General features: G+C 45.4%; 2 protein-coding genes across 10 annotated transcripts; both read left to right on the forward strand.

Moving 5' to 3' along the window:
• Nucleotides 1-6,943: 6,943 nt before the first annotated feature.
• On the forward strand, nucleotides 6,944-16,487 carry LOC130272790 (lymphocyte antigen 6E-like). 4 transcript variants are annotated; one of them, XM_056518665.1, is made up of 4 exons: nucleotides 6,944-7,072; nucleotides 8,678-8,817; nucleotides 9,389-9,508; nucleotides 15,326-16,485. In XM_056518665.1, the coding sequence occupies exons 2-4, from the start codon at nucleotides 8,766-8,768 to the stop codon at nucleotides 15,532-15,534; spliced, it is 381 nt and encodes a 126-aa protein (XP_056374640.1). In that variant the 5' UTR covers nucleotides 6,944-7,072; nucleotides 8,678-8,765; the 3' UTR covers nucleotides 15,535-16,485. The 4 variants fall into 4 exon arrangements, with proteins under 4 accessions (XP_056374640.1, XP_056374643.1, XP_056374642.1 ...); XM_056518668.1 differs by having other exon boundaries at nucleotides 7,000-7,072; nucleotides 8,653-8,817; nucleotides 15,326-16,487; XM_056518667.1 differs by having other exon boundaries at nucleotides 7,021-7,072; nucleotides 8,543-8,817; nucleotides 15,326-16,487.
• Nucleotides 16,488-39,380: 22,893 nt separating this feature from the next.
• Nucleotides 39,381-54,808, forward strand: LOC130272791 (lymphocyte antigen 6E-like). Of its 6 annotated transcripts, XM_056518675.1 has the most exons (5): nucleotides 39,461-39,525; nucleotides 40,482-40,548; nucleotides 46,645-46,784; nucleotides 49,404-49,523; nucleotides 54,553-54,808. In XM_056518675.1, the coding sequence occupies exons 3-5, from the start codon at nucleotides 46,733-46,735 to the stop codon at nucleotides 54,759-54,761; spliced, it is 381 nt and encodes a 126-aa protein (XP_056374650.1). In that variant the 5' UTR covers nucleotides 39,461-39,525; nucleotides 40,482-40,548; nucleotides 46,645-46,732; the 3' UTR covers nucleotides 54,762-54,808. The 6 variants fall into 6 exon arrangements, with proteins under 6 accessions (XP_056374645.1, XP_056374646.1, XP_056374644.1 ...); XM_056518670.1 differs by lacking the exon at nucleotides 46,645-46,784 and having other exon boundaries at nucleotides 39,381-39,525; XM_056518671.1 differs by lacking the exon at nucleotides 46,645-46,784 and having other exon boundaries at nucleotides 39,388-39,519.
• The last annotated feature ends 2,388 nt before the right edge of the window (nucleotides 54,809-57,196 follow it).

Raw genomic sequence — 57,196 nt, forward strand, 5'->3', positions numbered from 1 at the left:
ATTGGGTAGGTAATGGGCAGTGCCTGGTTTCCCCCAGACATGATGCTGCCCCCACCATGATCACTGTAGGGATGGTATTGGGCAGGTGATGGGCAGTCCCTCGTTTCCTCCAGACATGATGCTTCCCCCACCATGATCATTGTAAGGATGGTATTGAGCAGGTGATGGCCAGTGCCTGGTTTCCCCCAAATATGATGCTGCCCCCACCATGATCACTGTAGGGATGGTATCGGGCAGGTGATGGGCAGTGCCTGGTTTCCTCCAGACATGATGCTGCCCCCACCATGATCACAGTAGGGATGGTATTGAGCAGGTGATGGTCAGTGCCTGGTTTCCTCCAGATATGATGCTGCCCCCCCCCCCCCCCCATGATCACTGTAGGGATGGTATTGGGCAGGTGATGGGCAGTACCTGGTTTCCCCCAGATATGATGCTGCCCCCACCATGATCACTGTAGGGATGGTATCGGGCATTTGATGGGCAGAGCCTGGTTTCCTCCAGACATGATGCTGCCCCCACCATGATCACTGTAGGGATGGTATTGGGCAGGTGATGGGCAGTGCCTGGTTTCCTCCAGACATGATGCTGCCCCCACTGTGATCACTGTAGGGATGGTATTGGGCAGGTTATGGGCAGTGCCTGGTTTCCTCTATACATGATGCTGCCCCCACCATGATCACTGTAGGGATGGTATTTGGCAGGTGATGGGCAGTGCCTGGTTTCCTCTATACATGATGCTGCCCCCTCCATGATCACTGTAGGGATGGTATTGGGCAGGCGATGGGCAGTGCCTGGTTTCCTCCAGACATTATGCTGCCCCCACCATGATCACTGTAGGGATGGTATTGGGCAGGTGATGGTCAGTACCTGGTTTTCTCCAGACATGATGCTGCCCCCACCATGATCACTGTAGGGATGATATTCGGGCAGGTGATGGGCAGTGCCTGGTTTCCCCCAGACATGATGCTGCCCCACCATGATCACTGTAGGGGTGGTATTGAGCAGGTGATGGGCAGTGCCTGGTTTCCTCCAGACATGATGCTGCCCCCACCATGATCACTGTAGGGATGGTATTGGGCAGGTGATGGGCAGTGCCTGGTTTCCTCTATACATGATACTGCCCCCACCATGATCACTGTAGGGATGGTATCGGGCAGGTGATGGGCAGTGCCTGGTTTCCTCTATACATGATACTGCCCCCACCATGATCACAGTAGGGATGGTATTGAGCAGGTGATGGTCAGTGCCTGGTTTCCTCCAGATATGATGCTGCCCCCCATGATCACTGTAGGGATGGTATTGGGCAGGTGATGGGCAGTACCTGGTTTCCCCCAGACATGATGCTGCCCCCACCATGATCACTGTAGGGATGGTATCGGGCAGGTGATGGGCAGAGCCTGGTTTCCTCCAGACATGATGCTGCCCCCACCATGATCACTGTAGGGATGGTATTGGGCAGGTGATGGGCAGTGCCTGGTTTCCTCCAGACATGATGCTGCCCCCACCATGATCACTGTAGGGATGGTATTGGGCAGGTTATGGGCAGTGCCTGGTTTCCTCTATACATGATGCTGCCCCCACCATGATCACTGTAGGGATGGTATTGGGCAGGTGATGGTACGTACCTGGTTTTCTCTATACTTGAAGCTGCCCCCACCATGATCACTGTAGGCATGGTATTGGGCAGGTGACGGGCAGTACCTGGTTTCCTCCAGACATGATGCTGCCCCCACCATGATCGCCGTAGGGATGGTATTGGGCAGGTGATGGGCAGTACCTGGTTTCCCCCAGACATGATGTTGCCCCCCCATGATCACTGTAGGGATGGTATTGGGCAGATGATGGGCAATGCCTGGTTTCCCCCAGACATGATGCTGCCCCCACCATGATCACTGTAGGGATGGTATTGGGCAGGTGATGTGCAGAGCCTGGTTTCCACCAGACATGATGCTGCCCCCACCATGATCACTGTAGGGATGGTATAGGGCAGGTGATGGTCAGTGCCTGGTTTCCTCTATACATGATGCTGTCCCCTCCATGATCACTGTAGGGATGGTATTGGGCAGGTGATGGGCAGTGCCTGATTTCCCCCGGACATGATGCTGCCCCCACCATGATTACTGTAGGGATGGTATTGGGCAGGTGATGAGCAGTTCCTGTTTTTCTCTATACTTGATGCTGCCCCCACCATGATCACTGTAGGGATGGTATTGGGCAGATGATGGGCAGTGCCTGGTTTCCCCCAGACATGATGCTGCCCCCACCATGATCACTGTAGGGATGGTATTGGGCAGGTGATGGGCAGTTCCTGGTTTCCTCCAGACATGATGCTGCCCCCACCATGATCACTGTACGGATGGTATTGGGCCGGTAATGGGCAGTGCCTGTTTTCCCCCAGACATGATGCTGCCCCACCATGATCACTGTAGGGATGGTATTGGGCAGGTAATGGGCAGTGCCTGGTTTCCTCTATAGACGATGCTGCCCCCACCATGATCACTATAGGGATGGTATCGTGCAGGTGATGGGCAGTGCCTGGTTTCCTCCAGACATGATGCTGCCCCCACCATGATCACTGTAGGGATGGTATTAGGCAGGTGATGGGCAGTGCCTGGTTTCCCCCAGACATGATGCTGCCCCCACCATGATCACTGTAGGGATGGTATTGGACAGGTGATGGGCAGTGCCTGGTTTCCCCCAGACATGATGCTGCCCCCACCATGATCACTGTAGGGATGGTATTGGGCAGGTGATGGGCAGTTCCTTGTTTCCTCCAGACATGATGCTGCCCACACTATGATCACTGTAGGGATGGTATTGGGCAGGTGATGTGCAGTACCTGGTTTCCTCCAGGCATGATGCTTCCCCCACCATGATCACTGTAAGGATGGTATTGGGCAGGTGATGGGCAGTGCCTGGTTTCCTCCAGACATGATGCTGCCCCCACCATGATCACTGTAGGGATGGTATTGGGCAGGTGATGGGCAGTGCCTGGTTTCCTCCAGACATGATGCTGCCCCCACCATGATCACTGTAGGGATGGTATTGGGCAGGTGATGGGCAGTACCTGGTTTCCCCCAGACATGATGCTGCCCCCACCATGATCACTGTAGGGAGAGTATTGGGCAGGTTATGGGCAGTGTCTTGATTCCTCCAGACATGATGCTTAGAATTGAGGCCAGGAAGGTGAATCTTGGTTCTATCAGACCAGAGAATGTTGTTCCTCACAGTCTGATCCTTTATATTCTTCGCTGTAATCTACAGTGTCTTTCATGTGTTATTACTGAGGAGGCTTCTTTCTGCCATAAAGCCCAGATTGTGGAGGCCTCAGTGATTGTTACATAGTTACATAGTTACATAGTTAGTACGGTTGAAAAAAGACATACGTCCATCAAGTTCAACCAGGGAATTGAAGGGTAGGGGTGTGGTGCGATATTGGGAAGGGATGAGATTTTATAATTCTGCATAAGCATTAATGTTATTTTGTTCCATGAATGTATCTAATCCTGTTTTAAAGCTGTTAATTGTTCCTGCTGTGACCAGTTCCTGAGGTAGACTGTTCCATAAGTTCACAGTCCTCATGGTAAAGAAGGCGTGTCGCCCCTTTAGACTAAACCTTTTCTTCTCCAGACAGAGGGAGTGCCCCCCTCGTACTTTGGGGGGGGGGGGGGGGGGGGGGTTAACCTGGAACAGTTTTTCTCCATATTTTTTGTATGGGCCATTAATATACTTATATACATTTATCATATCCCCCCCTAATCGTCTCTTCTCAAGACAATTGTAACTCGCTCCTCATAGCTAAGATGTTCCAGGCCCCATATTAGTGTAGTCGCGCATCTCTGCACCCTTTCCAGCTCCACAGTGTCCCTTTTATGGACTGGTGACCAAAACTGAACAGCATATTCCAGGTGAGGCCGTACCAATGCTTTATAGTTCTGGACCTTCTGGAAGTTTCTCCCATCCGGACCTTCTGGAAGTTTCTCCCATCCGCACACAGGATCTATGGAGTTCTTGGCCCCTTTTCTTATCTTCTCCCCTGATTACTTAATTTGTTGGGCGGCAACTCTACTTCTTCCATATAAGAATTATGGAGGCCACTGAGCTCTTGGGAACTTTTAATGCAGCAGAAATGGTGTTTGCTCTGATATACATTGTCAGCTGTGAGACCATATATAGACAGGACTGTGTCTGAGCTCTACAGGCAGTTCTTTCTTCCTCATGGCTTGTTGTTTACTCTAATATACATTGTCAGCTGTGAGACCCTATATAGACAGGACTAGACTGGACTACAGGGATACTGTGAAAACTCCCGGTAGGCCCCCAGCTCTGTTGGCTGAAGGTGGCCAGTCTGCCGCCTGTACCCAGATGATCTTATCGTTTAAGGGCTGCAGATTCTGGAGTAAGGATTTAGGTAAGGGTCTAGGGTATAAATTTATCTGGGGGTCTAGGATAGGTTTTTGTAATTTATTTCAGCACAAGGAGCAACATAACGTGAAAAAGTGAAAGGGTCTGAAAACTATGAGATAGATAGATATGAGATAGATAGATATGAGATAGATAGATATGAGATAGATAGATATGAGATAGATAGATAGATATGAGATAGATAGATAGATAGATAGATAGATAGATATGAGATAGATAGATATATATGAGATAGATAGATAGATATGAGATAGATAGATAGATAGATAGATATATATATGAGATAGATAGATAGATATGAGATAGATAGATAGATATGAGATAGATAGATAGATAGATAGATAGATATGAGATAGATAGATATATATGAGATAGATAGATAGATATGAGATAGATAGATAGATAGATAGATATATATATGAGATAGATAGATAGATATGAGATAGATAGATAGATATGAGATAGATAGATAGATAGATATGAGATAGATAGATAGATAGATATGAGATAGATAGATATATATGAGATAGATAGATAGATATGAGATAGATAGATATGAGATAGATAGATATGAGATAGATAGATAGATAGATATGAGATAGATAGATATATATGAGATAGATAGATATGAGATAGATAGATATGAGATAGATAGATATATATGAGATAGATAGATAGATATGAGATAGATAGATAGATATGAGATAGATAGATAGATAGATAGATATGAGATAGATAGATAGATATGAGATAGATATGAGATAGATAGATATGAGATAGATAGATAGATATGAGATAGATATGAGATAGATAGATATGAGATAGATAGATAGATATGAGATAGATAGATATGAGATAGATAGATAGATATGAGATAGATAGATAGATATGAGATAGATAGATATGAGATAGATATGAGATAGATAGATATAGATAGATAGATATGAGATAGATAGATATGTGATAGATATGAGATAGATAGATATGAGATAGATAGATAGATAGATATGAGATAGATAGATATGAGATAGATAGATATGAGATAGATATGAGATAGATAGATATGAGATAGATAGATAGATATGAGATAGATATGAGATAGATAGATAGATAGATATGAGATAGATAGATATGAGATAGATAGATATGAGATAGATATGAGATAGATAGATATGAGATAGATAGATATGAGATAGATAGATATGAGATAGATATGAGATAGATAGATATGAGATAGATAGATAGATAGATATGAGATAGATATGAGATAGATAGATATGAGATAGATAGATAGATAGATATGAGATAGATAGATATGAGATAGATAGATATGAGATAGATAGATATGAGATAGATAGATATGAGATAGATAGATAGATAGATATGAGATAGATAGATAGATAAATATCCAAAATTGAGAAACAGCACTACCAGAGATGCACAAGATTAGGTGCCAGCAAACAAAACAGTCTTGGTCCAGGACACTTAAAATACAAAAGAAAATATTTGCAGCACTCCAAATAAGATTATGGTGAAAAAAAGTGAAGCTTTATTCCATCCAAAGAAAGCGACGTTTCAGCGGACTCACTCACTCACTGACAGTGGCTTGAGAATGGCTGAGTGAGTCCGCTGAAATGTCGCTTTCTTTGGATGGAATAAAGCTTCACTTTTTTTCACCATAATCTTATTTGGAGTGCTGCAAATATTTTCTTTTGTAGATAGATATGAGATAGATATAGATAGATATGAGATAGATATGAGATAGATAGATATGAGATAGATATGAGATAGATAGATAGATATGAGATAGATAGATATAGATAGATAGATATGAGATAGATAGATATGAGATAGATAGATATGAGATAGATAGGTAGATATGAGATAGATATTAGATAGATAGATATGAGATAGATAGATATGAGATAGATATGAGATAGATAGGTAGATATGAGATAGATATTAGATAGATATGAGATAGATAGATAGATAGATAGATATGAGATAGATAGATATATATGAGATAGATAGATATGAGATAGATAGATAGATATGAGATAGATAGATATGAGATAGATAGATATGAGATAGATAGATATATATGAGATAGATAGATAGATATGAGATAGATAGATATGAGATAGATATGAGATAGATAGATAGATATGAGATAGATAGATATGAGATAGATAGATATGAGATAGATAGATATGTGGTGTCCCGGTACTGGACATGGTCCTGTACCTTGTGTCGTAAGTCCCCATAGTCAGAGTTCCTCCGTGTTGTTAGGATTCTCTTAGTGGGATAACCCTCAGTCGCCTCATAAATCTGTAATTTGTTGTATATATTTAATAATATAAAGGTTACTTACAGGACCTTAAGTCATGTGATCTATAGTAAATGTGTTATTCTAAAGTTAAGGACAATTCAGGTCATGTGATTGAGTCATGTGATGTACCACAATCCTTTGTACTAGGACTGACAGGTTTGGGGAACCAATAAGCTTTGATCCTGCCCCTTGAGATATAAGGGCGCTGTATCCCTTGATCTCTCTCTTGGGTTCCGGACTATCAGAGAGAACACAGCTCCGTGCAAACCTACAAGACTAATTAGGCCTGAAGCCGATCTCTTCAACTACGTGATAACCGTGAGTCTAACGCCAATTCAGCTAATTCTACGTGACTACTGAACCTAAATCAAACCCCTAAATTCAGTGGAACAGCGTAAAGCAAATCCTCAAAGCTTATTCCCTACAAGGTCCCAACCAACCTGTGAGGAGCCTAAGTACCGATCCTCTGTATAGACTGTTTGTATCCTGCATAAAATCTGCAGTAAAGTTATTTCCCGTTTATTACAATTCCGGATGTGGACGGGTGGCGGTAGGATATATATATGCAGAGGAACCCGCACCCTGGCGTCACGACAGTTAAGGGTTAATGCTACACCCTTTCATCACTGCACAGCTACACCACCTACCCTACACCCCCAAGCTACCACAGATAGATAGATATGAGATAGATAGATAGAGATAGATATGAGATAGATAGATATGAGATAGATAGATAGAGATAGATAGATAGATAGATATGAGATAGATATGAGATAGATAGATAGATAGATATGAGATAGATAGATAGATAGATAGATAGAGATAGATATGAGATATATAGATAGATATGAGACAGATAGATATGAGATAGATATGAGATAGATAGATATGAGATAGATAGATATGAGATAGATATGAGATAGATAGATATGAGATAGATAGATATGAGATAGATAGATAGATAGATATGAGATAGATAGATATGAGATAGATAGATAGATATGAGATAGATAGATATGAGATAAATTGATATGAGATAGATAGATATGAGATAGATATGAGATAGATAGATAGATAGATATGAGATATATAGATATGAGATAGATAGATGAGATAGATAGATAGATATGAGAAAGATACATAGATATGAGATATATATGAGATAGATATGAGATAGATAGATAGATATGAGATAGATATGAGATTGAGATAGATATTAGATAGATAGATAGATAGATAGATATGAGATAGATAGATATGAGATAGATAGATAGATAGATATGAGATAGATATGAGATAGATAGATATGACATAGATAGGTATGAGATAGATAGATAGATATGAGATAGATAGATATGAGATAGATAGATAGATAGATATGAGATAGATAGATAGATATGAGATATATAGATAGATATGAGATAGATATGAGATAGATAGATAGATATGAGATAGATAGATAGATATGAGATAGATAGATAGATAGATATGAGATAGATAGATAGATATGAGATAGATATGAGATAGATAGATAGATAGATATGAGATAGATAGATATGAGATAGATAGATATGAGATAGATATGATATAGATAGATATGAGATAGATAGATAGATATGAGATAGATAGATATGAGATAGATAGATAGATATGAGATAGATAGATAGATAGATATGAGATAGATAGATATGAGATAGATATAAAATAGAATTGGTAATAGAACTATCTGCAATGTTTTTCTTTTGTGTTATTATGGAGGGGGTCACATACTTTCCACATTATTATTAGGTCGCTGGACTTTCGGGTGTTTGTGTCGTCCCCATGGTTCTCTGCTCACAATTGTTAGTGATGCTCACGACTCCTTGTACTAACAAAACCCTCACGTTACCACAACACAGCGCAGCCCCTTTATCTTATTTACAGGTGATGGACACAAAGAGCGGACAGGTATATATAAGGAGCAGCTGAGGCGTATCCACAGTGTATCTCAGCTCTCCACTGACTCCCAGCCATGGCTGCCTACACAAGCCTGCTCCTCATTGCTGCACTCTGTGTGGGTACAGGTAAGTGCGCCGGCCCTTTAAGATTCTCTATTACACCGTGCGGCGCAGTCCTGGGTTGGGGTCTCCACGGCGCCCATATATTCTCCCCATATTCTGACCATGGTCACTATATTACATCATAAGGAGCGATGTGAACGGTGACATCACTGAGGGGAATCTATATAGAGCGCCACCTAGTGACCACATTCTGATATTACAGCTGAGGTCTCACTATAATAGTGAACATAATGTAGTCTATTTATCTATTTACGTTTTTATTACGTGACGCACAGTTAGGGCGATGGCACATTGTATTACTCAGCTTTCCTACAGTCCTGAGAGGTATCATTACTCTGTAATAATGCAATAAATATGGTGTTCAGGGCCCAGGGAAAGCGGAGGGACTACACCTAGGAGAGCTTTCCTACAGTCCTGAGAGGTAACGCTACTCTGTATTAATACAATAAATATATCAGCCCAGAAGGACACTTCAGACAGTAGCTAGTCCAGAGGGCATGCTGGGGATAGTAGTCCAGCACACTCCTGGTCTCTGTATATGTTCCAGGATAATGTCTTGTGTTGTTTCTTCCAGTTTACTCTTTATCCTGCTACACGTGCACATCCCAGAGCAGCAACGCCAACTGCATGACCGCGACCAACTGCACCAGCGGGGCCACGTCCTGCATGACCTCCGTGACCACCGCTGGACTTGGTAAGTGAGTCACATGTTACTCAGTGTAGGATAAGGCATACAAGGCGGCTCTAGTTCCAGAAACTGCACCACACTCTGCCCACAGGTGGTGTCTGGTATTGCAGCTCAGCTCCTTTAGGGTAGTGTTTCATATATCGCCTATATACATATAAAAATGAAAGGTTTGAAAGTGTGACTGTTCTTACAGTATAGACTCCATAGTGTGACCTCTCTTACAGTATAGACTCCATAGTGTGACCTCTCTTACAGTATAGACTCCATAGTGTGACCGCTCTTACAGTAGAGACTCCATAGTGTGACCGCTCTTACAGTATAGACTCCATAGTGTGACCTCTCTTACAGTATAGACTCCATAGTGTGACCGCTCTTACAGTAGAGACTCCATAGTGTGATCTCTCTTACAGTATAGACACCATAGTGTGATCTCTCTTACAGTATAGACTCCATAGTGTGACCTCTCTTACAGTATAGACTCCATAGTGTGACCTCTCTTACAGTATAGACTCCATAGTGTGACCGCTCTTACAGTAGAGACTCCATAGTGTGACCGCTCTTACAGTATAGACTCCATAGTGTGACCTCTCTTACAGTATAGACTCCATAGTGTGACCGCTCTTACAGTAGAGACTCCATAGTGTGACCGCTCTTACAGTATAGACTCCATAGTGTGACCTCTCTTACAGTATAGACTCCATAGTGTGACCTCTCTTACAGTATAGACTCCATAGTGTGACCGCTCTTACAGTAGAGACTCCATAGTGTGACCGCTCTTACAGTATAGACTCCATAGTGTGATCTCTCTTACAGTATAGACACCATAGTGTGATCTCTCTTACAGTATAGACTCCATAGTGTGACCTCTCTTACAGTATAGACTCCATAGTGTGACCGCTCTTACAGTAGAGACTCCATAGTGTGACCGCTCTTACAGTATAGACTCCATAGTGTGACCTCTCTTACAGTATAGACTCCATAGTGTGACCTCTCTTACAGTATAGACTCCATAGTGTGACCGCTCTTACAGTATAGACTCCATAGTGTGACCTCTCTTACAGTATAGACTCCATAGTGTGACCTCTCTTACAGTATAGACTCCATACTGTGACCTCTCTTACAGTATAGACTCCATAGTGTGACCTCTCTTACAGTATAGACTCCATAGTGTGACCTCTCTTACAGTATAGACTCCATAGTGTGACCGCTCTTACAGTATATACTCCATAGTGTGATCTCTCTTACAGTATAGACCCCATAGTGTGACCTCTCTTACAGTATAGACTCCATAGTGTGACCTCTCTTACAGTATAGACTCCATAGTGTGACCGCTCTTACAGTATATACTCCATAGTGTGATCTCTCTTACAGTATAGACTCCATAGTGTGATCTCTCTTACAGTAAAGACTCCATAGTGTGACCGCTCTTACAGTATAGACTCCATAGTGTGACCGCTCTTACAGTATAGATTCCATAGTGTGACCTCTCTTACAGTATAGACTCCATAGTGTGACCTCTCTTACAGTATAGACTCCATAGTGTGACCGCTCTTACAGTATAGACTCCATAGTGTGACCGCTCTTACAGTATAGACTCCATAGTGTGACCTCTCTTACAGTATATAGACTCCATAGTGTGACCGCTCTTACAGTATAGACTCCATAGTGTGACAGCTCTTACAGTATAGACTCCATAGTGTGACCTCTCTTACAGTATATAGACTCCATAGTGTGACCGCTCTTACAGTATAGACTCCATAGTGTGATCCCTCTTACAGTATAGACTCCATAGTGTGACTGCTCTTACAGTATAGACTCCATAGTGTGACCTCTCTTACAGTATAGACTCCATAGTGTGACCTCTCTTACAGTATAGACTCCATAGTGTGACCTCTCTTACAGTATAGACTCCATAGTGTGACCGCTCTTACAGTATAGACTACATAGTGTGACCTCTCTTACAGTATAGACTCCATAGTGTGACCGCTCTTACAGTATAGACTCCATAGTGTGACCTCTCTTACAGTATAGACTTCATAGTGTGACCTCTCTTACAGTATAGACTTCATAGTGTGACCTCTCTTACAGTATAGACTCCATAGTGTGACCTCTCTTACAGTATAGACTCCATAGAGTGACCTCTCTTACAGTATAGACTCCATAGTGTGACCACTCTTACAGTATAGACTCCATAGTGTGACCTCTCTTACAGTATAGACTCCATAGTGTGACCTCTCTTACAGTATAGACTCCATAGTGTGACCTCTCTTACAGTATAGACTCCATAGTGTGACCTCTCTTACAGTATAGACTCCATAGTGTGACCTCTCTTACAGTATAGACTTCATAGTGTGACTGTTCTTACAGTATAGACTCCATAGTGTGACCGCTCTTACAGTATAGACTCCATAGTGTGACCGCTGTTACAGTATAGACTCCATAGTGTGACCGCTCTTACAGTATAGACTCCATAGTGTGACCTCTCTTACAGTATAGACTCCATAGTGTGACCTCTCTTACAGTATAGACTCCACAGTGTGACCTCTCTTACAGTATAGACTCCATAGTGTGACCTCTCTTACAGTATAGACTCCACAGTGTGACTGCTCTTACAGTATAGACTCCATAGTGTGACCTCTCTTACAGTATAGACTCCATAGTGTGACCTCTCTTACAGTATAGACTCCACAGTGTGACCGCTCTTACAGTATAGACTCCATAGTGTGACCTCTCTTACAGTATAGACTCCATAGTGTGACCTCTCTTACAGTATAGACTCCATAGTGTGACCGCTCTTACAGTATAGACTCCATAGTGTGACCTCTCTTGCAGTAGACTCCATAGTGTGACCTCTCTTACGGTAGAGACTCCATAGTGTGACCTCTCTTACAGTATAGACTCCATAGTGTGACCTCTTACAGTATAGACTCCATAGTGTGACCTCTCTTACAGTATAGACTCCATAGTGTGACCTCTCTTACAGTATAGACTCCATAGTGTGACCGCTCTTACAGTATGGACTCCATAGTGTGACCTCTTTTACAGTATAGACTCCATAGTGTGACCTCTCTTACAGTATAGACTCCATAGTGTGACTGCTCTTACAGTATAGACTCCATAGTGTGACCTCTCTTACAGTATAGACTCCATAGTGTGACCTCTCTTACAGTATAGACTCCATAGTGTGACCTCTCTTACAGTATAGACTCCATAGTGTGACCTCTCTTACAGTATAGACTCCATAGTGTGACCGCTCTTACAGTATAGACTCCATAGTGTGACCTCTCTTACAGTATAGACTCCATAGTGTGACTGCTCTTACAGTATACACTCCATAGTGTGACCTCTCTTACAGTATAGACTCCATAGTGTGATCTCTCTTACAGTATAGACTCCATAGTGTGACTGCTCTTACAGTATAGACTCCATAGTGTGACCTCTCTTACAGTATAGACTCCATAGTGTGACTGCTCTTACAGTATAGACTCCATAGTGTGATCTCTCTTACAGTATAGACTCCATAGTGTGACTGCTCTTACAGTATAGACTCCATAGTGTGACCTCTCTTACAGTATAGACTCCATAGTGTGACCGCTCTTACAGTATAGACTCCATAGTGTGACCGCTCTTACAGTATAGACTCCCTAGTGTGACCGCTCTTACAGTATAGACTCCACAGTGTGACCGCTCTTACAGTATATACTCCATAGTGTGACCGCTCTTACAGAATAGACTCAATAGTGTGACCTCTCTTATAGTATAGACTCCATAGTGTGACTGTTCTTACAGTATAGACTCCATAGTGTGACCTCTCTTACAGTATAGACTCCATAGTGTGAGTGCTCTTACAGTATAGACTCCATAGTGTGATCTCTCTTACAGTATAGACTCCATAGTGTGACCTCTCTTACAGTATAGACTCCATAGTGTGATCTCTCTTACAGTATAGACTCCATAGTGTGACCTCTCTTACAGTATAGACTCCATAGTGTGACCTCTCTTACAGTATAGACTCCATAGTGTGACCGCTCTTACAGTATAGACTCCATAGTGTGACCGCTCTTACAGTATAGACTCCATAGTGTGACCGCTCTTACAGTATAGACTCCATAGTGTGACCTCTCTTACAGTATAGACTCCATAGTGTGACCGCTCTTACAGTATAGACTCCATAGTGTGACTGCTCTTACAGTATAGACTCCATAGTGTGACCTCTCTTACAGTATAGACTCCATAGTGTGACCTCTTACAGTATAGACTCCATAGTGTGACCTCTCTTACAGTATAGACTCCATAGTGTGACCGCTCTTACAGTATAGACTCCATAGTGTGACTGCTCTTACAGTATAGACTCCATAGTGTGACCTCTCTTACAGTATAGACTCCATAGTGTGACCGCTCTTACAGTATAGACTCCATAGTGTGACCGCTCTTACAGTATAGACTCCATAGTGTGACCGCTCTTACAGTATAGACTCCATAGTGTGACCGCTCTTACAGTATAGACTCCATAGTGTGACCTCTCTTACAGTATAGACTCCATAGTGTGACCGCTCTTACAGTATAGACTCCATAGTGTGACCGCTCTTACAGTATAGACTCCATAGTGTGACTGATCTTACAGTATAGACTCCATAGTGTGACCTCTCTTACAGTATAGACTCCATAGTGTGACTGCTCTTACAGTATAGACTCCATAGTGTGACCGCTCTTTCAGTATAGACTCTATAGTGTGACCTCTCTTACAGTATAGACTCCATAGTGTGACCTCTCTTACAGTATAGACTCCATAGTGTGACCTCTCTTACAGTATAGACTCCATAGTGTGACCTCTCTTACAGTATAGACTCCATAGTGTGACCGCTCTTACAGTATAGACTCCATAGTGTGACCGCTCTTTCAGTATAGACTCCATAGTGTGACCACTCTTTCAGTATAGACTCCATAGTGTGACCGCTCTTACAGTATAGACTCCATAGTGTGACCTCTCTTACAGTATAGACTCCATAGTGTGACCCCTCTTACAGTGTAGACTCCATAGTGTGACCTCTCTTACAGTATAGACTCCATAGTGTGACCGCTCTTTAAGTATAGACTCCATAGTGTGACCGCTCTTACAGTATAGACTCCATAGTGTGACCTCTCTTACAGTATAGACTCCATAGTGTGACCTCTCTTACAGTATAGACTCCATAGTGTGACCTCTCTTACAGTATAGACTCCATAGTGTGACCTCTCTTACAGTATAGACTCCATAGTGTGACCGCTCTTACAGTACAGACTCCATAGTGTGACCGCTCTTTCAGTATAGACTCCATAGTGTGACCTCTCTTACAGTATAGACTCCATAGTGTGACCTCTCTTACAGTATAGACTCCATAGTGTGACCGCTCTTTAAGTATAGACTCCATAGTGTGACCGCTCTTACAGTATAGACTCCATAGTGTGACCTCTCTTACAGTATAGACTCCATAGTGTGACCTCTCTTACAGTATAGACTCCATAGTGTGACCTCTCTTACAGTATAGACTCCATAGTGTGACCTCTCTTACAGTATAGACTCCATAGTGTGACCGCTCTTACAGTACAGACTCCATAGTGTGACCGCTCTTTCAGTATAGACTCCATAGTGTGACCGCTCTTACAGTATAGACTCCATAGTGTGACCGCTCTTACAGTATAGACTCCATAGTGTGACCGCTCTTACAGTATAGACTCCATAGTGTGACCTCTCTTACAGTATAGACCCCATAGTGTGACCTCTCTTACAGTATAGACTCCATAGTGTGACCGCTCTTACAGTTTTCTCTTCTTTCTTCGTAGGTAGTTTATCTTATGCCTCCATCACTAAGACCTGCTCCTCAGCCTGTGTGGCCACTGGAATTAATGCCGTTGTAGCTGCATCGAGTGTCACCTGCTGCAGCACCGACCTGTGTAACACCAGCGGAGCCTCCAGCATCAAGTCCACCTCCACCATCCTGGCCGTAGCCCTGGGAGCCATCATGGTTCTCCTCAGAAGCTCCTCCCTGTAATCTCCTGATTGTTATAACTCATTTAACAACCTTGCTCACCCCAATAATATAAGGACCATATGAAGTCATTGGTATGAAGATCAATCAATTGATACGGATCTAGTGATAGATATATATCTCAGGCGCCTCCTTCAGTGTCCCCAAGGCCCCTGCACTTGTTTCCCATTGTAAATATGTTTTACCATGTAAAGTGTTATAAAATGTACTGTTGCTTTAAGAGTTATACCATGTGATATGTCATGTGATTGTTACCCAGGAGGTACCAGTGATCAGCTGACCGCCAGAGTGACCTATTGGCTCCCTGCTAGTCTCCCCCATATAAGCCCTGGGTGGAGCTTCTCTCTCTTCTGCTGAGGTCCAGTGTAGTCTTGTCTAGTGTGTGTGTCCAGAGTGTTGGAGACCTCAAAGTCCAGTCCTGCAGCCGCCATCAAGTCAAGTAAGATAAAGTCACAGCTTTATGAGTCAAGTCAGTCCCGGTAATCTGTCAAGTCAGCGTGGTCTGCATTTAATTGTCCAGTCCTAATACTAGTCGCAGCAAGCCCTTAAGGTCTCTGCATCACTGGTCACCTCCTTGGGCCTTGGCTGAACTGTATAGACTTTACCATCTGTCTATCCTCAGTAAAGCTACCTTTGTCCGTAATTTGGCGTTGTTGTCTTTATTGCCACCGTGCCTAGCCCAGGATCCAGCAATATTCCATCGGGTGGTTATAGGGTAAACCACGCCCTGGCGTCACAAACAAAAGGGGTTAATGCCATCTGCCCCTAGGGCAACAACATCTGCCCTGCACCACACACCCCACCACCACATATAGTACAAGGCAAAATGGCTGAGCTGACCTTCCGAAAGCGTTTAGGACATTACTCCAAATATACTCTATAGATAGAAGAGCCAATCTATAACAAACTGTTCCGAACGCTGGAGCCGGCAGCGCGTGACTTCATAGCCCCACCTCCTCATGACGTCACACCCCGCCCCTCAAGGACAAGCCAATATGAACTTATTCTCTTAAATCACATTCGAACTACGTAAGAACTCTATTTTGTAAACCACTGCTATCACCCCTTCTTTGTGTGCATTAAATATATTCTATTTCTACGTAATACCGAAGTTCTATCTGTATACTATTGCATTGGCTGTGATGTCTGGGTTCAGCACGAAGCATAGTTATAACGTGTGATAAATACAATAAGATATCCCATAGATGTGGTGTTGTTGTGTGGTGTTTGTCATATGGTAGGGTGGGTCTTTAAAGGGGTACTCTGCCACTAGACATCTTATCCCCTATTCAAAGCATAAGGGATAAGATGTCTGATCTCTCCTGCAGCAGCCCCTGATGACTGGCGATGCAGGGGCGGAGGATCGTGACGTCACATCCCCGCCCCCTCGTGACGTTCCACCCCCTTCATGCAAGTCTATGGGAGGAGGCACGGTGGCCATCACGTCCCCTCCCATAGACTTGCATTAAGGGGGCGGGGAATGACATCTTCCTGCCCCTGCATCACCAGTCATCAGGCACGGAGCGAAGCCGGCTCCGTGCACAAGATGACGACAGGGGCAGCTGCAGGAGAGATCATGGGGGTTCCCAGTTTCTGGAGTCCAGCGATCAGACATCTTATCCCCTATTCTTTGGATAGGGGATAAGAAGTCTAGGGGCGGAGTACCCCTTTAAGGAAAACTGCACATGTATATTTACAAGTAGGGTAATGGGGGAGATGGCGCTTTCAGTGCTGTAGACTAGAGGGATGGAATTAGCCCCAGAGCTGACAACATCCAGGAGACGTGGCTTGTACACAGCTCCCAGGCAATTAGGAGGCATCTAGGGGTGGGGCAGAGGCCATTTTAGGGAGAGGATCTGATAAGCAGAAGATCTCTGTGAGGGACAGTGTGTGTGATCACAGAGGACACTCCATAATACACTAGCAGAGCACTAAAACATCTGCATTGTGCTGGTGTGGGGCTTTTGCTTTGTCAGGTCAGGGTGTGAAGACGATCTCTAAGGGACAATCAGAAATAGTGTTTGGAGCCCACAGAACCACTGATGCAGCTGTGTAAAGTGTGCCAGTTTTTTGCTAAAATTGCTAAAAACAAAAAACAAAACCCACAAATATTTTTAAGTGATCTGAGAAAACATTAGATAACAATCAGGTGTTAAAACACATGTGTATATAAAGTAGTGAAAAATTATCCAAAAAAAAAAACATTTTGTGACTTCAGAAACACATTATCTATTTGTCACCAGTTGAAATGTTACCACCAGTCCATGCAACAGCAGCGACAGGTGAAAATCTTTTTAACCCCTTAAGGACCAAGTGTTTTTCTCCGTTTTTGCACTTTCACTTTTTCCTCCTTACCTTTTAAAAATCATAACTCTTTAAATTTTGCAGCTAAAAATCCATATGATGTCTTATTTTTTGTGCCACCAATTTTACTTTGCAGATACGTCAGTCATTTTACCCAAAAATCTACGGCGAAACGGAAAAAAAATCATTGTGTGACAAAATGGAAGAAAAAACGCCATTTTGTAAATTTTGGGGGCTTCTGTTTCTACACGGTGCATTTTTCATTAAAAATGACACCTTATCTTTATTCTGTAGGTCCATACGTTTAAAATGATCCCCTACTTATATAGGTTTGATTTTTTATTACTTCGAAAAAAAATCATAACTACATGCAGGAAAATGTATACGTTTAAAATTGTCATCTTCTGACCCCTATAACTTTTTTATTTTTCCGTGTACAGGGCGGTATGAGGACTCATTTTTTGCGCCGTGATCTGAAGTTTTTATCAGTTTTGATCATACTTTTTAATCGCTCTTTATTCATTTTTTTATGTTATAAAAAGTGACCAAAATATGCTATTTTGGACTTTCGAATTTTTTTGTGCGTACGTCATTGACCATGCAGTTTAATTAATGATATATTTTTATAGTTTGGACATTTACACATGCGGCAATACCACATATGTTTATTTTTATTTACACAATTTTTTTAATGGGAAAACGGGGGGGGGGGGGGGCTGTTTCAAACTTATAGCTCCCTCTAGTGGCTATAACACCGGAACGGCGATGTCCGGCATTATGCACGGGTCCTGGCTGCTGAGCTCGCTTCATAACTCTCCCGTACCGCAGCGCCGGATATACCCGATGTTCTGTGGCAAGGGGTTAAAAAGTAAAAAAATAATAATTTGGAGAGCTAAGAAAGAGAGATTTATTAAAACCTGTCCAGAGGAAAAGTTGACCATTTGCAATAGCAACCAATCAGGTCACTTCTTAAAAAGTAGCACCCGCCATCCTATTTATATATTTTTTCTGTCCCTGCCTATTACCCATCTATCCCTTACCCCCTCCCTGCTTTTAATTTTTTTTTTTACTATATTAAAAAGGTCTTTTTGGCTGCCTGGTTGTGTGCTCACTACCAGGCAGACTTCCCTAGCAGGCACCACGTCACTGATGCCTGCTGGGGCCGACACTTCCGCCCTTAGTTCATCTATACAGGGTACCTCCAGCTGTTTCACCACTACAATTTCCAGCTTGCCCTGACATCTATTGGCTGTCAGGGCATGCTGGGAGTTATAGTGGTGAAACAGCTGGAGGCACACTGTGTTTAAAACAATAAGTTAGGGCCATGAGCACGGTGCAGCGCTACCCTGATTTTCACCTGTCGCTGCTGTCGCATGGACTGGTGGTAACGTTTGTATATATGTTGCTGCCTGAGGCGTTACCGCTTGTTCATGTGACAGCAGCAAGACGTAAAAGTTTTTGACAAAGATAAGAAAAACTTTGAGAACGCAGAATTATTTCTGTCACCAGTTCATGTATATTTCACCCACAAAATCATCCACAGTCTGAACAGAATCTCATTTCATGTTGGTGGAAGTACCAGCACTGTAGGCACCAGCCTTTTCCAGGGCCCAGTACAACCAGTACAAGTAGCCAATGGTGTCACTAGGGTGGGCAGAGGGGGCCAAGGGTCACTTCATGTCTTCCATGGCCCACTAGGCCAACATCTTGGAGTACGATACTATGCCAATATGAGGTAAGGCATCACTGACACCTCCACGATTGCTCCGTTCTGGTTTGCTACCTATCTCCAGGTCCTTCTCCACGGACATCTTATCCTCCTCCTTTCTCCTTTCATCGGTGCAATGTGAAGCCCTGCCACGCTGTTTTACATCTACTAAGCCTGGTCGAGAAAGGCCACACAGCGAAGAAGTTTCTGCCCTGTCTGTACACGGGCTGTCATCTTATAATCTAAAATTGGGCAATGTGGTTGTGGATAACACCAAGAACTTTGTGGCTGCGGTGTGCATATGGCATGCCACATTCTACATGTATGGAACATGTACCAAATCTGGTTGTAAGATATTTCTTAAAAACGTATGTCGGTCTCAAGGGTGACTTTGTCATGTCCAGGAAAGTTTGTATTCACTTTAGCTGTTCTTTTGTCACTAAACATGCCCTCCTAGACTTGTGCCAGTGCCATAATGTCCTCCCCATTACTGTTAAATCTGCCATCTCAACATTACACAAGTTTGACCACCTGCACCAGCAGCGAATGCAGGGACAGGAAGGGGAAGTGATGTTTTATAGGGGAAACAGTGATTAGACTAGATTGGGCCAGGCACCAATTAGTGGTGCACTGGCCCTTTAAATTTCAGAGAGCCGGCGCGCGCGCCCTAGAGAGCGGGGCCGCGCGCGCCGGGCAGGGACAGAGGAAGGACGGAGCGGATGAGAAGGGACATGGGATGCGATCCGTGAACGGGCACGTCCCGTCCCACGGATCGCATCCCCTCCGGTGACAGGGTAGCAGCGGAGCGCTGCAAGCAGAGTAACACCGCAAGCGCTCTGGGGAAGCGCTCGGCTTTACAGATATAAGATAGATAGATATGAGATCGATATAAGATAGATATGAGATAGATATAAGATAGATATAAGATAGATAGATAGATAGATACCACAGAAAAACGGCAGCACCAGAAAAGAGGATGTAGCGGAGGCTCACTGGATACATACAATAAAAAGGCAGCAGAACCTCCTTTGGCAAAAAGTTTAGCTTTTATTCAGCACAAAAATGCCAGGGCTCTGGCATTTTTATGCTGAATAAAAGCTACACTTTTTGCCAAAGGAGGTTCTGCTGCCTCTTTATTGTAGATAGATAGATAAGAGATAGATAGATAGATGTTATGATTCGGCAGGCTGGAGGTGGATCCTCTGTGCCAGAGAGGGATTGGCGTGGACCGTGCTGGTGGACCGGTTCTAAGTTGCTACTGGTATTCAGCAGAGCCCGCCGCAAAGCGGGATGGTCTTGCAGCGGCGGTAGCAACCAGGTCGTATCCACCGGCAACGGCTCAACCTCTCTGACTGCTGAGATAGGCGCGGTACAAGGGATTAGGCAAGAGCAAGGTCGAACGTAGCAGAAGGTCGGGGCAGGCAGCAAGGATCGTAGTCAGGGGCAACGGCAGGAGGTCTGGAACACAGGCTAGGAACACACAAGGAAACGCTTTCACTGGCACAATGGCAACAAGATCCGGCAAGGAAGGGAAGGGGAAGTGAGGTAATATAGGGAAGTGCACAGGTGAACACACTAATTAAAACCATGCGCCAATCAGTGGCGCACTGGCCCTTTAAATGGCAAAGAGCCGGCACGCGTGCCCTAGGGAGCGGGGCCGCGCGCGCCGGGACAGCACAGACGGGGAACGAGTCTGGTAAGCGGGTCGGGATGCGCACCGCGAGCGGGCGCATCCCGCATCGCGAATCGCATCCCGGCTGGGGACATTATCGCAGCACATCCGGTCAGCGGGTCTGACCGGGGTGCTGCGAACAGGAGAACGCTGCGAGCGCTCCGGGGAGAAGCGGCTCGGCGTAACAGTACCCCCCCCTTGGGTCTCCCCTTCTTTTTTGATCCTGAAAATTTGTAAATAAGGTCCTTGTCAAGGATGTTGTCCTCGGGTTCCCATGACCTCTCCTCAGGGCCGCAATTCTCCCAATCTACAAGAATTTTTTTTTTACCTCTGACCGTCTTGGATGCAAGAATTTCTTTAACCGAGAAGACATCTGAGGACCCTGAGACAGGAGTAGGAGCAACAACTGTTACGCCGAGCGCTCCGGGTCCCTACTCCTCCCCGGAGCGCTCACGGCGTTTCTCTCTCTGCAGCGCCCCGGTCAGACCCGCTGACCGGGAGCGCTGCACTGACATTGCCGGCGGGGATGCGATTCGCATAGCGGGACGCGCCTGCTCGCGAATCGCATCCCAAGTCACTCACCTGTCCCAGTCCCCGGCTCTCACGTCCTCTCGCGCCAGCTCTCTAAGATTTAAAGGGCCAGTGCACCAATGATTGGTGCCTGGCCCAATCAGTCCAATTAGCTTCCACCTGCTCCCTGTCCATATAACCTCACTTCCCCTTCCCTTCCTTGCCGGATCTTGTTGCCTTGTGCCTGGAGAAAGCGTCTATTGTGTTTGCCTTACTGTGTTCCTGCCCTCTTGCTATCACCATTGACTACGAACCTTGCCGCCTGCCCCGACCTTCTGCTACGTCTGACCTTGCCTCTGCCTAGTCCTTCTGTCCCACGCCTTCTCAGCAGTCAGCGAGGTTGAGCCGTTGCCGGTGGATACGACCTGGTTGCTACCGCCGCAGCAAGACCATCCCGCTTTGCGGCGGGCTCTGGTGAAAACCAGTAGCAACCTAGAACCGATCCACCGACACGGTCCACGCCAATCCCTCGCTGACACAGAGGATCCACATCCAGCTAGCCGAATCATAACAGTAGATCAGGCCATGGATCCCGCTGAGGTCCCACTGCCAGTTGTCGCTGACCTTACCACGGTGGTCGCCCAGCAGTCGCAACAGATTGAGCAACTTGGACAACAGTTCGCCCAACAAGGACAGCAGCTGTCGCAGTTGACCGCCATGCTACAGCAACTTCTGCCACAGCTACAGCAGCAACCATCTCCTCCGCCAGCTCCTGCACCTCCTCCTCAGCGAGTGCCCGCTCCTGGCCTCCGCTTGTCCCTGCCGGACAAATTTGATGGGGACTCTAGACTTTGCCGTGGTTTCCTGTCACAATGTTCCCTACATTTGGAGATGTTGTCGGACCATTTTCCTACAGAACGGTCGAAGGTGGCTTTCGTGGTCAGTCTCCTGTCTGGGAAAGCCCTGTCATGGGCCACACCGCTCTGGGACCGCAATGATCCTGTCACTGCCTCCGTACAGTCCTTTTTCGCTGAGATTCGAAGTGTCTTCGAGGAACCAGCCCGAGCTTCCTCTGCCGAGACTGCCCTGCTGAACCTGGTCCAGGGTAATTTTTCAGTAGGTGAGTACGCCATCCAATTTCGTACTCTTGCCTCCGAATTATCTTGGAATAACGAGGCCCTCTGCGCGACCTTTAAAAAAGGCCTATCCAGTAACATCAAGGATGTGCTGGCCGCACGAGAGATTCCTGCCAACCTGCATGAACTCATCCATTTGGCCACCCGCATTGACATGTGTTTTTCTGAAAGACACCAGGAGCTCCGCCATGAAAAAGACCTTGATCTCTGGGCACCTCTTTCCCAGTATCCTTTGCAATCTACCCCTGTGCCTCCCGCCGAGGAGGCTATGCAAGTGGATCGGTCTCGCCTGACCCATGAAGAGAGGACTCGCCGCAGAGATAAAAATCTATGTTTGTACTGCGCTAGTACCGAACATTTCTTGGTGGATTGCCCTATTCGTCCTCCACGTCTGGGAAACGCACGCACCCAGCTCACATGGGAGTGGCGTCTCTTGGTCTGAAGTCTGCTTCTCCACGTCTCACTGTGCCCGTACGGATTTCTCCTTCTGCCAACTCCTCCTTCTCAGCTGTGGCCTTCTTGGACTCTGGTTCTGCGGGAAATTTAATTTTGGCCTCTTTTGTTAATAAGTTCAACATCCCTGTGACCCGTCTCGCCAAGCCGCTCTACATTTCCTCGGTCAACGGAGTGAAGTTGGACTGCACTGTGCGTTATCGCACAGAACCCCTGCTCATGAGCATTGGACGGCCTCACGAAAAAATTTAACTTTTTGTTTTTCCCAACTGCACCTCTGAAGTCCTCCTTGGTCTGCCATGGCTCCAACAACACTCTCCTACCTTTGATTGGACCACCGGGGAGATCAAGAGCTGGGGTGCTTCTTGCCCAAAAAAATGCCTCACATCCGGTCTCAGTCCTGCCAGTCAAACCCCTATGTCTCCTCCTATACCTGGTCTCCCCAAGGTCTCTCAGGACTATGCCGTGCCTCCTCATAGCCCCCGTCCTGGTAACACTCTGCCCCGTGCCAAGCCTCACCCTCTGCCCCCCCTCCCCATTCCCACTCCTTCTGAACTGTCTGCCATTCATGATCATACCCAGGACTTCTCTGTCCCCCAGAAGGAGACTCTACAATCGCTCCCAATGTCCTCGTCCCATGTGGAGCGACATCCGGACAAAAAGAGGGGGAGACCTAAGGGGGGGGGGTACTGTTACGCCGAGCGCTCCGGGTCCCTGCTCCTCCCCGGAGCGCTCGCGGCGTTTCTCTCTCTGCAGCGCCCCGGTCAGACCCGCTGACTGGGAGCGCTGCACTGACATTGCCGGCGGGGATGCGATTCGCATAGTGGGACGCGCCCGCTCGCGAATCGCATCCCAAGTCACTCACCTGTCCCGGTCACCGGCTGTCACGTCCTGGCGTGCGCGGCTCCGCTACTTAGGGCGTGCGCGTGCCAGCTCTCTAAGATTTAAAGGGCCAGTGCACCAATGATTGGTGCCTGGCCCAATCAGTCCAATTAGCTTCCACCTGCTCCCTGTCCATATAACCTCACTTCCCCTTCCCTTCCTTGCCGGATCTTGTTGCCTTGTGCCTGGAGAAAGCGTCTATTGTGTTTGCCTTACTGTGTTCCTGACCTCTTGCTATCACCATTGACTACGAACCTTGCCGCCTGCCCCGACCTTCTGCTACGTCTGACCTTGCCTCTGCCTAGTCCTTCTGTCCCACGCCTTCTCAGCAGTCAGCGAGGTTGAGCCGTTGCCGGTGGATACGACCTGGTTGCTACCATCGCAGCAAGACCATCCCGCTTTGCGGCGGGCTCTGGTGAAAACCAGTAGCAACCTAGAACCGGTCCACCGACACGGTCCACGCCAATCCCTCTCTGACACAGAGGATCCAAATCCAGCTAGCCGAATTATAACAACAACCTTGGGAGAGAAGCGGTTAAGGATAAGCGGTTTAAGGAGAGAGACATGAAAAGCATTGGGAATACGGAGAGAAGGGGGAAGAAGGAGTTTGTAGGAGACAGGGTTGATTTGGCACTTGATTTTAAAGGGTCCAAGATAACGTGGTCCCAGTTTATAACTGGGGACACGGAAGCGGATCTACTTGGTGGAGAGCCTCACTTTGTCTCCAGGAGCAAAGACAGGAGGAGTTCTTCTTTTTTTGTCGGCATGTTTCTTCATCCGGGATGAGGCCTGTAGGAGGGATTTTTGAGTCTCTTTCCAGATGGTGGAGAAGTCCCGGGTAACCTCATCAACAGCGGGCAAACCAGAAGGCGTGGGAGTGGGGAGGGGGGGAAGAGGGTGACGGCCGTACACCACAAAGAACGGGGATTTAGCGGAGGACTCAGAGACTTTGAAATTGTACGAGAATTCGGCCCATGGTAGAAGATCGGCCCAATCATCCTGGCGGGAGGAAACAAAATGTTGCAAATAGTCACCAAGAACCTGGTTAACTCTCTCCACTTGCCCATTGGATTGGGGATGATACGAAGACGAGAAGTTTAATTGGATTTTAAGCTGATTACAGAGGGCCCTCCAGAATTTCGACACAAATTGAACGCCTCTATCCGAGACGATATGCGTAGGAAGCACGTGTAGGCGAAAAATGTGCACAAAAAATTGTTTCGCCAACTGTGGCGCAGAAGGAAGACCTGGAAGTGGAATAAAATGTGCCATCTTGGAGAAACGATCAATGACCACCCAAATGACTGTGTTGCCATGGGATAAAGGCAGGTCTGTAATAAAGTCCATAGCAATCTGAGACCATGGTAGCTCAGGAACAGGCAGAGGATGAAGGAGGCCGGCCGGCTTCTGACGAGGAGTTTTGTCCCGGGCACAGACTGTACAAGCCCGAACAAAATCAGCAACATCTGCTTCCAGGGTAGGCCACCAATAAAAACGAGAGATGAGCTGGATGGACTTTTTGACGCCAGCATGGCCGGCGTGGTGTGAGAAGTGTCCCCACCTGAGGATCCTGAGGCGCTGACGTGGAGGGACGAAGGTCTTTCCAGGAGGAGTTTGTCTGATGGAAGCTGGGGAAGCAGAGATCAGACACTCAGGAGGAATAATGTGTTGCAGGGGGGCTTCCGTTTCAGAGGCATCCGAGGAACGAGAGAGGGCATCAGCCCTGATGTTCTTGTCAGCAGGGCGAAAATGAATCTCAAAGTTAAAACGGGCAAAAAACAACGACCACCTAGCCTGGCGAGGGTTCAGCCGTTGGGCAGACTGAAGATAAGAGAGATTCTTGTGATCAGTGTACATAATAATTGGGTATCTGGACCCCTCCAGCAGGTGCCTCCATTCCTCGAGGGCCAGTTTTATGGCCAGAAGTTCTCGATCACCAATGGAGTAATTTTTCTCCGCCGGACAGAAGGTCCTGGAAAAGAAACCACAAGTAACGCCATGTCCAGAAGAGTTTTTCTGTAGGAGTACAGCTCCGGCTTCCACCGAGGAGGCGTCTACCTCCAGTGAGAAGGGTTTAGATGGATCAGGTCTGGAGAGTACGGGAGCAGAAGAAAAGGCAGTTTTGAGGCGGTTGAACGCCTCGTCCGCTTGAGGAGGCCAGGACTTAGGGTTGGCGTTTTTCTTGGTTGGGGCCACAATTGGGGCCACAATGGTGGAAAAATGTGGAATAAATTGTCTGTAGTAATTGGCAAACCCCAAGAAACGTTGGATAGCTCGGAGTCCGGAGGGGTGTGGCCAATCCAACACGGCCGACAGTTTGTCCCGGTCCATTTGAAGTCCCTGGCCAGAGACTAAATATCCTAGGAAGGGAAGAGATTGGCATTCAAAGAGACATTTCCCCATCTTGGCATATAATTGATTGTCCCGGAGTCTCTGAAGAACCAGGCAGACATGCCGGCGGTGTTCTTCTAGGTTAGAAGAGAAAATCAAAATGTCGTCCAAGTAGACCACAACACAGGTATATAATGAATCACGAAAAATTTCATTTACAAAGTCCTGGAAGACGGCAGGGGCGTGGCAAAGCCCAAAGGGCATAACCAGATATTCAAAGTGTCCGTCTCTGGTGTTAAATGCAGCCTTCCACTCGTCCCCTTCCCTGATGCGGATGAGATTATCCCCTTTTTAAATTTTCTTGGATGTACTCCGTCATGGCTTGTGTTTCCGGAGCAGACAGAGGATAGATTCTGCCCCGGGGTGGAGTAGTACCAGGGAGGAGATCAATAGGACAGTCATAAGGCCTGTCTCTGCTTGTTTTTTGCAAAAAAACATCAGCATAGTCCAGATAGGCCTTGGGGAGACCTGGTATCGGAGGAGCCATAGGGTTTTGACTGGTAGGACTGGGAGCAGACATAAGGCATTTTTTGTAGCAAGAAGTACCCCAGTTCTTGATTTCCCCGGTGGTCCAGTCAAGGGTAGGGGAATGGCGTTGAAGCCAAGGTAGTCCGAGAAGAATTTCAGAAGTGCAGTTAGAAAGTACCAAAAATTCAATCTTTTCTTGATGGGGTCCAATGCACATTAAGAGGGGTTCTGTGCGGTAACGCACAGTACAGTCCAATCTTTCACCATTAACTGAGGCGATGTGGAGAGGTCTGGCGAGACTGGTCACTGGGATGTTGAACCTGTTAACGAAAGAGGCCAAAATAAAATTTACTGCAGATCCGGAATCCAAGAAGGCCACAGCTGAGAAGGAGGAGTTAGCAGAAGAAATCCGCACAGGCACAGTAAGACGTGGAGAAGCAGAGTTCACACCTAGAGCTGTCTCACCTTTGTGCGGAGTCGTAGTGCGTCTTCCCTGATGTGGAGGTCGGATAGGACAATCCTTCAAGAAGTGTTCGGTGCTGGCACAGTACAGGCATAGGTTCTCATTGCGGCGGCGTGTCCTCTCTTGAGGTGTCAGGCGAGACCGGTCTACTTGGATAGCCTCCACGGAAGGCACAGGAACAGATTGCAGCGGACCAGAGAAGAGAGGAGGCGGGGAGAGAAACCGCCTGGTGCGAACAAAGTCCATATCCTGGCGGAGCTCCTGGCGTCTTTCGGAAAAACGCATGTCAATGCAGGTGGCCAAATGAATAAGTTCATGCAGGTTGGCAGGGATTTCTCGTGCGGCCAGCACATCTTTGATGTTACTGGATAGGCCTTTTTTGAAAGTCGCGCAGAGGGCCTCGTTATTCCAAGATAATTCGGAGGCGAGAGTACGGAATTGGATGGCGTACTCGCCTACTGAAGAATTACCCTGGACCAGGTTCAGCAGGGCAGTCTCAGCAGAAGAAGCTCGGGCTGGTTCCTCGAAGACACTTCGAATCTCCGCGAAGAAAGAGTGTACAGAGGCAGTGACAGGATCATTGCGGGCCCAGAGAGGTGTGGCTTATGACAGGGCTTTTCCAGACAGGAGACTAACCACGAAAGCCACTTTTGACCGTTCAGTTGGAAATTGGTCCGACATCATCTCCAAATGCAGGGAACATTGCGAGAGAAAACCACGGCAAAGTTTAGAGTCCCCATCAAACTTGTCCGGCAATGATAAACGGAGGCTGGATGTGGCCACTCGCTGCGGAGGAGGTGCAGGAGCTGGCGGAGGAGATGATTGCTGAAGCTGTGGTAGAAGCTGCTTTAGCATCACAGTCTGTTGAGACAGCTGATGGCCTTGTTGCGCTATCTGTTGCGACTGCTGGGAGACCACCGTGGTAAGGTCAGCGACAACTGGCAGCGGGACCTCAGCGGGATCCATGGCCGGATCTACTGTCAGGATTCGGCAGGCTGAAGGTGGATCCTCTGTGTCAGAGAGAGATTGGCGTGGACCGTGCCGGCGGACCGGTTCTAAGTTGCTACTGGCTTTCCCCAGAGCCCGCCGCAAAGCGGGATGGTCTTGCAGTGGCGGTAGCAACCAGGTCGTATCCACAGGCAACGGCTCAACCTCTCTGACTGCTGAGATAGGCGCGGTACAAGGGATTAGGCAAGAGCAAGGTCGGACGTAGCAGAAGGTCAGGGCAGGCAGCAAGGATCGTAGTCAGGGGCAACGGCAAGAGGTCTGGAACACTGGCTTGGGACATACAAAGAACGCTTTCACTGGCACAATGGCAACAAAATCCGGCAAGGAAGTGAAGGGAAGGGCACAGGTGAACACACTAATTAAAACCATGCGCCAATCAGTGGCGCACTGGCCCTTTAAATCGCAAAGAGCCGGCGCGCGCTCGCCCTATGGAGCGGGGCCGCGCGCGCCGGGACAGCACAGACGGGGAACGAGTCTGGTAAGCGGGTTGGGATGCGCACCGCGAGCGGGCGCGTCCCGCATCGCGAATCGCATCCGGCTGGGGACATTATCACAGCGCACCCGGTCAGCAGGTCTTACCGGGGCGCTGCGAACAGGAGAACGCTGCGAGCGCTCCGGGGAGGAGCGGGGACCCAGAGCGCTCGGCGTAACAATAGATAGATATGAGATAGATATGAGATAGATAAATATGAGATAGATAGATATGAGATAGATATATATGAGATAGATAGATATGAGATAGATAGATATGAGATATATAGATATGAGATAGATAGATAGATATGATATGAGATAGATATGAGATAGATAGATAGATAGATATGAGATAGATAGATAGATAGATAGATATGAGATATATAGATATGAGATAGATAGATAGATAGATATGAGATATATAGATATGAGATAGATAGATAGATATGATATGAGATAGATATGAGATAGATAGATAGATAGATATGATATGAGATAGATATGAGATAGATAGATAGATATGAGATATATAGATATGAGATAGATAGATAGATATGATATGAGATAGATATGAGATAGATAGATAGATAGATATGAGATAGATAGATAGATAGATAGATATGAGATATATAGATATGAGATAGATAGATAGATATGAGATATATAGATATGAGATAGATAGATAGATATGATATGAGATAGATATGAGATAGATAGATAGATAGATATGATATGAGATAGATATGAGATAGATAGATAGATATGAGATATATAGATATGAGATAGATAGATAGATATGATATGAGATAGATATGAGATAGATAGATAGATAGATATGAGATAGATAGATAGATAGATAGATAGATATGAGATAGATAAATAGATAAGAGATAGATAGATATGAGATAGATAGAGATAGATAGATAGATAGATAGATATGAGATAGATAGATATGAGATAGATAGAGATAGATAGATAGATAGATATGAGATAGATATGAGATAGATATGAGATAGATAAAGAAGATTGAAGTATCAAGCGGCCGGTGAGTGCCCTGTTATTTATTTCTTGTGGAGGATTTGGCTTATGCTCTCACTTATATACAGAGAGCACTAGGGATAAGCGAATCGAATGTGACAAATCCAAATTTATTACAAATTTCAGGAAAGATTTGATTCGCAACGAATGCGAATATCACCATAATTCTATTGCGCAAATTGCTTCATTAAACTCTATTTAGTGCGGTCCAGGCTCCAGGGCATCTAAAATGGCGGAGCCACATGTGAGGTCATGGGGCAAGGAATCCTGGGAAGGTGGGAACAAGGGTAGGCAGGATGACCCTGATGACATGGAGCATGCAGCCTATCAGCAGCCAGTCACCCCTGTGATGTCACAGCCCTATATAATCAGCAGCCATATTCACTGCAGAGAGATAGAGACAGACAGCGCTGTGTGTTACACAGAAAAGCTTTTTCCAGCAGCGATTCACCTCCTAGTCAAGTCAGCGTCCTGTTGCACAGATAGCAGTGTGTGTCACAGAATAGCATTCTTACTGCAGCGATTCACCTCCCAGTCACTGTCTACAGCGTTCTATTACAGAGAGCAGTGTGTTGCACAGAAGAACAGCAGCGATTCAGCTCAAGCACAAATCCTGCCTTGAAGCACTGATAGGGAAGGGATTCAGATTGAGAGAGAAAGTGCAATTTTGGGTGTAGTAAAGAGCGACTGTTTTGTTCCTGTTAAAGTCTCAAGGGCCTAGATACTGTGAAAGGGCAGGCAAAAGTACTCACCGGCTGGTGTTGTACACAAATACATTTTTAAGTGTACTGTAGCGCATTTTCCTACCCTCATAAGAGCATACCACATACGTACATCTCAGTGTTGTACTATTTTGTTCCTGTTAAAGTCTCAAGGGCCTAGATACTGTGAAATGCCAGGCAAAAGTACACACTGGCTGGTGTTGTACACAAATACTTTTTTAAGTGTACTGTAGCGCATTTTTTTGCCCTCATAGGTGCATACCACATACGTACATCTTAGTGGTGTACTATTTTGTTCCTGTTACAGTCTCAAGGGCCTAGATACTGTGAAAGGCCAGGCAAAAGTACTCACCGGCTGGTGTTGTACACAAATACTTTTTTAAGCATACTGTAGTGCATTTTTCAGCATTTTTCAGCTCCACTATTTAGTGGGGACGATCTACTAGAGGACAGTCAGCAGCTACTGCTCAGCCAAGAAGTGGAGGAGACATTCGCTGCTTCCTCCACTAGGCGGGCAAGTAGTGATAAGGAGAGTGACGAGGGAGGTGGTGTTGCCAGCCTTCAGTTCCTGAAGAAGACACTGTTGAGGAACCTGAGGAGGACATCAGTGACGTGCAGACGCTAGTTGATGATGATGAAGCCAATTGCAATTGGGAGCCGGGTGCAGAAGGGGCTTCTTCATTATCAGGAGAAGAGGGTTGCAGGTTGCCCATGAGGCAGCAGCTGAGCCAGGAAGGTGGTAGCATGGTTGGCAGTCAGCATGGTGGCAGAAGTGGAAAGTCTGGAGTCAAACGTGCCCGGGGGAGACCACCTGCTTCACCGCAGCCTACCTTCCCGGGAGGAAGTAGAACAGGAGTTTCTGGAGACGGCGGCAGTAGCAGTCAATCAGTGGGGACAGTTGGTTGGAAAATCAGCTACTCGGCGATGTGGCAGTTTTTCAACAAGCATCCGGAGGTGGTTAACATGCAAGATGTGTCGGCAGAAGGTGAAGCGTGGCCAGGGTCCCAATGTTGGCACCACGGCCCTGCGTCAGCATATGCTTCGCCACCATAAAGTGGCCTGGGAAAACCATGGCTCCGATGTAGTGGTCCAGCCTGCTGCATCACCCAGTGGCACGCCACTCCATGTTTCAGCCAGCCAAGGTTCCACCACCTCAGCCAAAGGGAGCTGTGTGTCATACCTTCCTTCTGTCAGATGCTCCTGCTCCTACTTCAAGTCAGTCATTCTGCCTGAAATCCATCGGCGAAGCCATGTCCAAGTGACAACAGTATGCACCCACTCCAACGCCGCAGAAGCTGAATGTGCTCCTGTCCAAGTTGCTGGTGCTGCAGTCCCCCCCTTTCAAATGGTGGACTATGCACCTTTCAGAGAACTGATGGCTTGTGCCGAGCTGAGGTGGAGAGTCCCAAGCTGTAATTTCTTTGTGAAGAAGGCATTACCAGCCCTGCATAAGTTTGTAGAACAGAAGGGGCGCCAGTCCTGCAGCCTGTCGATGTGTACCAAAGTGCACAGTAGAGCCGACGTCTGGAGCTGTAACTATGGTCAGGGACAATACATGTCCTTTACGGTCCACTGGGTGAATGTGGTTCCTGCACAGCCACAACACCAACTTGCACAGGTCACACCGCTTCCTCCTCCATGCTCTCAGGCCGTTGGTCCTATGACAGTGTGCGACTCCGCCTCCTCATCCTCCACCTTGTCCTCAGCCTCCACTGCACAGACAAGTCTCAGTGACCCTTCAGCATACCATGTGTGTAGGGCACGGTGGTGTCATGCTGTTCTTCACATGGTTTGCCTTGGTGAACGAAGTCACACAGGGGAGGAACTGCTAAAAGTCATTCATAAAGAAATTGGAGCATGGCTTACTCCACGAAGACTGGAATTGGGAACCATGGTGACTGACAACGGGAAAAGCATCTTGTCTGCGCTGCGACAAGGAAGGCTGAGACATGCGCCCTGCATGGCACACGTGTTCAATCTGGTTGTGAAGCGGTTCCTGAAGTGTTCCGCCCATCTGCAAGACATCCTAAAAATGGGAAGGAAACTTTGCATGCACTTCAGCCACTCGAACACCACAATGCACACCCTCCTTGAGCTGCAGCGCCAGAATGGTATCCCCCAACATAGTCTGATTTGCGGCGTTTCCACACATTGGAATTCCACCTTCCATATGTTGGACCGACTGTACGAACAGAGAAAAGCCATCACCGATTTCTTGATGATCCAAGCGGATAGGGGTACTTCCCTGTGTAACTTCAATATGAACCAGTGGCAACTCATACGTGACATCTGCGTTTGCTCAGGCCCTTTGAGGAAGCCCCATTATTAGTCAGTTGCCAGAATTGCGGGATGAACAATGTAATTCCACTGCTTCATTTCTTACAACACGTGTTGGAAACGATGGCTGGTCAGGGCACTGGACATGTGGTGCCTACATCTCATGGCCAAATGAGCCCTGTGGGGGCTGAACTGGAGGAGGAGGAGGGACACAGTGGAGCACAGTTTAGATTTGATGAGATGGGTGGTTTTCCTTCTCATCTCACAGGAGAGGAGGAGCTGGAGCAGCCAGAGGAGCTAGAGGGTTATAAGGAAAGCGAGACAGAGGACCCAGACACACCGTGGCAGTATGCAGTGGTGATGGAGGCATGGAGTCCCTCCGGGTCACTTGCACAAATGGCACGATGCATGCTCAATTGCTTGCGTAATGACCGCCGAATTGTCACCATTCGGCAGCCTGATGACTTCTGGCTCTCCACCTTATTGGACCCTCGCTTCCGGCATAAAATGGGGGCCATTTTTACACCCACTGAGAGGGAGGACAAAGTGACCTACTACAGAGATATCCTACGTAGTCAGTTGGCTGATGCCTATCGGTGCTATCGTCCATCCTCTCGCATACCTTGACATGGCCATGAAGATCCGCTGGACTTCTGGCCAGCCAAACTTGATTTGTGGCCGCAACTAGCAGAGTATGCCCTGTAAAAGCTGTCCTGCCTGGCCAATAGTGCGCCATCAGAGCGGGTGTTTATTACGGCGGGGGCCTTAGTCACCCCAAGGAAAACTCATCTGTCCACAAAAAATGTGGAGAGACTGACCTTTATGAAGATGAATCAGGGATGGATCAGCCAGGATTTACACCCACCAATGCCTGATGCCTCAGAGTAGATTGACCATGGTGCTACACCAACACTTCACAAATATGGATAGTACCAAACAGATTTAAGGCACTACTCCCCAGTTACAAACATTCCTTCGCATCAGACCTTTTTTCACCCACCTTCGTCACCGAGTACTGGTATTGTCACCCACTGTACCACTCTGTCTCTGGGTCACTTTCAGGACTCCTTATGCTACTGCTGCCACCTCCAGGCTGTCTCATTCTGCCACCCTATGTTCTCCTCATGCTGCCGCCACCTCCAGGCTGTGTCATTCAGCCACCATATGTTCTCCTCATGCTGCTGCAAACCCTAGGCTGTGTCACTCAGCCACTATATGGTCTCCTCATGCTGCCTCAAACTCCAGGCTATGTCATTCAGCCCCCATAAGGTCTCCTCATGCTGCCGCCACCTCCAGGCTCTGTCATCAAGCCACTATATGGTCTCCTCATGCTGCCGCAAACTCCAGGCTGTGTCATTCAGCCACTATATGGTCTCCTCATGCTGCTGCAAACTCCATGCTATGTCATTCAGCCACTATATTGCCTCCTCATGCTGCCGCCAACCTCCAGGCTGTGTCATTCAGCCACTATATGGTTTCCTAATGCTGCAATGCTGCTTGTACATTACTTAAACATTTTTAGGGTAGCACTAGCTACCATAAATCTTTAATTTAAATTTGAAAATTCATCTTTTAATTTTAGGGATTGTGAAGCCATATTATGTCCTAATGCTGCCGCCAACTCTAGGCTGTGCCATTCAACCACTATATGGTCTCCTCATGCTGTTGCCACCTCCAGGCTGTGTCATTCAGCCACTATATGGTCTACTCATGCTGCTTGTACATTACTTAAAATTTTTGAAGGTAGCGCTACCTACCATAAATCTTCAATTTAAATTTGAAAATTCATCTTTTAATCTTAGGGATTATCCTAGGCTCTGTCATTGTGCCGCCATGTGACATGTGACCACACATTTTATTGCTAAATCTTAAATTAAAATTTCAATTTCAATTTCAAAAAATCGATAGAGCGATAACAGTGAACCATAACTGATTAAATGAAACATTCGTACTTTAACAGTCGGGGGGTGCTGAGAGGCAGGAGCTGGAACATGTGGTATCTCGGTTGGTGGAGAGCCGCCAGCTCGATGCTCACACGAATAGGTACTCAAAAAATTTTACTCCTTAACGACGAAGGACGTATATTTACAGCCTCCACCGGCTCCAGCGATATGTTGCGGGGTCACATGGTGACCCCACATCATATCGGGTCGGTCCCGGCGGCCATCAATGGACGGGACCCGCGGCTAATACAGGACATCACCGATAACCTGACCACCGCGTCTGAAGCGAAAGTGAAATTATCCTGGCTTCTCTGTCGGGCTGTTCGGTACCGCCGCGGTGAAATCGCGGCATCCTGAACAGCTTACAGGACACCGGGAGGGACCTTGCCTGCCTCCTCGGTGTCCGATCGGCGAATGACTGCTCCGTGCCTGAGATCCAGGCAGGAGCAGTCAAGCGCCGATAACACTGATGATAGGCGTGTTAATACACGCCAGTGATCTGTGTAAAAGATCAGTGTGTGCAGTGTTATAGTCCCTATGGGAGATATAACACTGAAAAAAAAAAGTAAAAAAAAAGTGTTAATAAAGTTTGAATCACCCCCCTTTTCCCATTAAAAAAATAAAACAGTGTAAATAAAAATAAACATATGTGGTATCGCCGAGTGCGAAAATGTCCGAACTATAAAAATATATTGTTAATTAAACTGCATGGTCAATTGCGTACACGTAAAAAAAATCCAAAGTCCATTAAAAAATTTATAAAAAATGATCAAAAAGTCAGATCAAAACAAAAAGTCAGATCACGGCGCAAACAATGAGTCCTCATACCGCCCTGTACGTGGGAAAATAAAAAAGTTATAGGGCTCAGGAGATGACATTTTTAAACGTATACATTTTCCTGCATGTAGTTATGATTTTTTCCAGAAGTCCGACAATATCCAACCTATATAAGTAGGGGATCATTTTAACCGTATGGACCTACAGAATAATGATAAGGTGTCATTTATACCGAAATATGCACTGTGTAGAAACGGAAGGCCACAAAATTTACAAAATGATTTTTTTTCTTCGATTTTGTCGCACAATGATTTTTTTCTGTTTCGCCGTGTATTTTTGGGTAAAATGACTGATGTCACTGCAAAGTAGAATTGGTGACACAAAAAATAAGCCATAATATGGATTTTTAGGTGGAAAATTTAAAGGGTTATGATTTTTAAAATGCAAGGAGGAAAAAACTAAAATGAAAAACTGAAAAGCCCTGCGTCCTTAAGGGGTTAAATAAATTCAAATTAAATAAAATAAAAATTACATAAAAACAGTGATTCTAATAGCAATGCCTGTAATCTGCATGTCATAATGAATAACAGTATTATTGCACTTAACATAGCACACTCCCTATGCGTGTTAGGACAAAGCAAAGTGTTCTGCACCTCTATTGAGGCTATATGATCTCCACATGCTTCTGCCACCTCCACACTGTGTCATTCAGCCACTATATGGTCTCCTCATGCTGCCAACACCTCCACACTGTGTCATTCAGCCACTATATGGTCTCCTCATGCTGCCAACACCTCCACGCTGTGTCATTCAGCCACTATATGGTCTCCTCATGCTGCCAACACCTCCACGCTGTGTCATTCAGCCACTATATGGTGTCCTCATGCTGCCAACACCTCCATGCTGTGTCATTCAGCCACTATATGGTCTCCTCACGCTGCCAACACCTCCACACTGTGTCATTCAGCCACTATATGGTCTCCTCATGCTGCCAACACCTCCAGACTGTGTCATTCAGCCACTATATGGTCTCCTCACGCTGCCAACACCTCCACACTGTGTCATTCAGCCACTATATGGTCTCCTCACGCTGCCAACACCTCCACACTGTGTCATTCAGCCACTATATGGTGTCCTCATGCTGCCAACACCTCCACACTGTGTCATTCAGCCACTATATGGTGTCCTCATGCTGCCAACACCTCCACACTGTGTCATTCAGCCACTATATGGTCTCCTCATGCTGCCAACACCTCCACGCTGTGTCATTCAGCCACTATATGGTCTCCTCATGCTGCCAACACCTCCACGCTGTGTCATTCAGCCACTATATGGTGTCCTCATGCTGCCAACACCTCCATGCTGTGTCATTCAGCCACTATATGGTCTCCTCACGCTGCCAACACCTCCACACTGTGTCATTCAGCCACTATATGGTCTCCTCATGCTGCCAACACCTCCAGACTGTGTCATTCAGCCACTATATGGTCTCCTCACGCTGCCAACACCTCCACACTGTGTCATTCAGCCACTATATGGTCTCCTCACGCTGCCAACACCTCCACACTGTGTCATTCAGCCACTATATGATCTCCTCATGCTGCCAACACCTCCACGCTGTGTCATTCACCCACTATATGGTGTCTTCATGCTGCCAACACCTCCACACTGTGTCATTCAGCCACTATATGGTCTCCTTATGCTTCAGCCTCATCCAAGCTGTGTCATTCAGCCACTATATGGTCTCCTCATGCTTCTGCCACCACCAGGCTCTGTCATTGTGCTGCTCTGCGGCAGTGATTATAATAGCGATGCTTGTGATCTGCATGTCATACTGAATAACAGTATTAATTCACTACTCCAGCACACTCCATATGCAAGTTAGGACAAGGCAAAAAGTGTTCTACACCCCTATTGAGGCTCTCTGTAGGCCAGAAATAGACATTTTTAATAGCGATTCGCCGAAAATAAATTCGGACTGAACCAAATTTTTTCAAGAAATTTGGCGAATCGGCCGAATCAAATTTTTCAAAAATTCACTCATCTCCAGAGTGCACCGCAGGAGCATTTCAGCTGTATACATTAAGAATACTGGAAGAGTGAGGGTTAATCTTTAAGAAATAGCAGTGCCGAGTGTAACTCTACTTGGAATAGTGTCGAAACACCATTAAATACTTCCTCATCAGTGACTCCTGCCTCACAGCCTGCGGCCGCCGCTCTCCTTGTTTCTATGTTTACACTCGGGCCCCAAACACTCATAGTCTCATTACTGGCTCTGCTTACCTGAAAAATTGGGGGAGATTTATCAAAACCAGTCCAGAGGAAAAATTGCCCAGTTGCCCATAGCAACCAATCAGATCACTGCTTTCAGTTTTAAAAAGGCCTCTGAAAAATAAAAGAAGTGATCTGATTGGTTGCTATGGGCAACTTTTCCTCTGCTCAGGTTTAGATAAATCTCCCCCTCTGAGATAGATAGATAGATAGATAGATAGATAGATAGATAGATATGAGATAGATATGAGATAGATAGATATGAGATAGATAGATATGAGATAGATAGATATGAGATAGATAGATATGAGATAGATAGGAGATAGATAGATATGAGATAGATAGATATGAGATAGATAGATATGAGATAGATAGATATGAGATAGATAAATAGATATGAGATAGATATGAGATAGATAGAAAGATAGATAGATAGGAGATAGATAGATATGAGATAGATAGATATGAGATAGATAGATATGAGATAGATAAATAGATATGAGATAGATATGAGATAGATAGATATGAGATAGATAGATATGAGATAGATAAATAGATATGAGATAGATATGAGATAGATAGATATGAGATAGATAGATATGAGATAGATAGATAGATATGAGATAGATAAATAGATATGAGATAGATAGATAGATATGAGATAGATAAATAGATATGAGATAGATATGAGATAGATAGATAGATAGATAGATATAAGATAGATAGATAAATAGATATGAGATAGATATGAGATAGATAGATATGAGATAGATAGATATGAGATAGATATTTGATAGATAGATATGAGATAGATAGATATGAGATAGATAAATAGATATGAGATAGATATGAGATAGATAGGTATAAGATAGATAGATAAATAGATATGAGATAGATATGAGATAGATATGAGATAGATATTTGATAGATAGATATGAGATAGATATGAGATAGATATGAGATAGATAGATAGATATGAGATAGATAGATATGAGATAGATAGATATGAGATAGATAAATAGATAGATATGAGATAGATATGAGATAGATAGATAGATAGATAGATAAATAGATAGATATGAGATAGATAGATAGATATGAGATATATATGAGATAGATATGAGATAGATAGATAGATAGATAGATATGAGATAGATAGATATGAGATAGATAGATAGACAGATATGAGATATATATGAGATAGATAGATATGAGATAGATAGATAGATAGATATGAGATAGATAGATATGAGATAGATAGATAGATAGATAGATAGATATGAGATAGATAGATATGAGATAGATATGAGATAGATAGATAGATAGATAGATAGATAGATAGATAGATAGATATGAGATAGATAGATAGATAGATAGATAGATAGCAAATAGGTTCTAGAGCAGCACTACCAATATGAATAGATGCAGGTGTAGGCAATCCAGTCACTGCTACAATTGGAGATGTATACAAAGAAGATTGCAGCACTCGAGGTTCAGGTGAAAAAAACTTACGGGGAGATTTATCAAAACCTGTGCTGAGAAAAAGTTGTCCAGTTGCCCATAGCAACCAATCAAATTGCTTCTATCATTTTGCAGAAGCCTTGTTAAAAATGAAAGAAGCGATCTGATTGGTTGCTATGGGCAACTGGGCAACTTTTCATCTACACTGGTTTTGATAAATCTCCCTCTAAGGCTGGGTTCACACCACGTTTTTGCCTGCGGTCGGGAAACCTCATACGGACGAAAACCAAGCCGACCGGAGGCTGCGGTTCACTCCGGTCGGCTCATAGACTTGCATTAAATACGGTTCCCGAATACGGCTGAGTGCGGGTGCCGCGATTAAGCCCCGCCCCCCTCCTCCAAACCGTATACGGGAACCGTATTTAAGAAAACGTGGTGTGAACCCAGCCTTAGAGGGAGATTTATCAAAACCAGTGTAGAGGAAAAGTTGCCCAGTTGCCCATAGCAACCAATCAGATCGCTTCTTTCAATTTTAACAAGGCTTCTGCAAAATGAAAGAAGCGATCTGATTGGTTGTCTATGGACAACTGCTCCCCTTTTCCTCTCCACAGGTTTTGGTAAATCTCTTTGATAAATCTTACATTGTTCCTCAGTTTTTCGTTGTATAACTACATATAACCCCAGTATAATTCCTGCAGTTTTGGGGCTCGCCCCTCCATTGTTCGCCGCTGTTAAGTCAGTTTTCTTTCTTTGTCTTTTGTTTCTTTTGTTCTGGATTTTCTGGTATGGAGCCTGGTCTTCTGGGGGTTCTGGGGTATTGCGTCTATTCCTGTTCAGCAATAGATCCCTTTTACCTTTGTGTAGGGGACTCTGGGTTATTGATTATTCCTTTGTCTACCGGAGATTATCTGCGGGATGGAGCTTTTTCCTGTTTAGTTCTTGGAGTCTATTTTGACTCATCCGTTTCCTAGTCTTGTGTCATGTGTATACAGGTGAAGCACTCAGACGGATCCCTCCAAGGAACAGCCCAGGATAAAAGCAGCGCACAAGACTTCAAAGGTAAAAATGGTTGATTTACCCGGCATGCAGCGCGTTTCGCTGGATAACCAGCTTCATCAGGCATGTTAGGGGTGGAGACACATGCGGTATTTATATATAATAGTTAACCCGCACATTGCTGGTATAAAAGCAATGTGCAGGAGCACATAAAAAACATACATAAAAACTAGTAGATTAATGATAAAAAATACCACATACATAACTAAAAAAGATTAGATATAGATATAAAAGATATACAAAAAAATATATATATTAAAAAAAAACAACAACAATATATTTATAATATGATAGTAGAAGGCCGGTCATGCTACACAGCGTTCTCGATCATCTCATTTAAACCACCAGGAAAAAGGGAACCAAGTGAAAAAATCCAATATGATTCTCTATTGATTAACCTTTGGAAACAATTTTTTATAATGGATGGTATAACTTATAAAAAATCGTTTCCAAAGGTTAATGAAAAAGTTATAGGTGGTCAAAATAGGTCGATTTTAGATTACTGATTTTGTACAAAAAGATTTAGATTTTTTTTAAGCGGTACAAAAATATAAAAGTATCTATCCATGGGGATCATTTTAATCGTATTGACCCACAGAATAAAGAACACGTCATTTTTCTGTAAATTGTACAGTGTGAAAACGAACCCCTCCAAAATGTGCAAAATGTTGGTTTTCATTTAAATTTCGCCGTACATTTTATGGTAAAATGAGAAGTTTCATTACAAAGTGCAATTGGTCACACAAAAAACAAGCCCTTATATGGGTCTGTAGATGGAAATATAAAAGAGTTATGGATTTTAGAAGGTGCGGAGGAAAAAACAAAAAACCCAAAAATAAAATTGGCCTGGTCCTTAAAGGGGTACTCCGGTGAAAACCTTTTTTCTTTTAAATCAACTGGTGGCAGAAAGTTAAACATATTTGTAAATGACTTCTATTAAAAAATCTTAATCCTTCCAGTACTTATTAGCTGCTGAATGCTACAGAGGAAATTCCTTTCTTTTTGGAACACTGATGACATCATGACGAGCACAGTGCTCTCTGCTGACATCTCTGTCCATTTTAGCAACCGTGCATAGCAGATGTATGCTAAGGGCAGCATGGGGGCTCAGTGGTTAGCACTGCTGCCTTGCAGTGCTGGGGATTTGGGTTCAAATCCCACTAAGGACAACAATAAATAAAGCGTTATTATTATTATTATAATAACGTCAGCAGAGAGAACTGTGCTCGTGATGTCATCAGGGAGCATTCCAAAAAGAAAAGAATTTCCTCTGAAATATTCAGCAGCTAATAAGTACAGGAAGGATTAAGATTTTTTAATAGAAGTAATTTACAAATATGTTTAACTTTCTGCCACCAGTGGATTTAAAAGAAAAAAGGTTTTCACCGGAGTACCCCTTTAAGGTGAAAATGGGCCATTAAGGGGTTAAACCTCCCAGATGTTTCCCCTCCACTTTTGGAATAGACAATTTCTTTCTGTTCCTTCTTTCTGATATAACCTGCTATAATATTTACTCGCTGTATCCTCAATTTCCCGATTCCCGAACACCCTCTTACCATGTACATTTTGGATTCCCTTTATAATTCTACTTTCTCTTAGATTTCTTACAATTCCTGCCAACCATTTACTCGACTTACCCCCTTCCGTGAACTTTTTCTGCCCCCCCAAAAAGGAGTCTGTGCCGTACCTTCTCCTGGAGAAATTCCTGATATTCTTTTTGTGCTACTTCCAGTTTTTCTCTTAATTTGGGGTCATTTGCAAATACTCTCTTCCCACTACCTTAACTTGTTCAATTAAATCTTCCTCTTTTTCCTTTACTTTAAAGAGAAAATATATATATATTTATATTGCTATATAGACATCCCCTTAAAGGGGTACTCCACTGCTCAGTGTTTGGAACAAGCTGTTCCGAACACTGGAGACTGTGCCGGGAGCTTGTGACGCCATAGCCCTGCCCCCTCATTGTGTCACGCCCGCCCCCTCAATGCAAGTGTATGGGAGGGGGCGTGACAGCCGTCACGCCCCCTCCCATAGACTTGCATTGAGGGGGCGGAGCGGGGCGGCATGAGGGGGGCGGGTGCTATGATGTCACAAGTTCCCAGCACCAGCTCCAGTGTTCAGAACAGCTTGTTCCAAATGCTGAGCAGCGGAGTACACCTTTAAAAAGTCTTTCATATAGTCCCAAACAATATGTATAGAAGTTAAATCTTTTCTAAGGGCCCAGAATTCTATCAGTTCCTCTTTTAGTCCCTTCGTCACCTCCTCTATCTCCAACCAATGAGGATTAATATTCAATTTCCTTATTTTCTGCCCCTTTACGCCAATATGTCTCACCCAACACCCCATCATTCAGTGGTCCGATACACACCTGGGCTCATAAGGCTGCGTTCACACGTCCGTCTAGACCCATCCCGATACACACCTGGGCTCATAAGGCTGCGTTCACACGTCCGTCTAGACCCATCCCGATACACACCTGGGCTCATAAGGCTGCGTTCACATGTCCGCCTAGACCCATCCCGATACACACCTGGGCTCATAAGGCTGCGTTCACATGGCCGTCTAGACCAATCCCGATACACACCTGGGCTCATAAGGCTGCGTGCACACGTCCGTCTAGACCCATCCCGATACACACCTTGGCTCATAAGGCTGCGTTCACACGTCCATCTAGACCCATCCCGATACACACCTGGGCTCATAAGACTGCGTTCACATGTCCGTCTAGACCCATCCCGATACACACCTCATAAGACTGCGTTCACACGTCCATCTAGACCCATCCCGATACACACTTGGGCTCATAAGGCTGTGTTCACATGGCAGTCTAGACCAGGGCTGTGAAGTCGGTAGATAAATGTTCCGACTCCGACTCCGGAGTTTTCTGTACTTCCAACTCCGACTCCAACTCCCCGTCTCCGACTCCTCTGTATTAATATGCGAATGTATTTTATACATTCCTTGAAGGAAAGGAAGGTAACATACCTGTCAGTACCACAGGACTACTGGCTGGGAAGCCAATAGTCTACTGTATTGAACAGTTTGTGTGCTGAACTGCTGCTGAAGATAGGGCAGTGGGAGGATCAAGGAAGGGGCATTTATTATAAAACATCATTTCCCTAGTAGAATCCCATAGTCATGTTTAAAGTTTAAAGGGGTACTCCGCCCCTAGACATCTTATCCCCGGGGTCCCGCTGCTGGCAACCCCCGGATCGCCGCTGCGGCACCGCGCTTTCATTACTATAAAGAGCGAGTTCGGGGGACGGATACAGAGCGGTACAGTGGACGGAGCAGCGTAATGTCATAGCTCCACCCCTTGTGACATCACGGCCCGCCCCCTTAATGCAAGTCTATGGCAGGGGGCGTGAAGACCGCCACGCCCCCCCCATAGACTTGTATTGAGGGGGCTAGCCGTGACATCACGAGGGGCAGAGCCATGACGTAACGGTGCTCCAACCCCTGCATCGCCCGTCATTACGCACAGAGCGAACTCGCTCTGTGCAGTAATGATAGCGCAGTACCGCAGCGGCAATCCCGGGGGTCCCCAGCAGCGGGACCCCGGCGATCTGACATCTTATCCCCTATCCTTTGGATAGAAGATAAGATGTCTAGGTGCGGAATGCCCCTTTAAGCTAACAATCGAGTTTACAAGTTTTTATAGCCTTAGCTGAATGGCAGCAGTTTTCCCAATGGTTTACAGCTTCAGTCTTGAACTATTGACCCTCCATTCCCTTCACTTATACAAGTGTCTCTAGTCCTGCAAAAACATATTTCCTTAACCCCTTATCAGTGAGAGGCTAGGTTACCCATGGGTTCCCTGTAAGAGCAGAACACAACACTATGGAAAGTATAAGTATTGCCGCTCCTAATTGTGCGTTGTGTGCCATATAGTAAAGCACATGAAAAGCTTCTTCACGGTCACTTAACGTGTTCGTTTTGCGGTTTCGTGAGGCTCTGCATGCATTGGTCTTTATTCTTACAGTAGAGAAGTCATTAATTATAACTTTTTGTGAATTGGGACATTTAAACTTGCTTTTCTTTTATTTATTCCAATCTAAATTTAGTAGGAGTTGGAGTCGGTGCATTGTTTGCCGACTCTGACTCCAGGTACCCAAAATTTCGTCCGACTCCACAGCCCTGGTCTAGACCCATCCCGATACACACCTGGGCTCATAAGGCTGCGTTCACATGGCCGTCTAGACCCATCCCGATACACACTTGGGCTCATAAGGCTGCGTTCACACGGCCGTCTAGACCCATCCCGATACACACCTGGGCTCATAAGGCTGCGTTCACACGGCCGTCTAGACCCATCCCGATACACACCTGGGCTCATAAGACTGCGTTCACACGGCCGTCTAGACCCATCCCGATACACACCTGGGCTCATAAGGCTGCGTTCACATGGCCGTCTACACCCATCCCGATACACACCTGGGCTCATAAGGCTGCGTTCACATGGCCTTCTAGACCCATCCTGATACACACTTGGGCTCATAAGGCTGCGTTCACATGGCCGTCTAGACCCATCCCGATACACACCTGGGCTCATAAGGCTGCGTTCACACATCCATCTAGACCCACCCCGATACACACTTGGGCTCATAAGGCTGCGTTGACACGTCCGTCTAGACCCATCCCGATACGCACTTGGGCTCATAAGGCTGCGTTCACATGGCCGTCTAGACCAATCCCGATACACACCTGGGCTCATAAGGCTGCGTTCACATGGCCGTCTAGACCCATCCTGATACACACTTGGGCTCATAAGGCTGCGTTCCCATGGCCGTCTAGACCCATCCCGATACACACCTGGGCTCATAAGGCTGCGTTCACACGGCCGTCTAGACCCATCCCGATACACACCTGGGCTCATAAGGCTGCGTTCACATGGCCGTCTAGACCCATCCCGATACACACCTGGGCTCATAAGGCTGCGTTCACATGGCCTTCTAGACCCATCCTGATACACACTTGGGCTCATAAGGCTGCGTTCACATGGCCGTCTAGACCCATCCCGATACACACCTGGGCTCATAAGGCTGCGTTCACACATCCATCTAGACCCATCCCGATACACACTTGGGCTCATAAGGCTGCGTTGACACGTCTGTCTAGACCCATCCCGATACGCACTTGGGCTCATAAGGCTGCATTCACATGGCCGTCTAGACCCATCCCGATACACACCTGGGCTCATAAGGCTGCATTCACATGGCCGTCTAGACCCATCCCGATACGCACTTGGGCTCATAAGGCTGCATTCACATGGCCGTCTAGACCCATCCCGATACACACCTGGGCTCATAAGGCTGCGTTCACACGGCCGTCTAGACCTGTCCCGTTCTTCTCCCGTCAAAAAACCAAACGCAAAATAACAGCAATGTTCAGTTAATAAAGCAAAAAAAAAAAAAATGTTTTTTTGTTCTGAGCATGCTCAGAAGTAAAAATGGATCAAAAAACGGATTGAAAAAATGGATGCAAAGTCATGACATTACAGGCTCATCCGTTTTCCATAGACTTCAATGTAAAATTTACTGTATACTTCTGGAAGAAAAAAATACTGCATGTGCCGTTTTTTCTGCCGTCAAAAAAACGGAAATGAGTGCAGGCGGGTACAAACGGATGTAAACGGATTGTAAAAAAATCCCATTGGCATGAATGGGATTTAAAAAAAAAAAAAAACTTTATTTAATCCGTTTAGAGCCTGCAAGAACGGAACCGAAACGGGGATAAAAAAACGGGGACTCATTCTGCTTATTTTCCCTGTAGCACAATCATTAGTCAATATCAGGTCGATCCTCGAAGCGGAGTTGTGTGTTTTACTATAACATGAAGATATTTCGGTCTCTGGGAACACGTTGTTCGTTGTTTGTTGTTGTGATGCTAAGAAGCTGATCCGGGAGAGCAGCCCGGGGAGAGACATGGGGGGGGGGGGTCACATACTTTCCACATTATTATTAGGTCTCTGGACTTTCGGGTGTTTGTGTCGTCCCCATGGTTCTCTGCTCACAATTGTTAGTGATGCTCACGACTCCTTGTACTAACAAAACCCTCACGTTACCACAACACAGCGCAGCCCCTTCACCTTAATTACAGGTGATGGACACAAAGAGCGGACAGGTATATATAAGGAGCAGCTGAGGCGTATCCACAGTGTATCTCAGCTCTCCACTGACTCCCAGCTATGGCTGCCTACACAAGCCTGCTCCTCATTGCTGCACTCTGTGTGGGTACAGGTAAGTGCGCCGGCCCTTTAAGATTCTCTATTACACCGTGCGGCGCAGTCCTGGGTTGGGGTCTCCACGGCGCCCATATATTCCCCCCATATTCTGACCATGGTCACTATATTACATCATAGGGGGCGATGTGAACGGTGACATCACTGAGGGGAATCTATATAGAGCGCCACCTAGTGACCACATTCTGATGATAATATTACAGCTAAATACAATCTAGTCTATTTACCTTTTATTACGTGACGCACAGTTAGGGCGATGACACATTGTATTACTCAGCTTTCCTTCAGTCCTGAGAGATATCATTACTCCCTGGGAAAGCTGAGTGACTACACCTAGGAGAGCTTTCGGGGTCAGATTGGTTGTTAGCTCTGTATACATCATGCTCTCCTCTATGTAGACTCCATTTTCTATAAAGAAAGGCGCAAAAGATGATCCAGCACTTCAATAAAACTTCAGCTTTGTTTCATTCTTTATAGGGGTACTCCACCCCTAGACATCTTATCCCTTATCCAAAGTATAGGGGATAAGATGTTTGATCACGGGGTCCCGCCACTGGGGACCCCCATGATTTCGGCTGCAGCACCCAAGATATCTGGTGCACGTAGTGAACTTCGCTCCGTGCCGGATGACTGGCGATATGGGGCAGAGGTTCGTGACGCCATGCCCCGCTCGTGACGTCATGGCCTTGCCCCCTTAATGCAAGTCTATGGGAGGGGGCGTGAACGTGACGTCACAAGTGGTGTGAGGCCATGACGTCATGAGCCTCTGGCGCTGCATTCGACGCTCTAAATGAAAGCCAGGTGCAGATGAGGGTCCCCAGCGGCGGGACCCCCGCGATCAGACATCTTATCCCCTATCCTTTGAATAGAGGATAAGATGTCTAGGGGCGGAGTACCCCTATAAGGCCGGGTTCACACTAAGGATTTTCTGAGCAGAATTCTGTTTTGAATTTCCACAGAGAAATCCTGGTGCAGCAGAATCCTGTCGCTCTCAATGGGATTCCGCTGCTGGATGAATGTACTTGCTCATTCTTTCAGCAGAATACTGAGTGAAATGCATTGTCCTCTGTGTGGACGGTAATGACCGCAAGGTTCTAACGTTGACGAATTCAATCGGCACCGCCAGGAGATTCCACAGTATGAACCTAGCCTTAAAGGGGTACTCCGGTGGAAAACTTTTTTTTTTTTTTTATGAACTGGTGCCAGAAAGTTAAACAGATTTGTAAATTACTTCTATTTAAAAATCTCAATCCTTTCAGTACTTATTAGCAGCTGAATACTACAGAGAAAATTATTTTCTTTTTGAATTTCTTTTTTGTCTTGTCCACAATGTGCTGACACCTCTGTCCCTGTCAGGAACTGTCCAGAGCAGCATAGGTTTGCTTTTGGGGATTTTCTCCTACTCTGGACAGTTCCTGATACGGGCATCAGGTGACAGCAGAGAGCACTGTGGACAAGACATAAAAGAAATTCAAAAATAAATGAATTTCCTCCGTAGCATACAGCTGCTAATAAGTACTGGAAGGGTAAAGATTTTAAATAGAAGTAATTTACAAATCTGTTTATCTTTCTGGCACCAGTTGATTTTAAAAAAATGAAAATTTCCACCGGAGTACCCCTTTAAAGGTACATTACACCAAAGTGTTAACAGGATACGAGTTCTGGACGCACTTTGAATGCACTCACACTCTTAATCACGGATAATGCCGACAGGTTACAACATCTAACACACAGCAGGTTATTGTCATGTTACCGCACTGCACACTGGATCCATTTTTTGCACCATGATCTGTAGTTTTTTATTGGTACAACTTTTGTTTTGGGCTTTTATATATTTTTTAAATATTAATTTCACACTTTTTAAAGTGATTACATGTCGTCATGTAATTACATTGTACTATTCATTGTTATGTAACAACACAATACTGATCAGTATTATCAGTAATCATCTAGTAAAGGCTGTCTAGACATACGGCACAAGAAGACTGGAGATCCTGCATGTCAGAGGTAGGTAAGAGCCCACCAGCACCTCCATTTTCCCCATTGATGCCACGTGATCTGCATTAATCATGGCATCAAAAGGGTAAATGTCTGCTATTAGCGGTGAGTTCCATCCTGTCTGGGCATGTTTGGAATGGAAGATCAGCAACAGCTGAGGGAACACTGGTTAGAAAACACTGACCTAAGGAGACCACATGATATTGGGCGTTATCTATGATGAAGAGTGCAACTGTATTCAAAACATGTCGAGAACTCGTTGTTGTTAGAAACACCGTCGGCTGTCACGCCTCCTCCCATAGACTTGCATTGAGAGAGAGACATCATGAGGGGGCAGGGCTATGATGTCATGAGGGGCGGGGCTAAGACATCACGGACTCCCAGCGCAGTTTGGAACAGTTTGTTCCAAACGCTGAGCAGCGGAGTACCCCTTTAGGAACTAATGAAGGATTCACAGATTGACATTAGCCCAGCAGGACACTTCAGAAACCAGCTATTTCCGACCTTCTACTTGGGAGGGCATGCTGGGAACTATGGTTCAACAAACTCCTGGTCTCTGTATATGCTTCAGGACAATTCATTGTGTCGATTAATAAGAAGTTGTGTTTGTTTCTTCCAGTTTACTCCTTATCCTGCTACACGTGTGCAGCTCAAAGCAGCAACGCCAACTGCATGACCGCGACCAACTGCACCACCGGGGCCACCTCCTGCATGACCACTTCGACCACGGCCTCAGTCGGTAGGTGATGAGATCTCACTCATAGATATTCTGGAGAGGTTACAAGGCTGTAATCACACAGTGCTGGACAGAGTTAAAAGCACCACACTCTGCCCACAGGTGGCGTCTGGTATTGCAGCTCAGCTCCTTTGAAGTTAATGGCATGGAGCTGCAATACCTCACATGACCTATGGACCGGTGTGACACTGTTTTGGGAAGAAAACTGCTGCATTAATCTCTTATACTGTACGACCCCTTTAAATTAATCTTTAACTGAAATGAAAACAAAAGAATTAAGTTATTATCTTGACTTCTAAGTCTGTTTGTGTCAACATTTACACTTGACTAAACTTGTTCTGTTTTTATCATAAGATCAAAGGTTAAGAATCCATAGTGTGACTGATCTTACAGTATAGACTCCATAGTGTGACTGATCTTACAGTATAGACTCCATAGTGTGACCGCTCTTACAGTATAGACTCTATAGTGTGACCGCTCTTACAGTATAGACTCCATAGTGTGACCTCTCTTACAGTATAGACTCCATAGTGTGACCGCTCTTACAGTATAGACTCCATAGTGTGACCTCTCTTACAGTATAGACTCCATAGTGTGACATCTCTTACAGTATAGACTCCATAGTGTGACCGCTCTTACAGTATAGACTCCATAGTGTGACTGCTCTTACAGTATAGACTCCATAGTGTGACCTCTCTTACAGTATAGACTCCATAGTGTGACCTCTCTTACAGTATAGACTCCATAGTGTGACTGCTCTTACAGTATAGACTCCATAGTTTGACCTCTCTTACAGTATAGACTCCATAGTGTGACCTCTCTTACAGTATAGTCTCCATAGTGTGACCTCTCTTACTGTATAGACTCCATAGTGTGACCGCTCTTACAGTATAGACTCCATAGTGTGACCTCTCTTACCGTATAGACTCCATAGTGTGACCTCTCTTACAGTATAGACTCCATAGTGTGACCGCTCTTACAGTATAGACTCCATAGTGTGACCTCTCTTACAGTATAGACTCCATAGTGTGACCTCTCTTACAGTATAGACTCCATAGTGTGACCTCTCTTACAGTATAGACTCCATAGTGTGACCTCTCTTACAGTATAGACTCCATAGTGTGACCTCTCTTACAGTATAGACTCCATAGTGTGACCTCTCTTACAGTATAGACTCCATAGTGTGACCTCTCTTACAGTATAGACTCCATAGTGTGACCTCTCTTACAGTATAGACTCCATAGTGTGACTGATCTTACAGTATAGACTCCATAGTGTGACCGCTCTTACATTATAGACTCCATAGTGTGACCGCTCTTACAGTATAGACTCCATAGTGTGACCGCTCTTACAGTATAGACTCCATAGTGTGATCTCTCTTACAGTATAGACTCCATAGTGTGACCTCTCTTACAGTATAGACTCCACAGTGTGACCGCTCTTACAGTATAGACTCCATAGTGTGACTGCTCTTACAGTATAGACTCCATAGTGTGACCGCTCTTACAGTATAGACTCCATAGTGTGATCTCTCTTACAGTATAGACTCCATAGTGTGACCGCTCTTACAGTATAGACTCCATAGTGTGACCTCTCTTACAGTATAGACTCCATAGTGTGATCTCTCTTACAGTATAGACTCCATAGTGTGACCTCTCTTACAGTATAGACTCCATAGTGTGACTGCTCTTACAGTATAGACTCCATAGTGTGACCGCTCTTACAGTATAGACTCCATAGTGTGACCGCTCTTACAGTATAGACTCCATAGTGTGACCTCTCTTACAGTATAGACTCCATAGTGTGACTGCTCTTACAGTATAGACTCCATAGTGTGACCACTCTTACAGTATAGACTCCATAGTGTGATCTCTCTTACAGTATAGACTCCATAGTGTGACCTCTCTTACAGTATAGACTCCATAGTGTGACCTCTCTTACAGTATAGACTCCATAGTGTGACCTCTCTTACAGTATAGACTCCATAGTGTGACCTCTCTTACAGTATAGACTCCATAGTGTGACCGCTCTAACAGTAGAGACTCCATAGTGTGACCTCTCTTACAGTATAGACTCCATAGTGTGACCTCTCTTACAGTATAGACTCCATAGTGTGACCTCTCTTACAGTATAGACTCCATAGTGTGACTGCTCTTACAGTATAGACTCTATAGTGTGACCGCTCTTACAGTATAGACTCCATAGTGTGACCTCTCTTACAGTATAGACTCCATAGTGTGACCTCTCTTACAGTATAGACTCCATAGTGTGACCTCTCTTACAGTATAGACTCCATAGTGTGACCTCTCTTACAGTATAGACTCCATAGTGTGACCGCTCTTACAGTATAGACTCCATAGTGTGACCGCTCTTACAGTATAGACTCCATAGTGTGATCTCTCTTACAGTATAGACTCCATAGTGTGACCTCTCTTACAGTATATACTCCATAGTGTGACCTCTCTTACAGTATAGACTCCATAGTGTGATCTCTCTTACAGTATAGACTCCATAGTGTGACCTCTCTTACAGTATAGACTCCATAGTGTGACTGCTCTTACAGTATAGACTCCATAGCGTGATCTCTCTTACAGTATAGACTCCATAGTGTGACCTCTCTTACAGTATAGACTCCATAGTGTGACCTCTCTTACAGTATAGACTCCATAGTGTGACCTCTCTTACAGTATAGACTCCATAGTGTGACCGCTCTTACAGTATAGACTCCATAGTGTGACTGCTCTTACAGTATAGACTCCATAGTGTGACCGCTCTTACAGTATAGACTCCATAGTGTGACCTCTCTTACAGTATAGACTCCATAGTGTGACCTCTCTTACAGTATAGACTCCATAGTGTGATCTCTCTTACAGTATAGACTCCATAGTGTGACCTCTCTTACAGTATAGACTCCATAGTGTGACCTCTCTTACAGTATAGACTCCATAGTGTGACCTCTCTTACAGTATAGACTCCATAGTGTGACCGCTCTTACAGTATAGACTCCATAGTGTGACTGCTCTTACAGTATAGACTCCATAGTGTGACTGCTCTTACAGTATAGACTCCATAGTGTGACTGCTCTTACAGTATAGACTCCATAGTGTGATCTCTCTTACAGTATAGACTCCATAGTGTGACCTCTCTTACAGTATTGACTCCATAGTGTGACTGCTCTTACAGTATAGACTCCATAGTGTGACCTCTCTTACAGTATAGACTCCATAGTGTGACTGCTCTTACAGTATAGACTCCATAGTGTGACCTCTCTTACAGTATAGACTCCATAGTGTGACTGCTCTTACAGTATAGACTCCATAGTGTGACCTCTCTTACAGTATAGACTCCATAGTGTGACTGCTCTTACAGTATAGACTCCATAGTGTGACCGCTCTTACAGTATAGACTCCATAGTGTGATCTCTCTTACAGTATAGACTCCATAGTGTGACCGCTCTTACAGTATAGACTCCATAGTGTGACCTCTCGTACAGTATAGACTCCATAGTGTGACCGCTCTTACAGTATAGACTCCATAGTGTGACCTCTCTTACAGAATAGACTCCATAGTGTGACCGCTCTTACAGTATAGACTCCATAGTGTGACCGCCCTTACAGTATAGACTCCATAGTGTGACCTCTCTTACAGTATAGACTCCATAGTGTGACCTCTCGTACAGTATAGACTCCATAGTGTGACCTCTCTTACAGTATAGACTCCATAGTGTGACCGCTCTTACAGTATAGACTCCATAGTGTGACCGCTCTTACAGTATAGACTCCATAGTGTGACCGCTCTTACAGTATAGACTCCATAGTGTGACCTCTCTTACAGTATAGACTCCATAGTGTGATCTCTCTTACAGTATAGACTCCATAGTGTGACCTCTCTTACAGTATAGTCTCCATAGTGTGACCGCTCTTACAGTATAGACTCCATAGTGTGACCGCTCTTACAGTATAGACTCCATAGTGTGACCTCTCTTACAGTAAAGACTCCATAGTGTGACCGCAGTATATACTCCATAGTGTGACCTCTCTTACAGTAGAGACTCCATAGTGTGACCTCTCTTACAGTAGAGACTCCATAGTGTGACCTCTCTTACAGTATAGACTCCATAGTGTGACCTCTCTTACAGTATAGACTCCACAGTGTGACCGCTCTTACAGTATAGACTCCATAGTGTGACCGCTCTTACAGTATAGACTCCATAGTGTGACCGCTCTTACAGTATAGACTCCATAGTGTGACCGCTCTTACAGTATAGACTCCATAGTGTGACCTCTCTTACAGTATAGACTCCATAGTGTGACCTCTCTTACAGTATAGACTCCATAGTGTGACCACTCTTACAGTATAGACTCCATAGTGTGACCTCTCTTACAGTATAGACTCCATAGTGTGATCTCTCTTACAGTATAGACTCCATAGTGTGACCTCTCTTACAGTGTAGACTCCATAGTGTGACCTCTCTTACAGTGTAGACTCCATAGTGTGACCGCTCTTACAGTATAGACTCCATAGTGTGACCGCTCTTACAGTATAGACTCCATAGTGTGACCTCTCTTACAGTATAGACTCCATAGTGTGACCTCTCTTACAGTATAGACTCCATAGTGTGACCGCTCTTACAGTATAGACTCCATAGTGTGACCGCTCTTACAGTATAGACTCCATAGTGTGACCTCTCTTACAGTATAGACTCCATAGTGTGACCTCTCTTACAGTATAGACTCCATAGTGTGACCGCTCTTACAGTATAGACTCCATAGTGTGACCGCTCTTACAGTATAGACTCCATAGTGTGACTGCTCTTACAGTATAGACTCCATAGTGTGACCGCTCTTACAGTATAGACTCCATAGTGTGACCACTCTTACAGTATAGACTCCATAGTGTGACCGCTCTTACAGTATAGACTCCATAGTGTGACCTCTCTTACAGTATAGACTCCATAGTGTGACCTCTCTTACAGTATAGACTCCATAGTGTGACCACTCTTACAGTATAGTTTTTTCTTCTCTCTCTGTAGCGGGCGTCTCTGTTACCTCCATCACTAAGACTTGCTCCGCCGCCTGTGCAGCCACTTCAGTTAATACCGCTTTGTCCTCATCGAGTGTCACCTGCTGCAGCACCGACCTGTGTAACACCAGCGGAGCCTCCAGCATCAAGTCCACCTCCACCATCCTGGCCGCAGCCCTGGGAGCCATCATGGTTCTCCTCAGAAGCTCCTCCCTGTAATCTCCTGGTTGTGGATGAACCTCAGAATACAATAAAATGTCCCGTAGATGTGGGGTGGTTCTGTGGTGTTTTATTACATATGGTGGTGAATGTGATCTCATTCGTGGCCAATCAGCTGATCAGTGATTTATCTCCTGCTCCTGGTATCTATTCTGCCTCTAGTGGGCGCTCTCAGTACAGCAGGTGTATGGCATCAGCTCCAGAGCTGACAACATCCAGGAGACGTGCGCTGTCAGGTCAATGTCAGCAGAATTGACTCTGTATCAGGGCTCCATAGTTACATAGACCGGAGTCCATCTAGTTCCCTATATATCCCTACTGTGAACATCCTGTGTTGATCCAGACGAAGCCAAAAAGCCCTTATGAGGCTGATTCCAATTGCCCCATACCAGGGGATTATTCCTTCCCAACTCTACTATGGCATGAGAATAAATCTATGGATGAATGTTCAGTCCCTATAGATCTAGTATCCAGACCCTGTAATGTTATTACTCTCCAGAAATGTATCCAGGCCCCTCCTCCTGGCCCCCCCTCCTCCTCCAAACGAACTCCACCTCAGGCAGAGAATTCCACAGTCTCACTGCTTTTACAGTAAAGAACCCCCGTCTGTGCTGGTGTAGAAACCTTCTTTCCTCTAGACGTAGAGGATGCCTCCTTGTTATATATACAGTCCTGGGTATAAATAGATCATGGAGAGATCTCTGTACTGTCCTGATATATTATATATATTATTAGGTCACCTCCTTGTTATATATACAGTCCTGGGTATAAATAGATCGTGGAGAGATCTCTGTACTGTCCTGATATATTATTGTGGTAGCCCTTGGGGGGTGTATGGTAGGGATGGTATGAGGTTGGTATAAGAGGGGTTAATATTAACCCAGTCACTCGTGACGCCAGGGTGAGGGCTGGTATGCTGAATCTATGTTCCGGCCTATCCCCGCCCTTCCCAGAAGCGCTAGGTGCAATGAAATGACTGAAGGTCCACAAGCAGATTTAACTTGAACTTGAATAACTTTACTGCAGTGCTTGCAATATCCAATGCGTAGTAACAGTCTCATAGGTTGCTTAGCGACTGGCAGAAGTTGGCGGACCTTGCATGAAACTTATAGTCTCTGAATTTAGGGAGTGATGTGCAGATCCGTCCGGATTTAGGGGAAATATTGGGTCCGGTGATACTGCAGAGTGCTTAGGGGATGACACACTCTATAATTTAGATCATTCAGCCGTTGCCGCAACGCTCAGGCCTAACTCACTGAGATTACTGCTATACAGGTCTTGCTTGCTTGTTATCCCAGGAACAAGAGAGAGATAAGATGGCCGCCGCTCCCTTATATGGGCAGGGGGCGTGGCGATTTCGATTGATCCGAACGTCTGCCACTCACTTTACATGGTATCATGGGATTGCTTACATCACAGGATCTATATACATTGCAAGAACCCAAAATGAGGCTAGAGATACCAAAGTGAGGCCTGGAAAGCATCCAGAATGAGGCTTGGAATGAATCACATGACCCAAAGGCCCTGCGACACCATGGAAACAAGTAATTAACCATTTATATGCAGAAATAATACTATATACATTATTCTATGGATATATTAGAAATTTAGACACTATAATAGGGGCGGACTGACTAACAGATATTACTAAGTCCTAGGGACTCTGGCTACGGGGACCCATAGATAAATAAGTACCGAATGAAATGTGGTACTGGGACACCACATTATAATAATGGTGCAGGTGTCAATACTAATTCCAGGCGCACTGGCCCTTTAAATTTCAAAGCTCCGGCCCGCGCACTAGGAGGCGGGGGCGCGCGTCGGAGTTGAGAGACAGAGGCCGGGGATGGAGATGAGTGACGCGCTGGGACACGCATGCGGGCGCGTCCCGCTATGCGAATCCCAGCCCCGCCGGGGAGAGATGCGCTCACGGTCGGTATGTCTGGCCGGAGCGCTCTTTATTACAATAAATAATACCTTATTCTCCAGTAATCCAAGGTTATTCAGTTACACAAATCTATCAGAACATGTATGGACATTGATACAGAGGTTCTCTTGTATTATCAGTTCTTGTCAACCAACAGCCTGGATATGGACGTTAAGGGGTCGTCCAGTGGTGAAAAACTTATCCCCTATCCTAAGGATAGGGGATAAGTTTGAGATCGCAGGGGGTCCGACCGCTGGGGCCCCCTGCGATCTCTCTGTACGGGGCCCCGACTCTCCGACCAGATAGCGGGTGTCGACCTCCGCATGAAGCGGCGGCTGACACGCCCCCTCAATACATCTCTATGGCAGAGCCAGAGATTGCCGAAGGCAGCGCTTCGGCTCTGCCATAGAGTTGTGTTGAGGGGGCGTGTCGGCCGCCGCTTCGTGCGGAGGTCGACACGCCCCCTTCCCGCGTGGCTGTCGGGGCTCCGTACAGGAGATTGCAGGGG

Source organism: Hyla sarda, chromosome 5, assembly GCF_029499605.1.
Source record: "Hyla sarda isolate aHylSar1 chromosome 5, aHylSar1.hap1, whole genome shotgun sequence".
NCBI lineage: Eukaryota > Metazoa > Chordata > Amphibia > Anura > Hylidae > Hyla > Hyla sarda.

What these genes read in the sequence shown, in the direction of transcription:
- LOC130272790 (XM_056518665.1), top strand. Translation starts at nt 8,766, where the DNA reads ATGGCTGCCTACACAAGCCTGCTCCTCATTGCTGCACTCTGTGTGGGT. An exon ending in TGCACTCTGTGTGGGTACAG is followed by an intron (nt 8,818 to 9,388) that starts GTAAGTGCGCCG and finishes TGTTTCTTCCAG; the next exon opens with TTTACTCTTTATCCTGCTAC. An exon ending in CGTGACCACCGCTGGACTTG is followed by an intron (nt 9,509 to 15,325) that starts GTAAGTGAGTCA and finishes CTTTCTTCGTAG; the next exon opens with GTAGTTTATCTTATGCCTCC.
- LOC130272791 (XM_056518669.1), top strand. Translation starts at nt 39,490, where the DNA reads ATGTATACAAAGAAGATTGCAGCACTCGAGGTTCAG. An exon ending in CAGCGCACAAGACTTCAAAG is followed by an intron (nt 40,549 to 49,403) that starts GTAAAAATGGTT and finishes TGTTTCTTCCAG; the next exon opens with TTTACTCCTTATCCTGCTAC. An exon ending in TTCGACCACGGCCTCAGTCG is followed by an intron (nt 49,524 to 54,552) that starts GTAGGTGATGAG and finishes CTCTCTCTGTAG; the next exon opens with CGGGCGTCTCTGTTACCTCC.